Source organism: Misgurnus anguillicaudatus, chromosome 23 (assembly GCF_027580225.2).
Source record: "Misgurnus anguillicaudatus chromosome 23, ASM2758022v2, whole genome shotgun sequence".
NCBI classification, from domain to species: domain Eukaryota; kingdom Metazoa; phylum Chordata; class Actinopteri; order Cypriniformes; family Cobitidae; genus Misgurnus; species Misgurnus anguillicaudatus.
This window is the reverse complement of record NC_073359.2, coordinates 23,905,348-23,977,436: the sequence shown is the minus strand read 5'-3', so window position 1 is coordinate 23,977,436 and position 72,089 is coordinate 23,905,348. Positions and strand designations below refer to the sequence as shown.

The 72,089-nt window shown below is 38.1% G+C and overlaps 1 long non-coding RNA gene across 1 annotated transcript; it reads right to left on the bottom strand.

Annotated features, from left to right (window-relative positions):
• Positions 1 to 20,765: 20,765 nt before the first annotated feature.
• Positions 20,766 to 59,103, bottom strand: LOC141359443 (uncharacterized). The gene is made up of 4 exons (XR_012365884.1): positions 59,045 to 59,103; positions 34,596 to 34,673; positions 24,052 to 24,201; positions 20,766 to 21,018 (listed from the first exon to the last, which is right to left on the bottom strand). It is a non-coding gene; the product is annotated as an uncharacterized lncRNA (long non-coding RNA).
• Positions 59,104 to 72,089: the final 12,986 nt, after the last annotated feature.

The window sequence follows — 72,089 nt, the reverse complement described above, 5'->3', positions numbered from 1 at the left end:
GAGGTCAATCGAGGTAAGATGAGGTAAAGGAGATTTTTCTGCTGTACGTTGTATTCCAGAATTGAAATTTCCAGATGGCTCAGACCAACACAGCACCGAGCCAAGATTCCCCAACAGTGGAAGATTGAGACTGAAAATATGAACATTGACTTGAATAAGTTACATTTTTTTAAAGAAAATGTATAAATAGTTTCACAATTAAAGGGGGTGCTGGTGTTTATAAACACGTTGCAATAGTATGTGGTTGCTCGGGTTTCTTCTTCAATGCCCATTTCATCTTCTGCCAGGAGAAATGCATAAATTAAAAAAATTATTGACATCATTTTCCTCAGAAAAAAATGATTTATGATACTGATCATTTAAATAGCACACAGGTTATGATGAGGTACGCACTAAAGATTAAAACTTTTATGAACTGTCCAAATTTTTAAGTTTAAAGGGGTCATACGATGAGATTTTTTTAAAGATGTAAAATAAGTATTTGGTGTCCCCAGAGTGCGTATGTGAAGTTTTACCTCAAAATACTCCACAGAAAATTAGTTAAAGCATGTTAAAATTTGGTCAATTTGGCCGTTTTTGGTTTTGTCCTTTAAAATGCAAATTAGCGGAAAACACTGATCCAATGAGGGTGGTTTGTTGTTGCAATTGAAACTCAATTGTGCTGTCTATTATTTTGTCTCTCTCTTTCTCTCTGCACTAAATGGCAGTGCCGTGGTTGGATAGTGCAGACGAAGGGGTGGTATTATCGTAATTGGCTTTGCTACCTACATCACAAAACGGGCGAAATCTGAACGACCTAATTTTTCACATGCTTGCACAGAATGGCTTATCAAAACTAAGTTATTGGGTTGATATTTTTCACATTTTCTAGGTTGATAGAAGCACTGGGGACCCAATTATAGCACTTAAACATGGTAAAAAAATCAGATTTTCATGATATGTCCCCTTTAATCAATTTGAAATTATAATTTATTTCAACTTTTTTGACTAGTGGGGAGTTGCTAAATATATAAAAAAAACGAAGATAAAATAACTTAACCTAACTGGCACAGCTCTTTTTTGAGTGGGGGGGGGTGAAAAGGTGATGTACACATTCAAGTTAATATACCTCTGGCATTTTTTTGGTCTAGAAGCCTAATTTTGGTCTTGTTTTAAAGAAGACATTTTAAAGTTTTTTTATGGAAGTGCCTGGATGTGAATAAACATTTTTTATTTTTTTATAGCATTTACATTTACTAAAAAATGGAATATAGTATTATTTTTAATATAAAATATCAAAAAAGGTTTGTGTTGGTTTGCTGCATACTCTTGTCACATTAATAAATTACTGTTACTGCATTATTATTACTGCTAAAAGGTTTTGAAATATGAAAACTAAATCTTTCCAACAATAGTTTGTCGTGATAGATTAACATTTAAATGAAAAATATTGAACTGGTTAAGATAATTCAACTTTTTGATATTATTTATAGCAACTCCTCACAAGTGAAGAAAGTTAAAATTGAAATAATTTAAATGATATTTTATTAGAATTTAAGTGCAACAAGGAATTATTTAAGTGTATGTTTGTTAAAAAGTTACACTGATGCATTAAATGGGACCTTAAAGGCGCTCTAAGCGAATTGACGTGTTTTAGACCATAAAACATTTTTTGTTACATACAGCAAACATCTCCTCACTATCTGCTTGCTGCCTGTCCGCTGATCAAACTGTAAAAAAACGCAATCTCTGTAGACAGCTCAGGCTCGACAAACGGCAATATTAACATAGTGGCCAAACCTAGCACAACAAAACATAACAAAGTGTTCCAGCCAATAAACGACAAGAAGGATTTGGGGGTGGGGGTTTGGCGCGTTCATGAAAGCACGGACGGGAGAGGGAGGGGGAGGCGTTAGCTACGCTCCTTTTGTTTGAAAACAGTTCAAACATCAACAGGAAGTGACGTCGTACATTATTCGCTTAGAGCGCCTTTAACTGTGAAGTCATTGTTTTATAATTTACTGTTTTCTACATAAAATCATCCTATATAAATGTAAAGAAAATTGTTATAAATCGCTCTGCCATATCCCTTAAACTGCACATTTACAGTATATATATATTTTTTTTTTGGGGGGGGCATTTTTGCATTTTTATTTGAAAGTGATTAAGGAGAGGACAGGAAAGTACAGGGAGAAGAGAGGGGTATGGGATCGGCAAATGACCATGAGCTGGGAATCGAACTCGGGTCACCGAAAGTGCGAAAGCGCCACGTCGGACGGCTGCCCACTACACCATCGGCTCCGACAGTAAATATATTTTATTATCTTTAATATTGACTCAAAAGTTCATGCCAAAGATTGAAATCAAGGTGAAATCAATGACTGAAATCAAACTTTGAAGCTCTTTTTTTCAGATTATGAGACTTTAACCTAAATTTCAAAGACAGGGTTGCACATTTTAAGTGAAGAATTTCTTCACGAATTTAATAAAAATATGCAAATCTAAAATCTACGAGGTGGCTTCCCAGACAGAGTTTCTTTTAAGACAAGGCTAGGCCTTAGTTTAATTAGAAAAAATAACTAGTTTTAACAAACATGCCTTACTAAAAACATTACTGATGTGCATTTCGAGGCAAAACAAAGGGCACTGATGTATTTTAAAATATGTCAATGCATGTTGTTTTCAGTTTGGACAACTCTTACATTAATTTTAGTCTAGGATTAATCCCTGTCCGGGAAACCGCCCTTAAATGTACTACGTGACGTGTTCAAAACAAGGGTGAATTATCGCCTATAAAAGACACATGTAAAAGTACACGTTTGACCACTTTCCACGAGAAAAAAATTGCCTAAAACATGCAGAGATGATTTTCATTCACGCCAAACATAGATTTGCTAGCAAATAGATTCACAGCAAACATCTTTTTACGATTTACGACGCGTGCTTAAGTGCCAAAACCACTAAACTAAAAAGCTGCCGTATTACGCCATGTAATACAAATCTCACAGACCCATTCTAAAAGTCAAAGAGTCATTTTTTAACGCTTAAAGTCACAATGCTTTGTACACATGTGAGCTCTTTTAGATAAAGTGCACAGTTGTGTTACGGATCACTGTTTAAGCCCTGAAAATCGCATTTCAGTGATTTATGTCCCCTCGAAAGCCAAGTGCCCCATTAACAAAACACGCCTTTGCCGTACTCACGAGGACAAACAAAGAGTTCATCCAGTACTAAAATAAACCCTGTTTGAGTAATAATCGCAAGACTGCGATCGCAAGAAAGTTAAGGATGCAGCATCGCTTTGTAAGCAACTGTCAATCAAGATAACAACGCAATTAAGTCGCTTTCATATCTCGCTGCTATAAAAGTGGCAGGAGGGTTACTTAAGTATAAACTATTGACACATTTTTGCACAGTCGCTTGAGCGTGCGGTGTCATGCATGCACAAAGGCCGAGCAGTTATGGTGAAATCAGTACAGAGGGATCAACATGCGCTATAGAGACACCCAATGCAATAAATCTCTCTCACACAAACGCATATTGTTTTCCATCTCACACTTTTGGAAGGGTGCACGTGCGTGTGTGAGATACATGGAGATGACTGTACAGTCGGGGTATAATTGAACTTGAGCAAAGCATATGGAAAATATATACGTTTTTAGGAAGTTAGCCAAAGAGTCCCGACCAAATTGAACATCGCCATCCAGTGGCTCAACAAAGAAAAAGTGCATGCATACTAAAGAAATTATATTTTGGCTCAAAGTTTGACATTTGATTCGCAAATATGTTCTGCCTGTCTGTCTTTCTCGCTCTTCTTTACTTTAGCAATTTTGTACATGCATACCTTGAGTATCTCGCTCTCTCTATGTCAGACTCGATAGAATCACTGCACTTACATTAAATAAACTTTATCTTGCCTTAGCTTAAAAGAAAACCACATTCATCACTCTGGTTGTGTGCCTAAGATGATTTCACATTTCCTAATATTAAAAACAAGCGATCTTGCCCGTGAAAAGCTGTGTGTTTAGGTGGTTCAATGGGGTTTTTACACAGTTACTATGGTAGGGCTTTGCAAGGTGGTTTTACAGGTTGCCGGTCTTAGATGTTTAAGCTAGTTTTGTTGGTCTGACCAACTAAAAACGCTCAAGCACCTGTAAAACTTGCAAAAACTGCTTGCTGAGACCAGCAAGGTGGTTTTACAGGTTGTTTTTGCAAGGTGGTTTTACAGGTTGCCGGTCTTAGATGTTTGAGCTAGTTTTGTTGGTCTGACCAACTAAAAACGCTCAAGCACCTGTAAAACTTGCAAAAACTGCTTGCTGAGACCAGCAAGGTGGTTTTACAGGTTGTTTTTGCAAGGTGGTTTTACAGGTTGCCGGTCTTAGATGTTTGAGCTAGTTTTGTTGGTCTGACAAACTAAAAACGCTTAAGCACCTGCAAAACTGGCAAAAACTGCCTGCCGAGACCAGCAAGGTGGTTTTACAGGTTGTTTTTGCAAGGTGGTTTTACAGGTTGGCAGTCTTAGATGTTTAAGCTAGTTTTGTTGGTCTGACCAACTAAAAACACTCAAGCACCTGTAAAACTGGCAAAAACTGCCTGCCAAGACCAGCAAGGTGGTTTTACAGGTTGCCGGTCTTAGATGTTTAAGCTAGTTTTGTTGGTCTGACCAACTAAAAACGCTTTGTTTTTGCAATGTGGTTTTACAGGTTTCCGGTCTTAGATGTTCTAGCTTGTTTTTTTTGGTCTGAGAAATAACAACGCTCAAGAACCAGTAAAACTTGCAAAAACTGCCTGCCGAGACCAGCAAGGTGGTTTTACAGGTTGTTTTTGCAAGGTGGTTTTACAGGTTGCCGGTCTTAGATGTTTAAGCTAGTTTTGTTGGTCTGACCAACTAAAAACGCTCAAGCACCAAAAACTGCCTGCCGAGACCAGCATGGTGGTTTTATAGGTTGTTTTGGCAAGGTGGTTTTACAGGTTGCCGGTCTTCAATGTTTAAGCTAGTTTTGTTGGACGCTCAAGCACCTGTAAAACTTGCAAAAACTGCCTGCCGAGACCAGCAAGGTGGTTTTACAGGTTGTTTTTGCAATGTGGTTTTACAGGTTTCCGGTCTTAGATGTTCTAGCTTGTTTTTTTTTGGTCTGAGAAATAACAACGGTCAAGAACCAGTAAAACTTGCAAAAACTGCCTGCCGAGACCAGCAAGGTGGTTTTACAGGTTATTTTTGCAAGGTGGTTTTACAGGTTGCCGGTCTTAGATGTTTTAAGCTAGTTTTGTTGGACGCTCAAGCACCTGTAAAACTTGCAAAAACTGTCTGCCGAGACCAGCAAGGTGGTTTTACAGGTTGTTTTTGAAAGGTGGTTTTACATGTTGCCGGTCTTAGATGTTTTAAGCTAGTTTTGTTGGTCTGACCAACTAAAAACGCTCAAGCACATGTAAAACTTGCAAAAACTGCCTGCCGAGACCAGCAAGGTGGTTTTACAGGTTGTTTTTGCAAGGTGGTTTTACAGGTTTCCGGTCTTAGATGTTCTAGCTTGATTTTAGGAACCTGTAAAACTTGCAAAAACTGCCTGCCGGGACCAGCATGGTGGTTTTACAGGTTGTTTTGGCAAGGTGGTTTTACAGGTTGCCGGTCTTAGATGTTTAAGCTAGTGTTGTTGGACGCTCAAGCACCTGTAAAACTTCCAAAAACTGCCTGCCGAGACCAGCAAGGTGGTTTGACAGGTTGTTTTTGCAATGTGGTTTTACAGGTTGCCGGTCTTAGATGTTTAAGCTAGTTTTGTTGGTCTGACCAACTAAAAACGCTCAAGCACCTGTAAAACTTGTAAAACCACCTTGCTGGTCTCGGCAGGCAGTTTTTTGCAGGTTGTTTTTGCAAGGTGGTTTTACAGGTTGCCGGTCTTAGATGTTTAAGCTAGTTTTGTTGCTCTAACCAACTAAAAACGCTCAAGCACCTGTAAAACTTGCAAAAACTGCCTGCTGAGACCAGCAAGGTGGTCTTACAGGTTGTTTTTGCAAGGTGGTTTTACAGGTTGCCGGTCTTAGATGTTCTAGCTTGTTTTTTTTGGTCTGAGAAATAACAACGGTCAAGAACCAGTAAAACTTGCAAAAACTGCCTGCCGAGACCAGCAAGGTGGTTTTACAGGTTATTTTTGCAAGGTGGTTTTACAGGTTGCCGGTCTTAGATGTTTAAGCCAGTTTTGTTGTTCTGACCAACTAAAAACACTCAAACACCTGTAAAACTTGCAAAAACTGCCTGCCGAGACTACCAAGGTGGTTTTACAGGTTGTTTTGACAAGGTGGTTTTACAGGTTGCCGGTCTTAGATGTTTAAGCTAGTTTTGTTGGACGCTCAAGCACCTGTAAAACTTGCAAAAACTGCCTGCCGAGACCAGCAAGGTGGTTTTACAGGTTGTTTTTGAAAGGTGGTTTTACAGGTTGCCGGTCTTAGATGTTTAAGCTAGTTTTGTTGCTCTAACCAACTAAAAACGCTCAAGCACCTGTAAAACTTGCAAAAACTGCCTGCTGAGACCAGCAAGGTGGTCTTACAGGTTGTTTTTGCAAGGTGGTTTTACAGGTTGCCGGTCTTAGATGTTTAAGCTAGTTTTGTTGGTCTGACCAACTAAAAACGCTCAAGCACCTGTAAAACTTGCAAAAACTGCCTGCCGAGACCAGCAAGTCCATTACAGGCTGGTTTAAGCCTTGACTGGCTGACTGAGACTTTAAAACAAAACATCTAAATGCACATACCTGTACATTTATTAAATCTGGAAATGTTTAAAAAGTCTTTTCAATGTCATAAGAACCTGTTTTTCGTCATGTGTCCGACCTGGGAAACCTTTTGAATGAGAAGCCGAACACCACCACGGCATTCTGGGAAAATGAGCAAGCGCTCTCCAGACGGAGCCTTTGAATGTGTCTACGCGGAGTATTATGTGACTCATGAATTGCAGGGCGTCTTATGAGGTTTTAAGTTGGGAAAACACAACGTTCCTCATACTTTTGATTTGGTAGCACTCTCAAGCGTTCCTAAAACAGGACACATTTCCACTTTATCATTAACATGTGGGTGAATATTGAATTAGTGCGAAAATACGCATCACGCACACACAAACACGCACTGACCTATAACAGCTGTCTCGAATGTTTTGACTCCCTAAAGCCGGTCAGTTTGTTTCGCTAATAAGCAGCAGATGTTTGGGGTTAATGTCACTGATCCCTGTCTCTTACTCTCTGTGTGTGTCTGTGTGAAAAATAAAGTCTGTAATAGTTTTGAGATCAGTGTTTTTCTTTATTCTATAGTTAGCAAAGTCGTTATGTATGACTGTTGAATACAATACAAATACAAAATGATTAGACTTCCTGTTGGACAATTGAAAGGGCCAAAACAAACTTGAATCAAAGGAGGGAACTGGGCCAAATCTAGCAACCGGGAAATTACAGAGACGTGGGATGGGTTCTTTTGACGTAGCAACCACTCGGAACACCTTAGGAACCACCCAATAACACCTTAGAAACCACCTGAAACACCTTAGAAACCACCAAGTAAACCTTAGCAACCGCCCAGCAAATCATACATCACCCAAAATCTTTAGCAACTACATATCAATTATCTTAGGGCGCACTCATACTATTCAGAGTCATTTGGTAAGCGATGACACACAGCCTTCTCACATGCCATCATATTGCTTAGTTGGTTTGCACGCATCAGATGTTGTTTTATGATGAAGGTGAGTGGTTGCCCAATTGACATGTCTCCTTTTGAATTGCGCTCAGGCGCGATTTGCGATCACACTGCGCGTTCCACACTTGAGGCCAAGTAAACCGCTCTGCAAGCCGGCCAAGGTTCGATTAACCAAACCGTGCCTGGGCATGGAACAGAGCGATAACACTAGTCACACGAACCAGGCTTTAGGGAAAAAACGTCCGGGCATGGTTTGGTTTGGATAGTGTGAGTACGCCCTTAAGCCACTTGAAACACCACTTAGAAACTTTAACAAACACTCAAAAAATCTTAGCAACTACATTGCAATGAGCTTAAGCCACTTGTAACACCTCAGCAACCACCCGAACACCTCAGCAACCACCCATAAAACCTCAGCAACCACCAGAGCACATAATTAATCACCCAGAACACCTAAGCAACCACACAGAGCACCTTAGCAACCACAAAAAACCTTAACAAACACCCAGAAACTTTACCAACCAAACAGAACACCTTACTAACCACAAAGCGCACCTTTGCAACCACCAAGAACATCTTAGCAACCACTCATGAAACCCTAGCGACTACACTGAAATCTTAGCAACCACCCAGAAACCCTTAGCAACCACCCAGAAACCCTTAGCAACCACCCAGAAAACATTAGCAAGCACCCAGAACACCTTAGCAACCACCCAGAACACCTTAGCAACCACCAAAAAACCCTAAGCAACCACCCAGAAAACCCTAAGCAACCACCCAGAAAACCTTTTCAGCCACACAAAAAACCTTTTCAGCCACACAAAAAACCTTTTCAGCCACACAAAAAACCTTTTCAGCCACACAAAAAACCTTAGAAACCGCCCAGAACAACTTAGCAAGCGCCCAGAACAACTTAGCAAGCGCCCAGAACAACTTAGCAAGCGCCCAGAACAACTTAGCAAGCGCCCAGAACAACTTAGCAAGCGCCCAGAACAACTTAGCAAGCGCCCAGAACAACTTAGCAAGCGCCCAGAACAACTTAGCAAGCGCCCAGAACAACTTAGCAAGCGCCCAGAACAACTTAGCAAGCGCCCAGAACAACTTAGCAAGCGCCCAGAACAACTTAGCAAGCGCCCAGAACAACTTAGCAAGCGCCCAGAACAACTTAGCAAGCGCCCAGAACAACTTAGCAAGCGCCCAGAACAACTTAGCAAGCGCCCAGAACAACTTAGCAACCACACAGAACAACTTAGCAACCACACAGAACAACTTAGCAACCACACAGAACAACTTAGCAACCACACAGAACAACTTAGCAACCACACAGAACAACTTAGCAACCACACAGAACAACTTAGCAACCACACAGAACAACTTAGCAACCACACAGAAAACCTAACTCCATTGAAATGATCTTAAGATACTCAAAACACCTTAGCAACCACCCAGGCCAGAACACCTTAGCAACCACCCAGAACACCTTCAACCACCCAGTAAACCTTAACAAGCACCCAGTAAACCTTAACAAACACCCAGAACACCTTAGCAACCACCAAAAAAACCCTAAGCAACCACCCAGAAAACTTTATCAGCCACCCAGAAAACCTTATCAGCCACCCAGAAAACCTTAGCAACCTACCAGAACACCTTAGCAACCACCCAAAACACCTTGGCAACCACCCAGATCAGAACACCTTAGCAACCACCAAGAAAATCTTAGAAACTACTCAAAACACCTTAGCAACCACCCAGGTCAGAACACCTTATTAACCACCTAAGCAAGCACCCAGAAAATCTTAGCAAGCACCAAGAACACCTTAGCAACCACCCAGAAAACCTTAGCAACCACCCAGAACACCTTAGCAAGCACCCAGAACACCTTAGCAACCACCCAGAACACCTTAGCAACCACCCAAAACACCTTATCAGCCACCCAGGCCAGAACACCTTAGCAACCACCCAGAACACCTTAACAAGCACCCAGAAAACCTTATCAGCCACCCAAAAAACCTTATCAGCCACCCAGAAAACCTTAGAAACCACACAAAACACCTTATCAACCACCCAGAAAACCTTAGAAAGCACCAAGAACAACTTAGCAACCACACAGAAATCCTAACTACATTGAAATGATCTTAAGATACTCAAAACACCTTAGCAACCACCCAGAACACATTCAACCACCCAGTAAACCTTAACAAGCACCCAGTAAACCTTAACAAGCACCCAGAACACCTTAGCAACCACCCAGAACACCTTATCAGCCACCCAGAAAACCTTAGCAACCTACCAGAACACCTTAGCAACCACCCAAAACACCTTAGCAATTACCCAGAAAACCTTAGTAAGCATCCAGAACACCTTATCAACCACCCAAAACACCTTAGCAACCACCCAGACCAGAAAACCTTAGCAACCACCAAGAAAACCTTAGCAACCACCAAAAACACCTTAGCAAACACCCAGAACAGAACACCTTAGCAACCACCAAGAAAATCTTAGAAACCACCCAGAACACCTTAGCAACCACCCAGAACACCTTATCAACCACCCAAAACACCTTAGCAACCACCCAGACCAGAACACCTTAGCAACCACCAAGAAAACCTTAGCAACCACCAAAAACACCTTAGCAAACACCCAGAACAGAACACCTTAGCAACCACCCAGAACACCTTATCAACCACCCAGAAAACCTTAGCAAGCACCCAGAACACCTTAACAACCACCCAAAACACCTTAGCAACCACCCAAAACACCTTAGCAACCACCCAAGACACCTTAGCAACCACCCAAGACACCTTAGCAACCACCCAGGACACCTTAGCAACCACCCAGGACACCTTAGCAACCACCCATAACACCTTAGCAACCACCCATAACACCTTAGCAACCACCCATAAAACCTTAGCAAGCACCCAGAACACCTTAACAACCACCCAAAACACCTTAACAACCACCCAAAACACCTTAGCAACCACCCAGGACACCTTAGCAACCACCCAGGACACCTTAGCAACCACCCAGGACACCTTAGCAACCACCCAGGACACCTTAGCAACCACCCAGGACACCTTAGCAACCACCCAGGACACCTTAGCAACCACCCATAACACCTTTATAGCCCCAGAACACCCTAAAAACAACTCATGACATCTTAGCAATGCCCTAGCAACCGCATAGCAATGTCTTGAAAAGCTCAGAAGACTTTGGTCATGGACATGTTTTGCACAGGCAACCATAATTCACATTTCCTTCATAAACTGTAAAATCAACTCTTTCCCCTTTCTCTCTCTTTCTCTCTCTCTCTCTCTCTCTCTGTCTCATTGATGAATCATGCTGGTTGACCATCACTCTCATATGCGTGAAATGAACTTTTCAAAAACAAATCCGTCCCAATCCACCCTTCGTCTTTTAAACAAGGGATTATTACGAACCAAGATTCTGGAGCCATCAGAAAAAAATGACTGCATTCAGCGGGGAAAAGCTTGTACACTTTCCAGTATCAGGATTTCAATTATCTTGCCGAATTGATTTGTTTTTCCTTCTCTCCAAAGTCAATTTCTCAACGCCAACCCCCTCGAACCACCGGCATCGAACTGATAGATGTCTTAACACCTCCGCATGTTTACATTAGGGAGAGTCTGGACGACGTGTGGACGGCGTTATATATCTTTGTACATTTTATTACAACAGGCCGGGTGTTTTGTCAAGTGTGTATTTATAAAAAAAAGCGTGGGCTGCTTTTGTTGTGTGCTTAAGGTGGGAATGACAAATACATCATGCAGTCGAGTTGGCATGATTGTTTTGCTGCAAACTGTGAGAAGGCCACAGGGTCATTGTTACATATAACTGCGATAATCCGATTGGTTTAATAAAAAATTTACGAGAACGTAAACATCACTGCGAAGCGTGAGAGAGAAGTAGAGATAAAAATCATTGGACTCGCATGTCGAAACCTTTTTTAAAGGAACAGTTTGCTTAAAAAGAAAAATTTGTTATGATTTACTCACCCTCATCTCGCTCCAAACTCGTATTCCTTCCTTTCCAGAACACAATAAGTTGTTGATCAAAATGTACAGAGCGTTCTTTTTTATGAAATCAAAGTAAATTGAGACTGACGCATCAAAAAAAATTACAAAAATGGCCACAGCAACATCATGCACTAGCACCACATTTACATATACATATAAACACATCTATATGCTTTCAAAAGCCACATAATAGCTTCGTGTTACAAAACAAATCCTATAAAATCTTCCCATAGCTTATTATGCTTCTTTACATTCAAACGTGCCAAAAACTGTCAGTCCAAATCCCAATTCATCGACAAAACATCTTGAAGATTATGCGAAATTTTCCTCTTTGTGGAAAGGAAATCAGGTTTGGAATAACATCACTGTACAAAGTGTATATTGAAAACAAGCTCAATCATTTTGAAAAATTTGTTTTTTGTCGTCAAATTATACTTTTTTAAGGCTTACGGAAAATACGGCAAAAAATAAATTTCTTTGGCCAAAAATATGTTTTAAATATTTGCTTAATAAATATTTTTAGAAAGTATTTTTTGAATTTAAAAATATATTTATTTTTAACTTTCATACATCAGAATGTATTTCAGGGGCAACAAATACATTTCTAATTTTACAACCCATATATCCTGCCTAATATATAAAACTTTTAATCTTACATGATTGTAACAAAATGTAATTTAATGTGACGTAAATATAAATGCTTTAAAATACATTTAAAATATTGGTGAAAAATAAATTTTGTAAACATATTTCAAATTATATTTTTTCAATAAATAACTAAAAAATAATAATAAAAAATAAATATTTATTTATTATTATTATTATTTATTATATATATATATATATATATATAATTTTTGCCGCGGGGGAATGTACTTTAACAGTCTTTGATCTCGGAGCCAAACATGTTAAAACAGATTATTGAATCAACACTTCCTAAGAAAAAGTCCCTTGCTTTTTACTGCTTGGGAGAAATGCCCCAAGGGGCACGGATCCAGATGAAAGATAAGTAAAGGGGATTTTGATTTGCATTTGCATGCGCTACACAAGCTTAAATTGATTTACATGTGTGATATTTAATATTTTGACAGTTTTGGTTTGGGGCTGGGAAACTTATGCATGAAAAATCTTTTAAAAGAGTGTGTCTGCGATGGCATTTATGATATATCTGCATTGGTTGTTAACTTATCTAAATCACATTGTCACTATAAGTGTTACAACACAGAGAAATGTCTGTTTCTGTACTTAGATAATAAATATTCACTATGTATCTATACTTGCTCATACCTTTTACAGTGCTTGGAGAAACTGAGAAATTTAGCATGCAACTCATGACATACTGCTCTTGTGTTAAATGTTATAAATGAAGAGTTTGGTTCCAAAACAAGGTCTCCGTTTTTTAAAAAAAATTAAAAATCTTGTTTTTTGATTGTGCATTCCAAATAATATCAATCAAACTGCATTTGGTTTGTTTTGATTAAAGCCTTCATGACTAAAAAATACAGCAAAGTAGCACAATAAAACACAATAACATAAAAATAAACATGTTTTGACAATAAGTCTAAAACGCAGTACAACAGAGAAATGACAGAACCCCTAAGGTGACATTGGAGTAAAAAAATCTAAAGTTTAGTTTCATGTGCTCACGTGTGTTGTGCAAGATTTTTGAGAAACGATTTGGAAAAGGGAGTCGGGGCGAGTACCAAAACACACTTGTAGCCAATCAGCAGTAGGGGGCGTGTCTACTAACCGACATCGTTGCCTGGGTTGCGAATGTGTGGGGCGGGTCAATCAAAAGAAGATCCAGATTCTATTGGGGTAGGGGTGTGTTTGTTTAGGTGATTTCAAATGTCAACATTGGCTTTCAGAGATTGTGCACCCCGCCTTTAACTAGACACAAAATGTGTTGTTTTAACACAACCATTTTAAGAGTGTAAAAACAAGTTTAACACAAAAATATATCTTGTTCTCTTGTGTTACTTTCGTCCCAGCTGACAGGGTCAAAAGTAACAATGTGCTTCTTATGTTTAAAGTGAAATTATACCGAAGTCGTTTTACATTTGTTCAAAATTCTACCTGGTAAAAAATATCTTTAAATTTAAGTTTTTCTGAAAAACTAAAGTAATTAAAGTAACAGAAACCATCGTTGGGAAAAAGGATTTGAAGTGTAATTTGATTTTTAAGTTTGCCTCACATCCCATTTGTTTAAATGGAGAGGGCAGGGTTTATGACCTACTGCAGCCAGCCACAAGGGGGGCGTTCGAAATATTTTGGCTTCACTTTATGTGCGTCACCACTGCTTGAGGTCAAATAGGGTTATACTGACATTTACCACGAAATCCTAACAGTACCTGACATTTTAAATAAGAAATCGTTATTATAAGCTTACCGTTGTGAATCAGGGTAGAAAACTGAGTTTTCAAAACGGTTTTACCTACCGATTTTTGTTTATTTTAAACATGTTAAGTTACGGATTGCAAATTTAACATAATCCCAGCTGTTATCCACGCATATAAACATGAAGTAGTTTCCTCGTCTTATAACCTTATTTTCTGTCTCTTCCACCAGCGATCTGATACTCTGTATTTAACTTGCTATTTTCCCTCCCTGTATTTTAGCTCAGGTCGAGTTAATGTATTCTGGTGCCAACTGCATTCAGAGCCAAACCTTAACAGAGCGTCTCTGCAGAGTTCCCACATGTTTAGCTCTCCCAAAATCACATGGCACGACGAAGAGCCTTGGTAGGGGGAATTCACAGAATGGATTGCACCCGTGGATAGAGCGTTTAGCATTAGCGCTCCATTCATTGAAGAAATTATGAAAATCAAGCATAGATTTTTAGCTGAACTTTACTGCGCTGTAACCTATTTGCACAAGGCAGTTCCCAACCCTGTAGGCCGGTCCTGAGTGTTAGTTTTTAACTGCACCACTTGGCCACTGACTCAGGCACTTGCATTGAATTATTTTAAAACAAAAAGCATAAGGCCTATAAGGCTATTTTCTATTATTTGATTATGATATGAATAATAGTTATCAAATTCAACAGAAAATTTATAACATCTTTTTTGCATTTGTAATGAATGCAATGTTAACTATGATGGGTCAACAACGTGTTTGCTTTGAAAATAATTGAGATATATATAATATTCTATGCTAAAAAACATCTAAAACCAGCCTAAAATGGTTGGGGTTGTGGCCACTTTATAAGCTGGTCAAGCTGGTCTTTGCTGGTTTAAGATAGAAGTAGCTGTTTAAGCTGGTCTTGCAGCCTAGCAAACCTGGTCTTAGAGACTGGTCAAGGTGGTGGGTTAGCTGGCTTTAGCCTTTTCCAGTCTGACCAGCTAAAAAGTGGTCAAATAACCCCATTAAACCAGCATGCTACATCAGCAAAAACCAGTCTGGGAGAACAGCAAAAAAACAGCCAACCAGCTTAGGCTGGTTTTAGTTGTTTTATGCAGCAGGGATGCATTTTGTGGTGCATCAAGGGTGCAACTACTCCCTCTCTGTTGATTTTCAAAGAAAATTTTCCAGATTGCTTATAGTAACATGCAAGACGAGAGAGAGAACAAGCGAGCGAGAGAAAGCGAGCGAGAGAGAGTGAGAGAGAACAAGCGAGCGAGCAAGAGAGAGAGCAAGCGAGCGAGAGAGAGCAAGCGAGCGAGCGAGAGGGAGAGCATGCGAGCGAGAGAGAGGGAGAGCATGCGAGCGAGAGAGAGGGAGAGCATGCGAGCGAGAGAGAGGGAGAGCATGCGAGCGAGAGAGAAAGAGAGCATGCGAGCGAGAGCGAGAGAGAGCATGCGAGCGAGAGAGAAAGAGAGCATGCGAGCGAGAGAGAAAGAGAGCATGCGAGCGAGAGAGAGCATGCGAGCGAGAGAGAGCATGCGAGCGAGAGCATGCGAGCGAGAGCATGCGAGCGAGAGCATGCGAGCGAGAGAGAGAGCATGCGAGCGAGAGAGAGAGCATGCGAGCGAGAGAGAGCATGTGAGAGCGAGAGAGAGCATGTGAGTGAGCAAGAGAGAGCATGTAAGCGAGAGAGAGCATGTGAGAGCAAGCAAGAGAGAGCATGTGAGAGCAAGCAAGAGAGAGAGAGAGCATGCGAGCAACAGAGAGCATTTGAGAGCAAGCGAGTGAGAGAGAGAGAAAGAGAGAGCATGTGAGCAAGCGAGAGAAAGCATGTGAGCAAACGAGAGAGAGCATGCAAGCAAAAGGGAAAGCATGCAGCGAGAGAGAGCTTGGAAGCAATAGAGAGAGAGCATGCAAGCGAGAGAGAGAGAGCATGTGAGCGAGCGAGCGAGCGAGAGCATGTGAGCGAGAGAGAGCATGTGAGAGCAAGCAAGAGAGTGCATGTGAGAGCAAGCAAGAGAGAGAGAGCATGCGTGCAACAGAGAGCATTTGAGAGCAAGCGAGTGAGAGAGAGAGAAAGAGAGAGCATGTGAGCAAGCGAGAGAGAGCATGTGAGCAAGCGAGAGAGAGCATGTGAGCGAGAGAGAGAGCATGTGAGCGAGAGAGAGAGAGAGCTTGGAAGCAACAGAGAGAGAGCATGCAAGCGAGAGAGAGCATGCGAGAGAGAGCATGCGAGAGCAAGCGAGTGAGAGCATGCGAGAGCAAGCAAGAGAGAGAGAGAGAGCATGCAAGAGAGACAGAGCATGCATGAGAGACAGAGCATGCAAGAGAGAGAGCATGCAAGAGAGCAAGCGAGGGAACGAGAGAGCAAGCGAGCGAGCGAGTGAGAAAGAGGGAGCGAGCGAGCGAGTGAGAAAGAGGGAGAGAGCGCAAGCGAGGGAGAAAGAAATGTAGATTTGTTATTGAGTATAATCTGCATAAACATCCCAGTCTGCAATTTGCAATTCATTGGCCATAATGTCAGGTTTCGCAGTGCGTCCATATCCTCAAAACGCCCACCCAAACCCAAACACAGCCCCGTGCACCTTTTGCTCGTCTATGTAAAATCGTTTTGTTTTTGTCCATTCTTTTGTTTTTACACCATTTCCCCCTCCCTCCTTCCCTCTTATTGTGTTGGCGAGGAGCCCCTGCCAAAGACTGTGGCTATGTGGTTTGGTTTTCGCTCTCTCTGTCTGGCATAGGTGCAGCGCTGGGCCTCTGCGTCTGAATGCAGACGCACACAAACACGCACACGCTGTTTTCTTCGCACGCGAGGTGCGGTGTGGGCCAGTGGTCTCAGACATTCTCAGGTGGTGACTTCAGGAGGGTGAGTCTACATCCGCAGGGCTCATGGGAACGCGGGCTGGCCCGTTCCTTCTGGAGGTGTAGAAGAGGAGGACTTTCTCTTTCTCCCTCTCTCCCGTAGCGTTCCTCACCCCCCTTTTCGCTTCCAGTCCAGTCTTGGCCGTTTTTAGCTGCCGATCATCTGGTGCTGATTAGAATTCTGCCTCCCTTGTTGACGCGAGTTGTGGCCTCTGTTTCTCCATCTCATTTTACTTCATGCCCTCCTCTTTTTATCTAATTTTGCATCTAATTTTTCTGTTTCTCCTCACATCTATTTGTCTCTCCACTTCCCCTTTTAGTCTTCAACCCACCACAAATATCCAAGCCTCTGTTTCCCATGGACAACTCATAACTTTCTTTTAGTCTGTGGCCAGCAAGTGTGAATCACATTTTTATCTGCGGGAATACAGTTCAAGTCTGAAGTCTCCAGAATGCCCTTCGTGAACCTCAACGCACCAAGTGCATTTGGGTCTATCTATTCTTGTGAATGAGGGGAACTACTATTCGCAGGTTAATTTATGTAATTGTGGTTTAAAAAAACGTGTTATTTTGTGTGGCAGTGAAGTCACCAACCATTACACGCAATTACAGTATGCGATCGTTCTGACTTTCCAGGGGTTCGGGTGTCCACCGTGTAGTTGACTGCCCACTGACTGTCACTGCTCTCTACTTTTACAATTAGAGCTGTCAATCTTCTTTTCCTGTCAAACCTGCTTTATTGCTTTTCTTAAAACCTTCCAACTTACCTACAGTACGCTTCTCACAGCGTGGTCAACTTTGAATCTCAGTTTGTGAATTGACTTGACATGGCCGTGCGAGAGAAAGACCAAGATTCCTGACGCTTTTTGATTCACCGACCACGACCGCTGTCCGTTTTTCCACTGTGTCATTACCGCAAACGTTTAAAATGTGTTTGCGCTGGAAAGACGCCGTCTACCTCTATGCAACATCTACTCGTGAGGAGAGTACACGTGCTTGAACTTGTGAATAAAGTCAAAGCATAATATTGTATGTTAATTGACCAATCACATCATAAGAAGGTATGACATCATCAACGTCCATTTTTCCACTGCGTCATTACCGCAAACGTTTAAAATGTGTTTGCGTTGGAAAGACGCTGTCTACCTCTATGCAACATCTACTTGTGAGTAAAGTCACACATGCTCGAACTTGTGAAAATAGTTAATGCATAATATTGTATGTTAATTGACCAATCACATCATAAGAAGGTATGCCATCATCAATGTTCGTTTTTCCAATGCATCATTACTGCAAACGTTTAAAATGTGTTTGCTCTAAAAAGACGCCGTCTACCTCTATGCAACACCTACTCGTGAGTAAAGTCACACGTGCTCGAACTTGTGAATAAAGTCAAAGCATAATATTGTATGTTAATTGACCAATCACATCATAAGAAGGTATGACATCATCAATGTCCGTTTTTCCAATGCGTCATTACCCCAAACGTTTAAAATGTGTTTGCGCTAAAAAGACGCTGTCTACCTCTATGCAACATCTACTTGTGAGTAAAGTCACACATGCTCGAACTTGTGAATAAAGTCAAAGCATAATATTGTATGTAAATTGACCAATCACATCATAAGAAGGTATGACATCATCAATGTTCGTTTTTCCAATGCATCATTACTGCAAACGTTTAAAATGTGTTTGCTCTAAAAAGACGCCGTCTACCTCTATGCAACACCTACTCGTGAGTAAAGTCACACGTGCTCGAACTTGTGAATAAAGTCAAAGCATAATATTGTATGTTAATTGACCAATCACATCATAAGAAGGTATGACATCATCAATGTCCGTTTTTCCAATGCGTCATTACCGCAAATGTTTAAAATGTGTTTGTGCTAAAAAGACGATGTCTACCTCTATGCAACATCAACTCGTGAGTAAAGTCACACGTGCTCGAACTTGTAAATAAAGTCAAAGCATAATATTGTATGTTAATTGACCAATCACATCAGAAGGTATGACATCATCAATGTCCGTTTTTCCAATGCGTCATTACCGCAAATGTTAAAAACGTGTTTTTGTGCTGGAAAGACCCTGTCTACCTCTATGCAACATCTACTCGTTGAGTAAAGTCACATGTGCTCGAACTTGTGAATAAAGTCAAAGCATAATATTGTATGTTAATTGACCAATCACATCAGAAGGTATGACATCATCAATGTCCGTTTTTCCACTGCGTCAATACCGCAAACGTTTAAAATGTGTTTGTGCTAAAAAGACGCTGTCTACCTCTATGCAACATCTACTCGTGAGTAAAGTCACATGTGCTCGAACTTGTGAATAAAGTCAAAGCATAATATTGTATGTTAATTGACCAATCACATCAGAAGGTATGACATCATCAATGTCCGTTTTTCCAATGCGTCATTACCGCAAACGTTAAAAACGTGTTTTTGTGCTGGAAAGACCCTGTCTACCTCTATGCAACATCTACTCGTTGAGTAAAGTCACATGTGCTCGAACTTGTGAATAAAGTCAAAGCATAATATTGTATGTTAATTGACCAATCACATCAGAAGGTATGACATCATCAATGTCCGTTTTTCCACTGCGTCATTACCGCAAACGTTTAAAATGTGTTTGTGCTAAAAAGACGCTGTCTACCTCTATGCAACATCAACTCGTGAGTAAAGTCACACATGCTCAAACTTGTGAATAAAGTCAAAGCATAATATTGTATGTTAATTGACCAATCACATCATAAGAAGGTATGACATCATCAATGTCCGTTTTTCCACTGCATCATTACCGCAAACCCGCAAACGTTTAAAATGTGTTTGCGTTGGAAAGACGCTGTCTACCTTTATTCAACATCTATTCGTGAGGAGAGTCACACGTGCTTGAACTTGTGAATAAAGTCAAAGCATAATATTGTATTAAATTAACCAATCACATCATAAGAAGGTATGACATCATCAATGTGTTAAATAGAATGTTGCCTACTTTAACATACCTCATTCTGACATTTTCTCTTGCAATAATTACAGGTTACTGTAGGTTGATACAAAAAACTTGAACACCTGCAGAGGAAGATGATGGGGGATCAGCCAGATCAAAATTGTAAAAAGTCTCAAGCTCTTAGTCTTTGTTATGTTAGTCACCTAATATGAGAAATTCACTTTTATATGTTGTTAGAACACAACTACCCTGTAATGATAATAATCAGCCCAATCCTCTTTTTTAAAACAAATTTTTTTAGTAAAACATCAATAATCTCATGGGACAAGCTGTTGGCGTTTTCTGAGCAAACTGACATCACTTTGCACAGGCCCCGCCCACAATTGTTGAAAACCACTGTGAGGTCATCGTCACCATTTTAAATCTAGTTTACATAATTAATTACTGCACGTTCATTATGAACATTGAAGTAAAGTGTTTTCGGAGTATGTTTTCGATAAACGATGATGGAAGCAGCAGCTCATGTGCATTAAAAGAGAAACACATTTTTTTGGTTATTTGCACTTTTTTGTTATTTGCACCAGAAACTTCAAAAAGGCACATTCTGGGGAAACCTGATGCTTATAGTACATCTTGAAAAGTTGGCATATTAGGGGACCTTTTACGCTGCAATATGCAACTTTCGCCTCTCTATTGCCATCTTGCTTGAAACATAAAACTGCGGGTTAACTTTGGTACTTACTTTAGGATAAAGTCAGATTTCACCAAAATGTATAAATCATTACCAATTTTCAACCAATTTTCAACCAACTTTCAACCAATTCTCAACAGATTGCAGCTTTAATATTATTAAACATTTCATTTGTTGAACAAATGGCAGTGTAAAAAAACCTAAATTGTAAGAGGGTGTAATTTGCAAAACAAAACAAAAGGAGGAAAATGTAAGCAATTCTAAAATATGCTTCAAAATTATGCCAATAACCTAAAAGCGCTTTCCTCTTTTAAATGATTGCGCCAGCTTTGTATCATTCCAGAAAAATCTACAGTTTTTTATATTCCTTTTCCATTTCTTCATACCCACCCTTTATACCAAGCCATAGAGTTTGTTTGGAGGGGAGAGGCTTTTATAAGAGGTTTGGGAACGGAGAGGTGCTGCGCAATCCAAGATCCTGCTTGCCTAAAACAATTTAAAGCAACAGGGTTGGAATTACAAACCAGTAAATCAATGTCTCCATATAAAACCGGCTCTTGTGCTCTATTAAGGACAGTTTGGGAAAAATGCTTCGAATGAAAATACCGCTGGTTTTATGACATGTCTGGGGTTTTCTGGCCTTTCCGAAACCTGTTTTACCTATTCGCCTGTTTTCGGAGACTGAAACTGAGCAGAGCAAGACAAGATTCAGTAAAACACAGCGACGAAGGCTTGCAACCCCAAAAATGCGATGATTCATAGCAAAAAACGGACAAAGCTTGAAGATATTTTGTTGTTGTTAAACACTAAACATTAGATTTTCATTAAAAAATACCACCGTGAATACCAGCATCTCAAACATTTGTTTTGCACTGGTTTTGAGGCAAATAAAACTGGCTCCAGATCAGTTCGGCTTGCCATTTTCTGTCAGAAACCGAAACGGGGCCAAAAAATAAAATCGCCACACCACAAACCAGATGCCATGCAAGATCGCAGAGGGTGAAAAGAGACAAGCGGGTAGAGGGAGTAAAAGAATCGTTTGGAGTGAAATGTGAGAGGTGTGGTTGTTTGAAGGTGATCCAATAGACTTCCTTTATCTGCCTTCCAAAACCGTGATGCCTGCTACACCTTTACACATGCATATCAGCAATAGGAATTTACTAAAAATAGCAGCGTCAGTGTCTCTCACAATTGTGAACATGCAACAGATATGTTGCTTCTTTAAAGATGAAATCTGTTTCAAGTTGATGTTTATTTGATGGCAAATGGGGCTTTTTGGAGAAAAGTGAAGATCAAATCAAATAAAGTAAAGGAGCCATAAAGGAGACAAGGATGCAGCATTATTCATAAATATGTTCAATGTTGAGTTTATGCTTTTATTTTGTATTTTTGTAATTTGTAATTATGTGTATGCTCAACCAAAGGCTGATGGATGCATATGATTACAACAATGAATATATAAGTCTTTTAATTTATAAAAAATAATGTTAAAATTCATAAAAAAGATGCATGCTGACAGTGGGGCAGTAGCATAAAAAAACCCTAAAGGGTGCAAATAAGTACCTTAAATGTACATATTGGTACCTCAGAGGTACTCAAATGGTATATTTTAGGACACTTTTAAAGGTGAAAGCTTTTCTTTCGGACAGTGTGACAAATTCAATTTTTTTTTTTTTTAATACAGCTTCATATCATAGTAACATTTTATGTGAGCTCTTTTGATATGGGCCTATGCTACTACACAAAAGTACACTAATGTTAATAGCAGCAAAACTTAAAAAAAAAGATTTGTTGGTAGAACTCAAAGTAAGTGTTAAAAGTTTGAGTTAATTTAACTTAAGAATATTAGTTGATTCAACAACTTTGAGTTAACTAATATATTTTAAGTTGAATTAACCTAAAATTTTAAGGCAGAATGATCACTTAGTTTTTTTCAATTAATTCAACTTAAAATATTAATTAACTTAAAGTTCTTAAATCAAATAATATTTTTATTATGTTTAATTAACTTAATTTTAAGGCAGCAAGATCGCTAACTTTAATTAATTCAACTTGAGTTAATTCAACTTATAAATATTAGTTGATTCAACAAATTCTTTTTTTCAGTTACCTAATATATTTTAAGTTGAATAAACTTAAGTGACCGGGCTGCCCTTAAAATGTTATTTTTTAGTTAATTTAACTTAAAATATATTAAGTAACTAAAAAAATTGGAATCAACACATTTTTTAAGGCAACACGATCACTTACTTTCTTTTTATTAATTGATTCAACAACTTTTTTGAGTTAACTAATATATTTTAAGTTTAAATAACTTATAATTTTAGGGCAGCACAATCACTTACTTTTTTGAGTTAATTTAATTAAAAAATATTAGTTGATTGAACAACTTTTTTCAGTTAACTATTATTTTAAGTTGAATTAACTTAAAATTTTAAGGCAGCACAATCACTTTTTTTAGTTAATTTAATTAAAAAATATTAGTTGATTGAACAACTTTTTTCAGTTAACTATTATTTTAAGTTAATTTAACTTAAAAAAATTGTTGATTCAACAAATTTTTTGAGTTAACTAATATATTTGAAATTGAATTAACTCAAAATTTTAAGGCAGCACGATCACTTACTTTCATTTTATTAATTGATTCAACAACTTTTTTGAGTTAACTAATATTAAATTAACTCAAATTATTAGGCAGCACGATCACTTACTTTTTTGAGTTAATTCAACCTGAGTTAATTCAACTTAAAAAATATTCAGGAATTTTTTAAAACTAATATTTTAAGTATTTTAAGAACATATTTTGAGAAAACAGACATAAACCAGCAAGAAAATCCTCATTGGCCTCTTTTATAACAAGAACCCTGACGCTGGTTTGTTTTTGCAGAGATGAGAACTCGCACCTTGGCCTCCCTTTCACCGTGTGATGGAAAACTGCTGAAAGCAATGCAAAATCAACATATTCTGTAAGCCTAAGTTTTTTTGGATACATTCGCTAATGCCATTTCTCTTTCCTGTTCACACCCTACTAATAAACCCAGCGTTGCTCACCATTCAACCGTCTCCAGTTGCGTCTGTTCTGAATTATAAAGCCATGCTCACTGGATGACCTTTCCGAGCCAAGCCCTAGAAATAAACCCTGGCGTGCCCGCTTTTATGCCGAACGGCACATTTTGGTGAATACGGTAAACAGACCTTTCGGAAAATATGCATTTGATGAAAATCGCAAAGGTCAAAGGTTTGACCGATTGTTGGAGGAGCTGGACGAGGTTAACGACAGGGATCCAGATGAATACTGGCAAACATTTCTTTTCTTGAGTTCTCAGGTATCTCACATGTTTTTAAAAGCAATAAAACCAGGCACAAATAAGCCAATTGTTGAGCACAGAGTAATAAAACGCATGTGGATGAGCATGAGAACTGTTTGCATGTGACTTTTAATTGTATCTGAGCTTCAACATCAAAATAGTGATTGTTTTTCAGCCTTAACCTTTTAGGTACTAGAGTTTTGATGCTTACCAAGCAGCGATCTGACTTCCCGTCAATCAAGCTTCATCTGCGCTCCCGGGTTGATCCGGGTGTGTGGTCTCCCATTGAGATCAGGGGAAGTTTGCCTGCGCCGCTCTGCTGTTCACCAGCAGATGCAGGCAGGGAATTTTTTGCGGTTTCCTGGCAGCAAAGAAAGAGAGAGCCAAGCATCACACGCACATGAACCATCTTACAAATCTGCACAGAAAACCCTTTGAACAATAAACATTTCAGTGGCTGTGTGAATGTAAAACAAGGGACGGGCAGCAGGGGGCAGCAGTGAGGACTATCTGCGGTTACAAGCGGCTGTGGTTATAGAAGTGACAGGAGGGCGTATACACTACACACGCTTTTATACCCCAGGGGTTGATTTTAATTAAAACCCATTTCTAAAAACAGATTTGTGGTTGTCTTGGAAATGTGTTACACTGCTTTCCTAATTTACTTTTATTTTAGTTTCAAACAGGCCCGGATTTCCTATCCCAGTGTTTAGCACAAATATTAGTATTTATATACTGTATATCTGTACAAGTATTTTTTTTACATAAATCACCCTACATAAAGAACTACTGACGGACTGAGTACAATGTCAAAGATTAAAATCAAACTTTAATGCTTCAAATCTGATTAATGCTTCAAATTATGAGACTTTAACCTGGATTTCACAGACAGGATGACATATAGACAATGTTTGATTTAAAAGCTATAAACTATGCATTTCTCTGGCTCTTATGATAATGTAAGTCAACGCTGTTTCCTAAAAATATTTTTTATTCAAACAACGCTTATACAGAGAGCATTTGTTATATTTACACCTGCATCAGTCTGCACACGTTTTCTGACATCACGCATTTATCTTTCCCTGCGTGCTGCATGTTGATATCCTTTCCTAAATCATCAAACAGATGTTAGCACAGCTTTAAAACTGACAGCAAACACATTCATCTCTCAGATTGTCAGCAGACGCTTTCAATTATCACCTCATATGAAAATGGTGATGAAAGATAGACTGACAATACCAATACAGTGATTTTAAACCAATGGATAATGCACCTTCATTTGAAAGATTCTGTATGTTTCGGAAAACTGTTTGCATGCATCCAGACATAATTGTGTCTTTTTTTTACTTGGTTTACCTTAAAGGAATTGTAATGTGTTAAAAAAAAATCAAAAAATCAATGTGTAATGTGTCAAATATCAAATGTTCATTTTTTTTTTGGGGGGATTTGTTTATTTGGCTTCACTCTAAAAAGTGAAAAGTTATAATAACTTTTTCACTTGAACATAAGTTGAAAAAAAACTTAATTTCCAATTCAAGTAATTTTTTAAGTTGATCCAACTTTTCACTTTTTACAGTCTTATTGTTCTCAAAGTATTCCAAATATATTTAACATGAGCTACCCACATATTGTACATTAAATTTTTCCAGCACTAATGGTACAGCACCCACTTACACCATCAGAAAAATTGTCAAAAAAATGGTCCCTGGCTGTCACTGGGGCAGTACCCTTTCAAAATGGTCTTAATATGTACAATTTGGTACTAATATTTACCTTTGAAGTGGGTCAGTGGAAAAAAAAACGGTTTGGCAAGATGAGAAATTCAAAAATATTTTTTTAAAACTTGTTTTAAAAGCACACATCAGGTTTATTTCAATGCATAGTGTATTTATGTTAATGTTATGCAATAAAAAAATTACATTTGCACCATTTTTATGAAAGTTTAGACTGAATGGACCTGAAAATGTCAAATGGTGTAACCGCCAATTGCACCAAAGACTGAGAAATATTAAATATTTTATCCAGCTTGATGGCATGTAAGTGTAATAAAAAAAATATATAATTTTATTAGTTATTTGTACACTGAAAAAAATGATTCATTCAATTTACTAAATTTAATTAAGCTACATTTAAACAAAAGATTTTTTGTTTTGTGTTGTATTCCTAATTTTTTTGTTTAAATGTAGCTTAATTAAATTGATTGCAACCACTTAACTTAAAAATATTAAGTAAATTGAATGAATCATTTTTTCAGTGTAAATGTAAATTTTAATGCGTTTTTTTTTATATTTGTCCTGACATATGCTGAAAACAGATCTGTTTTCTAAATAATCTTTGACAAATGATGTAAAAACGAATGAAAAAAAATTAAACTTCACTAAACTAAATGATTATATTTTATTCCAAATTTTTTATGAATATATTAATATTTTCATTAAAAAAAAATATTAGTTACACCAATTGACACAGACCAGTTGCACCACATTGACATTTTTGCAATTATCCCCCAAATATTCTTTCAAAATGAAATAAAACCAGAAATTTTTTACTTGCTCCACAAAAAAAGAGAATGTATGCAACTAATCTGCAAATTTATTTAGAAAATTTACGTCACGTCATTTACGTACCCAGGTACCAATATGCACCCCTGAGGAATTAGTATGTACTTTTTGAAAGGGTACTGGCCCAGCACAGTAGGTAGCACAGTTGCCTGACAGCAAGAAGGTCCCGATTCGAGCCCTGGCTAGGCCAGGTGGCCTTTTTGTGTGGGGTTTGCATGTTCTCCCTGTGTCAGTGTGGGTTTACTCCAGGTACTAACTTGCAAAAACATGCAAGTTAGGTGAATTGGAGATACTGAAAAAAAGTCCCCCAACCTGTGTATGGATTAACATGTTCTCACCATGAATATAGCCTTAGATGCTGGAATAGTGTGAAGAACAAAGAAAGAAAGAAAGGGTACTGCCACAGGGACAGCTTAGCAGAAGTCTTTTACATGAAAATAGTTACGAAAACAAGACTCTGTCTTCCTATGTCTTTTTACAGACTAGTTATTATTACCCTCCACCAGCCGACTACCAACACCAAATACAGACACACGTTCGGCCACTAGAGGGCGGCATCACACCGTCTACACAATGATCTACATGTACACACTCAATAACAAATAACTCCTGTCTAGTTTCTCCATTCAGCCAATACTCAGAGTTTTATTGCCATATTTCCATCTCCGCCACATAAATGTTTAAAACCCCCGGGGGAGAATAAAGCGGGGTAGCGTTGTCTTACAGAAAAGTTCAGACTTCGAGTGCAAACGCTTCGATGATGGACTTTCTAAAAAGAATCATTTCTATGTCATAAAATGTCTGTTTACAAAAGGAAACGTTAATAATTGATGCCGTCGAATCGCTAACCACCCATCTTCTGTCAGTCGGCAGCAATCCTTCAGCGCTTGATGATATAAAGTTTGTGTGCGTAGCTCAGTGTGTTAACAATGCAAAAGGCTATGGGTTTGATCAAATGCACCACAAGTCACTTTGGATAAAAGCAGTTTGTTGTTGACTCACTGTTAAAGAGACACTGACACTACTTTTTATTAAAAATGTCAAGGATGCTCTACACAGATCTGCATCATCCCATATGCACAATTTTAAGTCACTTAAAAAGCGAACCACACCTGAAACCAAAACAGCTATCCACCTTTTTCTCAAACGCGAAAGTAAGCGATGTGACGCATTTCCTTTCCAGTGCGAGACTTCCGGTTCAATAGCCAGCCGGTAGAAAACAGTGTAGTGGGAGCACGCATAAAACATGATTTAAACAGTTACTACACCTGCCATGTATGAACTAGTGTGAGGATGAAATTAAAAAGTGGCTTGATATATAAAGATATAGTCAATCATTTCGTGTTGTTGATCGAAAGGTGACAGGTCTTCAATGCGCTAATATAAAAGCACAGAGACATACCAGTATCTTTACAATGGGAAAGTCAGTCGAGTGTTTGTACCTCTGATGAATTATTTTGTATGTAAACGACTTTATTTTGTAAACATTAACGTAAAAAAGAAAAAGAAAAGAGAAATATTTAATTGGCGTAAAAAGTGTGACAACTAGCCTCGGTCACCCCATACACTTTCATTTGTGTAATTGGATGTTGTCTGTTCTTTTTCAATAGTAATTCTGCATGTTCCTCATTTTCAATAAAATTTAAATCAAAAAGCTTGAGAACGCCAGACACCAGGAAGTCACCCAGCGGGGACAGGTGGCATGCTGGGAAGGAGGAAGGCTGGATTGATTGGGGACAGCTGGATGTTGGGGACGACATGACAGAGACGGTAGTGCCCCATCATGCCGATATTGAACGTTTGGTGATGACGGCGTTCATACAGGAAGTAGAACTTCAGGGGTTCGAAAACAACAGAGATATAAAAGCAGTCGGCGTAGATGGAGATGGAGCGGATGGTTGGTAAGGGGGTTGTGACTGATGGATGAACTCTCTCCGTCTCTCGCTCTTGATAAGTGCTGGCATCAGATGAACAGCATGATCTTTCCTGTCAGGTTTAATTGCAAACCTAAAGGCGAGGGGCACGACACGGAGATATGCGAGATCCACTATACAACTGGGACTGAAGCCAACTGATGTTAAAGTTTGAAGTTGAAAATCATTTACTAATTAACCCCTTTCCGTGCAATGACTTCACTTTCTGGTGTAATATCATTGCATTTACATTTGTGCATTTGGCAGCCGCGTTGTCTAAAGTGACTTAGAAGCTGCATATCATTTCGAAGCCGCAAATGTGTCATTGAGATCATTTTATGACACTAAAATTAACATTAATTTCTCGTGATGCGTAATTACTGTAATTTCTTTCATACTTTGAAATGTAACCGCTGCTTTCCTGAAGAAGACAACCCTAATGAGGTACAAATGCAACCTCCAGAGACACGAAATGAGATGCACTACAGCTACTTTACAGTGCATCACTGACATTATATCATCCTATATAATGTAAAGAAAGTATAACCTTGATATCTCTCAAAGATTGAAATCGATGCAAAATCAAACTTTGATGCTAATCTCATCATTGGATTATTTCAAAGGCAGGGCCACAGATTTTATGTACTGTAGTGCATGTAAATCTACTTTAGCACAAAACCTGCTCGAGCTTTATATAGTCAGTGGGTAATAAAAAATAAAGACAGCTCAATAAATAAGACATCAAACTCGTGTGTGTGTGTGTGTGTGTGTGTGTGTGTGTGTGTGTGTGTGTGGTTTCTGTCTGTCCAAACTCGGATGTGATCTTTGACCTCACTGTCGGTCTCAGGAGATTTCCAGTCGCGCTCTGAGGTGAACTCAGATTTCATTATATTATACAAACACATGAAGAAATACACAAACACACACACAGCGTCGCATCAAAGCCTCAGCTTTCTACCATATCATTACTCTTTCATAAACACACAAACGTATAAATATACAGTAGCTGTATCTGTACTCATATGTGGGTTTGTTATTAAAAACATCAGGATAGTCCTAAATAAGTTTAAATACAGGACAAATGTAAATAAAATGTAATTCTAAAGACTTTTTATTTTAATCAAAGTTGATTTTTTTTTGTATTTATTTCCAGATTTTGTTGTAGTATTTGTTTCCAGACTTTGTTGTAGCATTCGTTTCCAAGATTTTGTTTTAGTATTTTTTCCAGATGTTGTTGTAGTCTTTGTTTTCCAGATTTTGTTGTAGTATTTCTTTTCCAGATTTTGTTGTAGTATTTGTTTTCCGGATTTTGTTTTAGTCTTTGTTTCCAAGATTTTGTTTTAGGCTTTGTTTCCAGATTTTGCTGTAGTATTTCATTTCCATATTTTGTTGTAGTATTTCTTTTCCAGATTTGCTGTAGTATTTCTTTCAAGATCTTGTAGTATTTGTTTCCAGATTTAGTTTTAGTATTTCTTTCAAGATCTTGTAGTATTTGTTTCCAGATTTAGTTGTAGTATTTCTTTCAAGGTCTTGTAGTATTTGTTTCCAGATTTAGTTTTAGTATTTCTTTCAAGATCTTGTAGTATTTGTTTCCAGATTTTGTTTCAGTATTTCTTTCAAGATTTTGTTTTAGTCTTTGTTTCCAGATTTTGCTGTAGTATTTTGTTTCCAGATTTTGTTGTAGTATTTCTTTCAAGATCTTGTAGTATTTGTTTCCAGATTTAGTTTTAGTATTTCTTTCAAGGTCTTGTAGTATTTGTTTCCAGATTTAGTTTTAGTATTTCTTTCAAGATCTTGTAGTATTTGTTTCCAGATTTAGTTTTAGTATTTCTTTCAAGGTCTTGTAGTATTTGTTTCCAGATTTAGTTTTAGTATTTCTTTCAAGGTCTTGTAGTATTTGTTTCCAGATTTAGTTTTAGTATTTCTTTCAAGGTCTTGTAGTATTTGTTTCCAGATTTAGTTTTAGTATTTCTTTCAAGATCTTGTAGTATTTGTTTCCAGATTTTGTTTCAGTATTTCTTTCAAGATTTTGTTTTAGTCTTTGTTTCCAGATTTTGCTGTAGTATTTTGTTTCCAGATTTTGTTGTAGTATTTCTTTCAAGATCTTGTAGTATTTGTTTCCAGATTTAGTTTTAGTATTTCTTTCAAGGTCTTGTAGTATTTGTTTCCAGATTTTGTTTCAGTATTTCTTTCAAGATTTTGTTTTAGTCTTTGTTTCCAGATTTTGCTGTAGTATTTTGTTTCCAGATTTTGTTTCAGTATTTCTTTCAAGATTTTGTTTTAGTCTTTGTTTCCAGATTTTGCTGTAGTATTTTGTTTCCAGATTTTGTTGTAGTATTTCTTTCAAGATCTTGTAGTATTTGTTTCCAGATTTAGTTTTAGTATTTCTTTCAAGGTCTTGTAGTATTTGTTTCCAGATTTAGTTTTAGTATTTATTTCAAGGTCTTGTAGTATTTGTTTTCCAGATTTTGTTTCAGTATTTCTTTCAAGGTCTTGTAGTATTTGTTTTCCGGATTTTGTTTTAGTCTTTGTTTCCGGATTTTGTTGTAGTCTTTGTTTTCCAAATTTTGTTTTAGTCTTTGTTTTCCAAATTTTGTTTTAGTCTTTGTTTTCCAGATTTTGTTGTAGTATTTCGTTTCCAGATTTTGCTGTAGTATTTGTTTCCAGATTTTGTTGTAGTATTTGTTTTCCGGATTTTGTTTTAGTATTTCTTTCTCGAATTTGCTTTAGTATTTCTTTCAAGATTTCGTTTTATTATTTCTTTCAAGATTTTGTTTTAGTATTTGTTTTCCACATTTTGTTTTAGTATGTTTCCAGATTTTGTTGAAGTATTTCTTTCGTTTAAGTATTTGTTTCCAGATTTGTGAATCTGGAATCTGAGGGTGCAAAAAAATCTAAATAGAGAAAATCGCCTTTAAATTTGTTCAAATTAAGTTTTTACTACTGATAAATACATTTGTGATACATTTACAGTAGGAAACTTACTAAATATCTTAATATCCTGATGATTTTTGGCATAAAAATTATACGTTTGACCCATTTCGTTAAATTATGTAATATTTAATAATTTAATTTAGTCTGTAGTATTTTAAACAACACAATGTTTTTGGTATGCAATAATATTGAACCAAATATAAATACAATAAGGTTGTATTTGTTTACATTAGTAAATGCATTAGCTAACATTAAAGGGACCATTTCAGAAGACACAAGATGTCATAAATCTTTGGTGTCCCCAGAGTACATATGTAAGCAATAAGGTACGAGAGGCTGTGCTGTATCGTGAATAAGTAACGGCTGAAGGGCGTTGTTAGGCACGACGCGAAGCGGAGGGTGTTGCTAAGGGCACAGTGATATTAAATAGAACCGTTGGGTGAAGTGGTCATAGCAGTGTTTTATCGTGAATAAAGCACACCTATTGACCAATCAGAATCAAGGAATGGAACTAACCGTTTTATAAGTTAAGTTTTAGATCAAAATACCCTACAGATAATTTATTATAACATGTTAAAATTTCCACTTTTGGAAACAAACGCAAAAATTTGGCATTTTGGGTGTGTCCTTTAAAATGCAAATTAGCTAATAAAAATGCAAACACTGATCACAACGATGAACTCAATTGTGCTGTAAATTATATTTTCTCTCTCTTTCTCTCTGCACTTAATGGCTGTGCAGTGGTTGGATAGTGCAGATTAAGGTGCGATATTATTATAATAAGATCTCCCTTATGACATCATAAGAGGAGCCAAATTTCCATGACCTATTTTTTCACATGCTTGCAGAGAATGGTTTACCCAAAACTAAGTTACTGGGTTGATCTTTATCACATTTTCTAGGTTGATAAAAGCACCGGGGATCCAATTATAGCACTTAAACATGAAAAGTCAGATTTTCATGATATGGGACCTTAAACTAACAATAAAGTTTTTCAACTTTGTTAATAGCCTCTTTCACACAGTAATTCTGGTAAATTACCATGAATTTACCAGAATGAATTTACCAGTAAATACAAAAATGTGCTGTTCACACACACAGTGGCGTTCCGTTATTTTACCAGTAAGACATCATTCACACATCAGTATCAAAATACCGGTAAATTAGTTAAGAAAGCGGAAGTACCTGTAGCACGCGGCGGGCTCAGTGTTCATACCACGGTCCGTATTTTGCTGTTTTCACGTCTGTGGTAATTGAATGAGACGAAGTCAAACCGAAAATGCGTTTTTAACAACACTACTGTTTGCGCGTTAGGCTTCACAGAGGGCGTGCTAAGGATGTCGGCAATTCGGCGGTAAGCTGTTTTAAACAACTTTTGTGAAGAAATGTGGACGTAAACTTCAGGTGTGCTTAACTTTCAAGCAGCATGTGTGTGGAAAACGTCCGTAAACAGTGCGGGGGTAAACGCGTCATCTGTATTAAAGCGCTATGATTGGCCCGAAGCCGTCAGCATGGTCTGACTTCGTCCGTTCTAAATGCCGGTAATCCTATAATTTTTGTTCACACATAGCGCTTACCGGTAAATTACTGGTAATCTTACAACCTGTCTTACTGGTAAATTGGGAGCACTGATTTACCGGAAAGGTTCTGTTCACACATGATCTGTTAACTGCAATTTACCAGTAAATTACCAGTAAAGACTGTATGTGTGAAAGGGACTAATGTCAATACAACTGTTTTTGTTAGCTCATTGTGCATTAACTCATGTTAACAAATACAACCTTATTATAAAGTGTTATCAAAATAATAATGATAATGAAATAACAAAAACAGACGTGACAAAACCATCTGCGACTTCCTGTTTTCATAAATCTGTTTCCTGTTTGTCACAGCTGGTAAGCACAGCCAACAAACAGTACATTCAAACCTCTTTCACTATCACCAGCTTTTTAATATAAAGGCCACTGTGACCTGTGTAACTCAACACTTTGAATGAAATTCATGAAAGGAGGTTAAAGCAGCTTGTTGTTTTGGGCACAGATCAATGCCCACCCGCTGTAGCGTAACAAAAGAGGGAATAACATGAGGCGAAGTGGGAGGCCATTGGAACGTTCTTCAGCCCCGTTCCGAAATAAAACTGCCCGGTTTGAAATTACAGTTATCGGGTGAAAATCTCTCGCTCCGTGCTGCCCAAGAAAAGAAATCAATCCATGGAGTCGATATTTTAGTTATCCACGGCAAAACATTTTAGCCAGCAAAAATCATCAGCTTTCCCTATTGAAAAGACAAACATCGACCAGCTAGGTTTTTGCATGGCTCTGATCACAACATGTATGTAGCCCGTCATGTGTGTGGCTCGCCATGTCAAAATATGTGTTCGGCGCGTCATGTGAACCTACGGGTGATGTCAAAATACAAGCCTGCTGGAGATGCTTCGAAGGGGTTAATGATAAAAGAGACACTCACGTTTCCCAGATACTCGCTTAATCTCATGAGTAATCAAAGTTTAGTGTTAAATTAATGTCTTGTATTTCGTGAACGTAAGCATCTCTTTTATCATAAACTCATTTGAGGTGTATGCACCAGGCACTTATTTATTTTGACAAGAAACATGATGCACATGGTTCACATGACACTCAATAACCTTTCAACCATTGTCTCGTAGCTTAACACTGCATTGTAAAAGGCTTAAAAACGTGTGTAAAAGTGTGATCACAAAAGTTCACAATTTGTGGTGAGATGTGTGGTTATTTTGTTCCCCAAGACATTAAAGACTTGCAGATCTCACTTAACTTCTCACAAAAACAAGCTGTCAATCAAAATAAAAGGCATGGTAGTCTAATTGGTGTTTTTCCGAATTGTTGTCTGAAAAATACACCACACAGTTGGCATGTGAAAGTGGGAAGTCTAATGCCATCTTAATCAACACTTATGTATAAGAAAACAGCCGGAATCCGTTTGAAGCAAACATGTTTGCCTTCATCGTAGACAACACAAGATGAAATGCATACTCGAGTAACCTGTAAACCTCTACTGCTGTGCCTTTAAAACCTTCCTGACCTAAAGCATCACCTTGTGTTTGTTAAAGGCCACCAGGCTACAGTCATTTGGCAAACAGCAGCACAATTTCACCTCAAGAGGAACGGGAGCCAACGAATTACACCGAACAAGAAACCAAACAGAAGACAGATTCCATTACTGCTGAAACCCAATCTCTTATGAAGTACTGTACTGCTGGTTTATTTGGTTTCTGACCTGGAGTGCTATACGAAGTCTTGGGAAGTGTAATGTTTGTATAGAGGACCGGTGAGATAAACCAAGAAGACAATCATATTGTATGTACTCACTCGACCTTCAGAGATCTTCCTTCATCCTCTATGGACTTCACCTCCTGACACATTAACATTTATATTAAGTTGACAGACCTGAAATACAAAAAAAGTTGCAATGCCTTTTTAACTTACAACATGTTGAAATTTTTCCTTCTTTGAAGCTGGTACTACACAGTGCACAGTACTACATCAGTCACTTATAAACCATGCAACTCTGAGGAAAAAATAAATGACTTTTTTTAAGAAGTGTCATTTTCCAAGTTTTGTTTAACTTTTAGAAAAAAGTTCTGCTTTTTCTATTCAAATCTATGTCTATAGGACTTACGTAATTTTGCATCGTTGCAAAGCAACTTTACCCTAGCTTTTGCGTCCTTTGTACTACATATTAGTACAGGTCGTAGTTTATGAAATCTGTGCTTCTTGTACTGTCAGAAGATGATCTCCTGTGAATTTGTGAAAAAGTTTTGATGTGTTTTTGTTAAGATATGCAACAAATTATATTGTTTGATATTGTTTTGGAGGCATTAAAGTAAATTTCTTCATCTTACGTTTTTTTTTTCGATTTCTGAGTTGGGTGTGTAACTGTGGGTTCACACCAGACGCGTTTGAGGTGTCAAATTTGCGTCTACCGCGTGTAGTTGGATATTGAACATTTTGCGTGTACTCGCTTCATTAGTGCGTGACATTATAGTCATTGAAACATTTACGCGGAAATTCGCGTCATGGGAGGAGCTTCTGCGACTCCACTCGCTTCCTGTAATCACGTCACTACTAAGGCTAAGTTTACACGTGGGCGGCTATTTTCATAAACGGACATTTCAACCTCTCCGGTTTCAAAAATAATATCGTGCACACATGTCAGTTTTCAGAAAAGTGTTTATTTACACGTACCCGTGCATATATGCCGTCAAGAGATGCTCAAGCCCACGTAAGCCAATCATCGGCTGCGCTGGTGGTGACGTGAACTGGTTCTTCATGTTGGAGGGAGGACTTGTTGCAGTAGGTGATTGATGACGTCAACGTACCGCGAGAGCGAGTTGAGGAATCACACGTAGAGGTCTGATTTCGAATCGCTCTCGCGGTACTTTGACATCATCCGTCTGTCGGTTCTTGCAGCGCCGCATGAAGTCAAACACGCGTAACATTGCTGACCTCCGAGCACTCGTCTCTGCTCCTCGACATACTGAAGCAGCTATATTTGCAAATACAAACACACGAAATGAGTTCGCACGAACATAAATGTGATCTTGGAAGCGTTCAGAGTAGCAGTCACATGTAAACATAGGTCGCACTTTTGACGTAGTTGAGAGCTCTGGCGCATAGTTTGTGACGTTGCCTGCTTAAACATCCGTTTGTCTCACTTTACATGCAACCGTGCAACCGAAGATTTTCAAGATCTCCACTCTGGCCGGAGTTTTTAGAAACAATCGGTTTCAGAGGCGAGTTTTCCGTTTGCGTGTAAACGAGGGGCACAAACGAAGGTAAATATCTGTTTTTAAAAATAACCATGTACGTGTAAACAGAGCCTAAAGCAAGCTCCTGATTGGTTAACACCCCACATTTTTTCTGCCAAAGTTCAGATTTTTTTAACTTGCACGTTTCCAATGGCAACGCTCAATTTGCATCATTCAGGCGAACTAGAGGCGCGAATGAGGCGGATTTGCGTCTACCGCGCTAAACGCCTCATTCACCGCGAGAACTCCAGACGCGCGTCAACGCGTCTTTATATTGACTTAACATTGAAATCACTCACGCTTGACGCCTCTACCGTGGCCGGTGTGAACGCAGCATAAAGCTGCATTCAGACTAGAAGTAGCAGAGCGACGCAATCTCATTGATTTCAATGGAAGCTTGGCGACTTCTGGCGACACGAGCGACAGTGACTGTTGGCGACTGGATGGGGCGTGTCCAGTGGTGCCAAGTTGAGAAATGTTTAACATTAATGTAACTTTATACAAATTATGAGCAACTTTCAGGAGCGACTACCAGTGAGAACGAAGCAGTGGAGTTCACGTCATCCGCTTCTTGTCAGTTACTGTGAGTGATGAGTGGACGGTAATTATTTGTTTATGACAACCAGATACAGAAACGCCTTTTTTTGAAAGAGACATGCTACACACAGTCACAAAGTCGCTTATAATGTGAATGTACCTTAAGGAACTAAATCCAACCTTATATTATTTTAATCACTGTCTTGTAAACAAAAAAACTTTTGAAACATGTCAGCAACACAGTGCTACAATTAAGCTTCAGGTATACAATGATAATGAAAACTAATGTAAATACTAATCACCAAAATAATAACTGTTAATATACAATATCAGTAGAAATATCTGACAATTATGATTTTTTTTGTCTTAATTGTGCAGCGCCTTAAAAAAAATCGATTTATATGCATTGATGCATAATACAAGGATGGGTATATGGGTGATTCTCACGAAATCATTGAAACACCACGGCACTAATGATTTTAGCTTTAAAATGTGTAATATAGTAACATTTAAAAGCATCAGAATTAACACAATACTGTGTTCTTCCTTGCACAATGTGTGATTTCAACATAAGAATTTATAATTGGAAATTTTATCTCATTTTCTGCTGAAATTCTCATTACCGCAATGTGTCCGGCTGTGTTTGAACATGCGTTATGTTGTAATTTAATCAAATTAACACAAAAATATTAAGAAAAAAAATAAATGGATGTTTTGCTAGACTACTTTAGATGACAGAAAAAAATATTTACTGAATATTCATGTATAATAATAATGAAGAAAAATTTGGAAAATGATGTGTCCATGCTTGATGTTCTCATCCTCCGCAACACTTTTTGAGAACAGTTTAAGCACACATACAGAATTTTAATAAAGTTTGATTTTGAGTGACCAAGCACATGGACCAGTTACTTCAAGATGGCTACCAGGTAAGATCATTTTTTTACAGTTAATTTGAAATATTGTCTTGTCAGAATGCTTACACGACATTTTGATTAGGGATCGACCGATATGGATTTTTTTGTGCCGATGCCGATACCGATTTTTTTCCATCAGCTTTAGCCGATGACCGATACAGGCTGCCGATTTTCTTTAGCCGATATTTGGAGCCGATACTGCTTTTTCTCATTCAGTTTATATCATAAAAATGACACAATGATAAAACCAAATGTTACAGCTCTTAATTTAAAAAAGGAACATTTATTGAACTACATTTAACAAATAGTAAGGTGAGGTAGAACAAGTAAGAAAATTCAGTGCTGCTTAAAATACATAAATAAAATAATAATTACACCATTGCACACAGTAGCAACAACCAAGCAGCATAACAAGGGGAACACTTTACTTTATCCATGAAAGTAACCAACTATTTACAACCTATTTAATTCTTAGGTCTAAGTTTTAGTGCACTTAACTTAATCTCTTGTAGAGCAAATGTCTTTAATAAGAAGACAAGGAAAATGTAAACAGCAATACTGATCAAAAAACAACTTAAAAAGAATTCTGAATAACATGCCAATTGCCCCACTTCTGTACCTCACACACCCTCTTGCCCTATAATAAATGCGAGGGATAGTTAGTTTGCCTCAGCTCGCTTAAAACGCATAAAACTGAACAAATACATGAGGATTTGTGTACGGACTTCGGTCAGATAGTAAAGCGCGTGCACGTGGGAGAGGTGCAGTGAGACACGGATGAGAGAGTGCATGTATCTTTGCGCTCCCAGTGAACAGAAATGTTGACAAAACTTACAAAAAAACACTTCTCTGGTCACATAAAAGTCATGTGGGAACTGTTTGGAACTAAGTGCTTGGGTCATATTTCTTATTTTTTTTCGCTGACGAAAATTCCGCGAAACTCCGTGTTAACAACCATAAACGTATGCAACCATGAACTGCGCTCTCCACAATGACGAGAAACTATCAGCAATGGATATTAATTTTTAGCCTTTTACTACTACATAGATTTATGGAGATGAAAATTAACTAGAAAATGCATTTCGGGACAAACTGCAAAAGTGTGCTTGCTCTGGTGCCGCCAATTTAGTTTGTGCATCCTCACATTGGAGTCCCAAGTTCATGTACAAAGTTTGGTTTCAATACGTAAAAGCGTTCCTGAGATATAAACTACTTCCTGTTTGGCAGCGTAAAATTTTAGGAAAAAAATTGTTCTTTTGATGTTGTGCATCCTCACATTGGAGACCGAAATTCATGTACAAAGTTTGGTTTCAATACGTGAAATCATTCCTGAGATATAAAATACTTCCTGTTGTGGCGGCGTCCACGCACATTTAGTTTGGCCTGTGACGGGCAAACGCTTCCGAAAATCAAAAATCCTTCTAGTAACTTTTGTGAGGCTTGGTCCAAGGATCGTGTACGTGGAATTTCGTGAAGTTTGGACAAAATTTGTGACCTGTGAAACTTTAAGGTTTCCAATATGGCGGACAACGACATGGATCTGTGACTTCATCTTCTCAAGCAACTTACACCGGAACTGCCCGAACATTTTAAAAACACACACACACACACACACACACACACACACACACACACACACACACACACACACACACACACACACACACACACACACACACACACACACAGAAATGTATACAGACTTGTAACAACTGTTTCTCTAAAATTTACCATAAAAAAAAATATTTCACTCATTGATTGACAGCATAATGCAATCAATCGTGTTCCCGTTCAACAGTAACTAAGCATCAGGGACGTGCACAGGAATTTTAAGGGGCAGTTGCTCTAACCTAAAAAAAAGGGCACCTCCCTCCACAAAAAAATGCTACATCCAGACATGTTCGTATTTTGAATTTTAAAACTGCATAACAACATAAGTTATGCGTTACTGGAGAGCAGGGAGACAGTTCTGTCTTTAAACTGTCTCCCTGCTTTTATTACTCAAAACAAAACTGACTCGATGGCGAAAGGTCGGAAGACCAAATCATATCCACCGAGGAAATGTTTTTCGTGTTGTTACAGTAACACTTTGTTTACAGTTTTGCGCTGCTCAGCCTGGATTACAACACAATGCGTCCGATTCGCGAACTGACTCCTTTGAACGGATTCGTTTGAATGAACGGTTGAAACAACAGATCTGTCCCAACACTAAACTCACAAGACGTCACTGTCAGCACAATCAGTCACTTATAGCGCCTCAGAAAGGAGAATGTAAATCTGTTTAGAAAGATTTGCCCTAAATAACAGTCTCAACTAAAAAACATAGACATTTATTACTATGTTAACTTTATGATGAATAAATATTTTATCAGGTCTACCAAATAAGGATTTTATCCTACAAAGCAATAAAAGCCATGGTAAAAAACTGATCAAAGATGATGACAGAAGAGTGTCAGGTAATATCTGTGTCTGATAAATGCATGGTGCAGAGGAGGTTGTAAAACTCTTCAGAAAGACCAGTCATAATTTTTTTAAAAGACTTTGACTTAAATAGTGACATTTTTACATTTAAAATATCTGCTAATGATGAGAACATTTTGATAATTATGTACATATAGAAAATCGGCCTAACATATCGGCCATCAGCTGCCCTGATTTCTAAATATCGGCATTGGCCAGAGAAAAAGCCATATCGGTCGACCTCTACGTGAAAGCATTCCTGACACACACACACACACACGCACGCACGCACGCACGCACACACGCACACACGCACACAGAAATGTATACAGGCTTGTAACCAGGGGTGTTTCCAGCATTGAAGGACATCCGGGGTTTAGCACAGACCATTTTATGTAAATACAGGGATCACAAGCCTAGATAACCCGCTCTAGCTAGCCTAGAACCAACTATAACAGCTATGCTGCACATGTTCAGTGTTTTCTTATTAATTTTTTTTAGAATTGTAATTTAAATAATTTTATTTTTGGGTGAACAATCCCTTTAAAGTGTCCTATTTTCACACACTAGTTTTGTACATAATATACCAAAAATTCTTCTTTAGTACTTAAGATAATCTTAAAAACATGAGACTTAATGTAGGCCAGAGTTCACGTCACCAAAAGCAGCAGATGTAAGCTGCATTTTATTGATCATAAGCTCATTTTTAAAATAAGCGATAGGAAAGAGCGACAGCAGCACTGATAGCCTAATATCATTTCATTTCTTTACTATTTATGAATATGATTGTGTGTTGAGCGTCTACGACAGGGCTATTCAATTAGTTTGTCATGGGGGCCAGAGATACATCAGTGATGATGACTACATATACATTTAAACATTCTCATGTTGTATTTTGAAACTGCATAACAACAAAATCAGTGCATTGTACAATATACTTTTTCTACAAACATGTATTTTCAAACTGCATACAACAAAACTTGTGCATTGTAATATGACCAAGTAGGCTTTATCTACATCCAGACGTTCGTATTTTGTATTTTAAAACTGCATAACAACATAAGTGCATTGTAAGATACCCGAGTAAGCTTTATTCTTCATTTAAAGGGGTAAATAAGAGCCATATCACACTCATTGAGAATTTAACTTATTTACTCACTTAAGTACACATAACCAAAAGTTTATAATATGGAACATAACATTGTTTTATGCACTTTTTGGCAATGCTAATTATTTCACGACCTCTATTTAAACTACAACCGCCATTTTAATAACTGGCAAACATTAAGCTAGCTTCTAATAAGAGCAATTATACTTTTAGATTTCATCAGGGCAGTAAAAGCACGTGTATGTTTGTCAGCGCGATACGCATGCAGTGGTGCAGGTGCTGGGCTGTGAGCGATGGGCGATTAACTTACACGTTTAAATTGCATTCTTGTGTGAGAACGATGACTCGCATAATATTTGAGCCTTTGTCTGCTTTGAACTTCGGAGAAACGCCAGGATCTTTTATCTAGTTCACAAAAATCGTTTCCTTTATTAAGACATCTAATGTCATTGTGATCGTTGAGCCGACATATCAGACAACAACTGTCGGAAGAGGAGTTGTTGTAAGCTGGAAATACAATAAATAAAGTTAAAACAGCCATAGAGTCCGTGGTCTCTGCATCTTGACGCGGGCAGACCAAAGCGCGAATGCACGCGCATCAAGATTGCGACCCTGTCCTCTTGCTTTCCATGTGAAATCAATGCTTCGCTGAGTGATTGACAGCATAATGATTGACAGCATAATGCAATCGATCGTGTTCCCGTTAGTTAAGCATACGATGATATATAACTTTCTTATCTGAAGATTATGTAAATATACGCAGTCTTCTAGCTGTGGCAAGCTGTGTTTTAATGTCTCATACATTTCTCAAAGTCATGACTGTTTACGTTAAATACACTTGGCATAACATGCATGATTTAAGGTAAAGTGACACTTTTTCGCGTCAATTCACAATCATTTAAACCATGCAGCTGTTATAGAGCCGATGCCAAACGATCACTGCTACGCGAGGACGCGAAATTGACGTCTTTACAAACTAATACGTTTACAATGTATTACATTGATGAAAAACGGAATTAAACTTGTCATGTTATATATTACTGAAATAAAAGAAAGGGTTTTACATCTGAATCCCCGAAACATTCCTACCTGTACTGCACGTTCTCCAGAGAGCTCGCGTTGATTCACGCCTTCAGAATATAACATCCATTTGCAGTTTTGTACACAAATGTATATGAGAAATATTAATATTCCATTGGATTTAGTATCAAATAATCCTCAGTATATATAGTTTTCAATAGGCACGGACTAAGTTTCGGTCTAGTCACGTGTGAAGGCAAGGCAATTAAACACGCTTGGGCTGCCCTCTAGTGGTAAAAGCTATATGACATTTTTATTTTTACATAGGATTTTATTGGACATTTTAAAGTGAAAATAACATAATATAGACATGTTACTGCAATGTTTTTTTTATCTTGGCCATGTTCACATTGGAGTTCCGAGTTCATATTAAAAAAATTATAAAGATATGTTACAGACAATCTGAGATATGAACTACTTCCTGTTTGGGGACTACGCCATAGGTATATTTTGACCTGTTTTGGGCAAATGCTTCCGAAAATCAAAAATCCTTCTAGTAACTTTTGTGAGGCTTGGTCCAAGGATCGCGTACGTGGAATTTCTTGAAGTTTGGACAAAATTTGTGACCTGTGAAACTTTTTAAAGGTTTTGTGTTCCATCCAATATGGTGGCCGAACGACATGGATCTGTGACTTCATCTTCTCAAGCAACTTACACCGGTACTGCCCGAACATTTTAAAGTTTGAACGGTGTCTCTGCGTCAAACGGTCTGGTCGCTAGAGCTTGCCAAAAAAATCTACCCGGGAAAAATAATAAAAATAATAATAAAACTTAAGAAGAACAATAAGTGTGCTTTTGCAAGCACACTTAATAACCCAGCATGTCCAGCTATGATCAGCTGTTCGGCTGATGACCTGCGTTCGCTTGCGGCATTATGAGCACGCGTCGTGTCCAAACGTCAGACTGGTGGTCGCTGAATAAAACTCCTATAAATACCACGAAATCACGGAACAACGTCAGCATTATTTAATCCTATGATGTTCGTAACAGCTGCCGTATGCATACGGTTAGCCTAAAGGCTATTTGAAGCTCCCTAAATACAATGGCAAGCAGTTTTATAGGCATTCGCGTTTTCCATTATGACCACCAAACTTTCTTAGCTAAGATTGCAAGCACATATAGAGCAACGTGCTTACACTTTCAAAGTATATGGCAATATTTCAGTCAAACAGTTAAAAGATGCTTTGAAGTTTAAAACTTACCAGAGCAGGCTCGGAGCGCTCCACTCTGCTAGTGGGGGGAGGGGCAATGCACGGGCTGCAGGCAGCCTCCAGGAACACATAGCTGCCTGTGGGCGCCTGTCTGTAATTAATGCCGGGGAAAAGCTATCGGTGAACGCAAGCCGCGAATCGGCCGATGCCGATACACCTAAAACCTGCTAAAATCGGCCCGATGTATCGGCCGGCCGATATATCGGTCGATCACTAATTTTGATTATCATTACCGCAACAGATGCTTATTAAATGTTAATTTAATTAATAGAAGCATAATACTTTGATTTTAAATGCATGTGCAGAATCTCCAAATTATGTTCTTCCAGGTTTGTCATGTCATTTTGAAAATATGTCAGTGTTGATGTTTTCTGACTGTTGCGGTAATGAGATTTTTCAGGACTAATATTTTAAATGATGTTACAAAAAGTGTAAAATGATAAGTAAACGTTTTTAAATTAATGTTCCCATTTACTCCAGACTTTGTTTTTCAATGTCTGGTGGGAAAAAAGTAAATTTAAGCAATTTTTACATTTTCATGCTTGACATTTTTAAAACCAAGTTTTCGTGAGAATCACCCATATGAAGGATCATGGATGGATGAAAGTGTGGATATCTATCTATTATGGACATAAACAATATCCACCTTTAGTATACAGACAGAATTTGATTGAATTATTTGTGTTTAAACTAAATTTTCCAGCAGGTGTTACAACAAACCCTCTGTTTGTTACAATGAACCTCACCTATTAGGTAAGTTGTAACGTTTGCACTCGTGTAACTTTCGGTGTAATTGTACGATAACGGTAGGTTCCACAAACAAACTTTAAGTGCTCATTTGTAGCAGAGATGTGTGGGTTGATAAAAAAAATTATTCATCTAACTTTTTTATTCTAAAAATTGAATAATAGTGCCAAAGTTACTTTGTGCCCCGCTCTCCCCGTACACATATTGTCCATTGCATTTTTAACCAGATCAGAATATTTATAGTGCTATTAAAATAGTATGTGTATCGAATTTTTCATAAGATAAAAAGAGAAATAATTGTAAGATTATATTTGGTTTTTGAATATTTGATTGACTGAATTGATGACAACTACATCAAATCTAAACCATTTCAAGAAATTGGACATGCGTTAAATACCTGCTATTTCATATATTTCCAAAAAATATAAATATAAATATATATAGAAAAAAATTGTTCTTGAACTTAAGCCTAACCTGGAAAAACAAATCAAGTAAAAAGTCAATCAATCAATAAGGATGTAAAACTAATAGGGCAAAGGACACATGTGTACCCCCATTAAGACTGATGCTTGGTATGAATCCAGAACAAAAGCTTTCTTCAAAAATCGAGCTCTTTTATAGCTGTCCCATGAGCTATGAGACGGTCAAATTTGTTTCTTGCTCAGCTGAAGTTGTGCTTCTCTTCTAAAACCCAAAAAGCCAATTATGTTAGTTATCTGTCTCCTGCGTCCACACTGAAAGAATAAATTTCCTCTTGTGCCCACGTCGGAGGATTTAAACGAGAGTTTTCCAAGCAAACAGCCTCACAACGGAGCCTTAAAGTTTAAGTACCAGAAAGGCCTATTTGTCCCGGGTTGAGAAATCCAACTTATTATTTGTGAAGAAGTATAAGATTCATATTCTTTACTTTTGAAGAGATCTGCTTAGCGCACTTAGGCTCAAAATAAATCTTTACCCGTCATAAATTAACATCTCATTACATTAATAAGCTCATACAGATTAATATATTCATGAATTAATTTCACACCCTGACCCTTTCTGATCTTAATAACAATACAACGGATGTGATTACCTAACTATTACAATTAAGAGTCTTACTGGGATATTTTGTGGCTTTTTTATATCGGCCTACACGGACAACGGATTTGTAAAACAATCCTCAAATTTCATGTACCTGCAGATGCTTATTGCTTTACTCGATTTCCAAGTTGTTCCCACCTGGTACCTACTCTCATTCTCTGACGGCAAGCCTACGGATCGCCTACAAAATCCATTTACTGCCCAAAATGGATCACAGACAAAATTGGAAAGCAATTAAGAAAATCTAATGATCCAGTCAAAGTGCCGTGTCGGATGCAAAAGTTTGGCAATCAAAAAAAAATTAGGAAGTTTTTACTAATGTTCTCGCCTATGTAAAGTTATAAGCAGTTTGCAAAACAAGCACTGGACTTCATTGTAGACACCATTACAGGCACGTCAGCATGTGGATACTATCCAATGAATGCAATATGGCAAGCGTTAAAGAGGTGCGCATGACGCTCATTCAGACATTTTCCGCCCAAAACTTCCACTGTGAATGAGATAAAAATAAACCTTAACTTTTGATTTTCCCCCAATAACAGAGAATCAGCACAATTACAGTACGAGAATTTCCCAAGATGGTGTGAAATATGCATCTCTCCGTTTCTCACTCCCAGAATCTTCCTCATCGCGCGTTTGCCGATTGGACTCGTAATGGAATGCAAATAGGCTTTTCAGTTCCCTCCAACAAAAATAATGGTTCCCTCTTAAAAAGTAAGACCCCGGACGGTAGCGACTGGCTTTGAAAAATGGCATTGTTATCATGAAAAGTAATTTCTAGGTGAGTAAATTGCTTTCCTTGTTCCACCACTTTTCAATTAGTCAGGGAGGCTCGCGCGGGGGGAGAAGCGGGCGCTAATAAAGCAACCTTTAATTCACTGTATTGTGATATGTGACACAAAAGAGAAACTGAGCCAATTAAAGCCGTGGCGAGGGACATCGCTTATAATACATCCTAAACCTCAGCAGTCTTCCGAGCCATAGCTTGCTCTCTCTCTCTCTCTCTCTCTCTCAATCTCATCCTTGTAATCCCTGACTCGTGCTTTTTGTATGTTACGAAAGTGAGAAAATCATAATTGACATCTCAGGCTAAGCAGTTCTCCTGCAGAACATCAGAGGTAATGAGTGGAAATATATTTTATTAAGTTTGTTGGCTTTGTTCGTTTATTTTTTGATAGTAAATATAACAAGACAAAATGCAGTTGCGAAAGCCAATTAACGACTTTAGCGCAACCTCACATAGAGCGAAAACATATTATAAATCAGATTTGACCTAAAAAATTTGTTTTATTTTTATGTATTTTTAGACATTCTTATTTTAACCGTAACTCTTTTCCTGCCAGCGTTTTTTTTTAAGTAGTTTTTTTCCAGAAAATATATAAACATACAATATGTTAAATGAAAAAACAAACCCTCTGCTTTCAAACAAAAAAAGTTATCCTATATGTAGGTTTCTTCAAAAATACCAAATTTTGAGCAAAAAGCTGAGATAATTGCATTTTTGTCAAGGACTTTTGATAGAGATTAGATACAAAGCGATAATCAAAACATACACAGAGTTCTTACTGTTTGCCCTAAAGGACGGGATACACTGCACAATAATTGGCTTTCCCAGACGAAAGATTGCCATCGTGAAACTATCGTCGCGATTTCTGTGATCGTGGCTCTCCATCGGTGGTCCTATGTCGTACAGTGAGAGAGGTTTCAAAGACGGCCGTTTTCCCGGTCTTGCGTCCAAAGATAGCCTACGATAGTTTTCTGGCAGTGTCAGAAATTCGGCATGATCACCGCACAGTGTGTTTGCTGCTACGACCTGCGCGCCGGTATTTGTTTACCACGAGCGCATGCTGGTGACGTTGCGCAACGTGTGACGCAGCCGCCGAAGCTTCCGTGTCATCATCGTACAGTCTACACCGCTCTCGTACCCGAGTTTAAACGATACATGTCGCACAGTGTGATAAGGTAATGATCTTATAAGAGGACAAAAATCGTGCAGTGTATTCCGGGCTTAAGAGGTTGCTTCTGGGTTTTATAAGTTGGGTAAGAGCTCCACTTGGTGGATAATAGTGGAAATACGGATTGCCGGAAAAACTTGGTATTGGCAGGAAAGCGTTTTCTCTTAATTGACGAGTTAACTCAATGGCGGGTAGGGCTGGATTTTGATTCTTGAGGCTTCGATCTAATATTGATTTATTTGCTTCGATATCGATTCAATAATAAGTAAATAAACAAGTAATTAAGTACCTGAATATATTTTTAAATAACGTGTGCGGTATTACCAATGTTTAACAGGGCTCGAAATTGCATATGCGACCAAAATTTTATCTGTGCGACTTTAAAATATATTTGGGAGCATTTGTGCGACTGCCCATTTTGTTGTGGTGCGACTTGATTTAGATTGTGATGCTGCGTGCTGCTGTTCCAGGTTCAGTGTTCTCTCCAACGTTACATAACCAATAAAATTTCACAATTAAGTTCTTGCGTTTATTGAAGACCGCAGATTGGTTAATATGAGCGTCAGTCATTCCTTGTTGCCGTGTTACGTTGGTGTGAAGCGCGAAAATGTGAAAAGACGAACCACGAGCATGACGACAACGAGCCGATCACAGGCAATGTTACTACTGTAATTAATGACCACGATCCAAACGTGTGCCAAACACACAAGAAGTGTCGTGACATGTGTTCCTTATTGATGGAGACACCGACCTGTCTGTCAAAGAGTGTTTGATAGTGTATGTGTGCATGCGCTGGTGAATGGACATCCGACAAACATCCTTGTGGTCCATGTTGATGTGGAACACGACAATGCTGATGGTATGTTTTTGTTGTATTTTTAAAACATTGCCTATTTAGTAGTAAAAGCATCCTGGTAATGCAGTTATCAATACCAATATATATTAGCCTTCTATATTAAGGTCACTTTTGTAATGTCACAATTAATCAGTGTTTTACGTGTTTGCTAGATTTTCTATTGTAATCTTAATCATTTTACCTGTAATTGTTAAATTAGTATTGCTGCTCTACTATTTCAACAGCATTTGGGTATTAATTTAGGAATCTATGCAGCAAAAAAAAAAAACACAAATAAAAGAGAAGACCAAATTTTAAATGCTGGCCATAGGATGTGTAAAGCCTGGTGGTGGTGTTTTATTTTTAATAAAATAAATCTATTAACATATACGTTGTAGTTGTGGTGTTTTTTAATATTTGGATGGATGCGCCTAAATTTTTGCTGGTGCTCCTAACTCTTTAAAGTTGGGAGCACCAGTGCTACCAAATAAAAAAGTTAATTTTGAGCCCTGTTTAAGAACAAATTGTTGGTGCAGGCTTGAAAGGAGTGCTGTTTGCCATCTTGCTGTTTTGGTTCATAGGATTTGATGAATCGATATTGACCCATGACAAATCATGTTTTCCAAACCCAAATCTGAAGTAATCCAATGACAACAGTACATAGTAATGCCATTTGTCAATCTATAATTCGCATAAAACACCACTAAAAGCGTGATTAAAGTCTTTCATATGACTGAAAAAGCTGCATGAAGATTGTTTTAACAATCTCTCATGAGACGTTATGCAATTCTCATTTTTACCAGTGACTCATTACTGTAATACAGTCATTTTTGCTGTATTACAAAAACACTGCAACATCTTTGTTATATCACTTTAAAGCACCAATCGTAACCAGAACTGCGGATAAACAATAAATACTGTAATAATAAAACAAAATACATTTTTTTATTGAAAATATATAAGAAATTAGAACATAATAGAATAAACACATTTTCTACATTAAAGCAAAAAAAAAAAAAAAACGGAATGTCCCGAAATTCAGTTTATTTGAAATTGATTTCTATACAGCTTTACACAATTTAGCATTGTAGCTTAACAGTAAATACATATTGGTACAGGCAGTATACACATATATCAAATGAAGAAACTTATAAAATATCTAAAATATTAGGGGGTAAGAATCATTTAGACCCTCATGATTCGATTCAGAATCAATTCTTGACTTACTAATTAGCATATTTGTGGGGTCAGAACGTCACATGTGTGATCAAAGTCAGACTAGTGTTGGCACTTTTGCTACTAGTCTCTGCTCTGTTATATACTGTATTTTAATGTAAACTAAGCTATTCCCATTGACATATATGTTAAGTTTTTGTCACATACATTAAAACAAGTAAAAATGGTAATTGAACAACTCAAAACTACATATTAACCGTCCACATTGCGATGCATCCAAGAATTGAATTTGTGAAATGAAGGTCTGCCAAAATGGAGCCATTAGCCTCTTTCACACAGTAATTCTGGTAAATTACCATGAATTTACCAGAATGAATTTACCAGTAAATACAAAAATGTGCTGTTCACACACGCAGTGACGTTCCGTTATTTTACCAGTAAGACATCATTCACACATCAGTATCAAAATACCGGTAAATTCGTTGAGAAAGCGGAAGTACCTGTAGCACGCGGCGAACTCAGTGTTGTATTTGTAAACAATCCACGTCGTTCATATCCACGGTCCGTATTTTGCTGTTTTCACGTCTGTGGTAAACAGTCGCGAAGTTGCTCATGACCAAACAACATTGAATGAGACGACGTCAAACCGAAAATGCGTTTTTAACAACACTGCTGTTTGCACGTTAGGCTTCACAGAGGGCGTGCTAAGGACGTCGGCAATTCGGTGGTAAGCTGTTTTAAACAACTTTTGTGAAGAAATGTGGACGTAAACTTCAGGTGTGCTCAACTTTCAAGCAGCATGTGTGTGGAAAGCGTCCGTAAACAGTGCGGGGGTAAACGCGTCATCTGTATTAAAGCGCTATGATTGGCCCGAAGCTGTCAGCACGGTCTGACGTCGTCCGTTCTAAATGCCGGTAATCATATAATTTTCGTTCACACATAGCGCTTACCGGTAAATTACTGGTAATCTTACAACCTGTCTTACTGGTAAAGTGGGAGCACTGATTTACCGGAAAGGTTCTGTTCACACATGACATGTGAACGGCAATTTACCAGTAAATTACCAGTAAAGACTGTATGTGTGAAAGGGACTAATGGTTCATCATTAAGGTGCGATATCCTGCCCAAAACGGCTAACAGGAAGTCATGGCAATGTTGTTTGTTAGGTGCATGTAAAGTAATATTAGTTTTTTGTCTTTAATTAAATCTAAATTAGCAATGTAGTCCACAACATAATTGGACGATTGGGTTGCAAGTTATCGGCCCTGGAGTTCATCACAACAAATACGACTGATGAGTGAGTTTAATTCCCCCGTTATAGGTTTGCTCCCAGCATGAATGCATTTCCAAAGTGAATTTTCTCACGGGTGCAGAGTATTTTGGACTTAATAACGGTCACCAAAAAAAAGCTTTGAGGAAACATTTGATGGATAAAATGCATGTTGAGGGTGTATATCGGTATGGGTGAGTTTGAGAAAGAAACCTTCACAAAAACACAAAACCTTTCTCTTTGATTGGCTAGAATGACATACAACATGCATCAGATCATATGCCGCAAATAAATGGTTTTTACATGCAAGACTGTCACATTTTTCACAATGCCATCGACGTACGTTAAAAACTCTATAGGGCAAATGAAACAACCTCATCTTCTCTTTTTGACTTTTGTGAGATCTATCAAAGTTTATGAGTTTTCAAGGACTTTGCCAGTTTGATGTAGACGGGTGCGTGCCTTTAACTTCAAAGCGATTCTGTGTGTTTCTTTTCAACGTTTCTCTATCTGCAAGGCTAATGTCTGCCTGACGTTTGTGAATCCACTTGAGTAGAGAGACAGCAGTGTAGAAATGTCTCGATGTCTTGAATATCTGATGTCTTTCTCTTTCCCCGCTGTGGCTATTAAGTCATCTCCGCAGAGACACAAAAGACTGACAATGTGCGTGTCGCACTTCAAAAATACATTTACGTATTTGACAGACACGTTTATCCAAAGCAACTTATGGAGCATTTAATCTATACTAATATATTTATTTTATTAGTATGTGTGTTCTTTGTTAGTTTGTGTTGCTAAAGTAATGCTCTACTATTGAACTACATGAACACAATATAATGCTTACTTTTTTGAGTCTATGTATGTGAGGTAGAGAAGAAATAAGCAAGGACACATCTCAAAAAAATTAAATAGTAAAAAAGGCTGTGTCTGTGAAATCCAGGTTGGGGTGTCTCCCAGATGTATTGTAAACAGTTGCCTCTCACACGGCTTTCAAGATAACCCCTTATGGTTATCTGCCAACTCAGCATCCAGGTAAAATAAAGGAGAGAAAGGATGAACCAATGACATCAAAGCAGGCCAATAGCCCAACCAATGACAAATAAGCATTCATAATCTTTCAAGCGACCCCGGAACATTTAAAGAGACATAGGCTGTTTCTCAATTCCAAGAACGCAAAGAACGGACTTGTGTTCTCGTGGAGATTGGTCTTGCCAGGCGATCTTGGAAGAACGAACTCAGAAGGTTGTGAGAACACAGAACGAACTTGTAAGAATTGAGATGTAAGGGATCTTCCTGTTGGTCACCTGACCTCCCCATTTTTAAGCGCGCAAGTCTGCACTCGATGCATCCTAGATATAAAGACCACATCCGGGTATTTTCATGCGTCTTCTGTACTTGTGTTTTTGAGAACTGGAATTGAACTTCGACAGTTAATGATGTAGAGCAAGAACACAAGAACGCTGAAGAACGCATATTGAAAAATAACCAGAGTTTATATTTTTTCTACTAAAATATTTTAATAGGAGGCGCAATGATATTACGCAGTGCCCAAAAATAGTCTCCTGCTATTAAAAGTTAACAATGGGACTATTTTTAGGCGCTGCGTAATGTCATTGCGCCTGCTGCAGCCATGGTACGGCAGCAAATCCCTTGATTATTACGCTGAAATGAGAATATAGTTCCTAGCCATATCGGCCTAAAATCACAACTTTTAATTTTCCATCGGTCTTAGTACACGATGTAACTACAGAAGAGTCAAGTTTTAAATAGAAAAATATCAAAACTCTTTGGTTATTTTTGAGCGTAATGCTAATGGTCTAATCGGATTCAATGGATTATGCTAAGCTATGCTAAAACTGGTACCGCCAGACCCGGAGATCGGCTGAATGGATTCCAAAACGTTAAAAAACAAAAGTTTAACTCTATTTTAAAAAAAGTGTTTAAATTAAAATACGAGGCCATTTTTACACCCAAAAGATAAGAGGACAGGTTGTAATTTCCTTTTATCGCAACGAGTAGAGCTAAAATAATTTTAAACCTAAACTTATCTCTCTCTTGTACTTAAAACTAGGTGATAAGAACCCATATTGAGATGAGACACAGAATTGAATAGAAAATATCTCAGGCTTAGAAGAGTTTCCCCACAAGAGTTTTTTTTTAAGGTTAATGTTAAAACATTAGCATTCTGTTAGCGTGATTAGGTGACTTGTTCCGAAAGCTGGAAATGTTAATGACTGCGTGTTTCCAAGAGAAAATACTTCAAATTCATTTTGTTGCACAATAAAAAAGATAAACAAAGGTCTGCTGAAATAGTACATGTGTCCTAAGCCTGGAGTAAAGTTCATTTTTTACGGTTATACAGTACATGAGTGCACAGTCGGACGCACAATCTTGCAAAGCATTGTTTATTTGACGCATACACAGACGTTCTACGCATGCGCATTGCGACAAATTGCAATGACTACATACTCTTGTACGCGCATACTTGACCTACGCGTACAAAGTAAGAGTGGGTACAAATATTTGTCGATGCGCGTACAGTAAACGTGTACTATAATGATGACAAAATTAGCTTTAAGCACACTGTACGCTGACCCTCCCGTACACGTAAAAACTGGACTATACTTCAGGCTTTACTGTACTTTCGACATCTTTTAAAGATTTCATCAACCTAGTACCTGGAAATTGAGAGCTGTGTTGGCCAATCATGTCTGTGGGCGGGGCAGTGGGCGTGTCATCTGAGCCTGAGACCAGGGGCACGTTCAAGCTCAAATCAGTGCGCCACAGTTTGCTATTGTTTTTGTCATTTTTTCTGGAAATGGTGTGCACCGGTGTGCAACAGATTTGATACTTTTTTTTGTTTGGTGGGTGTGTCAAAAATGCCAGCCCAATCAGCAGCAACATGATATAAACCACGGGGTATTTAAAAGAAAACTCGCTCAACAGGTCCACGTAAAGTCGTTTACAAATGTGTTATCTTTTATTCTGGACGGCAAGGGCAGCGACTGTAGTATCAAGCGTATTTTACAGCATTAAACCCATATTTATAGCACTTTTATCAGGCCCCAACAATTTTTCAAAATTTTTCAACGCATCACCGTTTATGTTTAAAAAATGTTGCGCAGCGTTTTGTCGGGGCTGAAACTGAAGTATAGTAAATAAAAAAACGTTCATCATTACTGTACTTTCGACATCTTTTAAAGATTTAATAAACATTTAGCTCTACCCATCAACCTAGTACCTGGAAATTGAGAGCTGTGTTGGCCAATCAAGTCTGTGGACGGGGCAGTGGGCGTGTCATCTGAGCCTGAGACCAAGCTCAAATCAGTGCGCAACAGTTTGCTATGGTTTACGTCATTTTTTTCTGGAAATGGTGTGCACCGGTGTGCAACAGGTTTGATACTTTTTTCTTGTTTGGTGGGTGTGTCAAAAATGCCAGCCCAATCAGCAGCAACATGATATAAACCACGGGGTATTTAAAAGAAAACTCGCACAACAGGTCCAAGTAAAGTCGTTTACAAATGTGTTATCTTTTATTCTGGACGGCAAGGGCAGCGACTGTAATATCAAGCGTATTTTACAGCATTAAACCCATATTTATAGCACTTTTATCAGGCCCCAACAATTTTTCAAAATTTTTCAACGCATCACCGTTTATGTTTAAAAAATGTTGCGCAGCGTTTTGTCGGGGCTGAAACTGAAGTATAGTAAATAAAAAAACGTTCATCATTTAAAACGCCTGCACGTTCCTGCATGTTCCTGCATGTTAGCTTGTTTTCTTTGATCATTCACAATGTTGTTTTTTTCACACTTTGAGGTGCACTAATAGAATAATCAGGGGCTTTGTTTTCTCTTCATTTATGAAAACAAAAAAAAAGACTCAGGTGGATGGTTCCCAACAGGCCTTTGAGACGAAGCGTAACAACGGCACGCACAAATACGTGAACACACAAAGCGCCCCTAAACAAACAAGCAAGTAAATGAGTCGGCAGGGACTACCTGTCTGTTTGATTACATGCAAATGCAAGTAAAACAAAACAGGTCCCAGAAGAATTTATCCTTGAAAACCCATTAACGTTCCTTGAAGCTTGTCCAGCTTTGTTTGATATGTAATTACGTAATTTCCACCGAAACAGGAAGTTAGGGCGGTGCATATTAATTGACTCCTCCCCCTTAAAAAAACAGCTTTAGTTCACCTCTTTAGTTCAGACTGCAATCTGATATGAAGCTCAGTGATGTCATAAAAATCAATGATTCGTATTGGTGGAAAGTGAAAAAGCTGTAAGTTTTGAATTCGTATAATCCAAGTTTTAAAGAGTACTATTCTTGAGATTAACATATTCATACTAAAAGCCAAAAAGTTTCAATTTTGATTACATGGGGACTTTAATGATCTTGACATTTAAGCCTTTCAAGCTAATGTAGAAGGCAAGTCTGGAAGCGTATTGATTAGCATGCTGGCTCCATGCTGGATTATTTTTGTCTGGCATCCTGTTACACGGGCCCAGGTGCATTTGCACTAAAATGCCAGATGTGCATATTTGAAATATGGGCAAAATCATTAGAGAAATGTATATTACAAAAAGAGCATTCCCATGTTGCTTGATGAGAGTTAAAAGCTTGTGTTGCCATTCACATCATTGATGTCAGTGTCTATACTAATTTCACAGCTTTATAAACAGTATATATGATGTTTATATAAATATAGCACGCGTAATACAACATAAGTACCGGTTTTAATATTTAAAGGCACACCATGGAACTTTTTGGCCACTAGGAGGTGCTAGACATGTATTTTTTACGTCTAGCGCCCCTAGAGGCCACAAGCGCCGCAGCACTGTCGCAAAGGAAAAGAAGACAACTCTTTAGGTCACAAAGTGTGCCTTCCAGCATGTCATGCGTCATATAATATAATTTCATGTGTTTTATTTTTTCAAACGCCAAAAGATTGCGTAGCTTACGTTTACAAGCCAGTTGTAACGGTGGTCGCTGTTTAAATACTTCTTTTTTACCTTAACGAAAAATAATCAGGTAGGCCTACACCATGATTTAGCCTTTTTTCTTTGTACCAAAACAATGATTTGTGAAATATTTCCCACACCTGAAGCCGGTGGGCGGATGCCGCACATTTAAATGCGCTCACCCCCGGAGAGACCCAGCGGCCTGCAGCGGGCCCTGCCGAAGTAAACCAGACTCATTCGTTTCCCCTATAGGGAGATTGGAAAGGGTAGTCATGCATTTAAAGCCGTGGAGACAGCTGGGGGAATACAGCACGTTATCTCATTCAGAAAACAGAAGAGAGCTGAAAAACGCTCTGGAGAAAATTGGAGGGGAGAGAGAGAGTTTGTTGAAATAGTGACCTTGAAGGTGTGATTTGATAAACTGCTGTGTGAAAAGCATGTTTGCTCGACAACACATGCACACACGCAAGTGCTATTTCAACCGTGGACCCTTTTGGGAACTGGGAACTACTGGAAAATAAACTCCTACTCTCATTTTATTTGTTTACTAAGTGTATATTTATTTATTTATATCATAATTATGCATTTTACAAACACTTTTATTTAAAGAGACTTATGGTGCATTCAAGCTATATGTTTTTTATCAGTATATGCGTTCTTGGAATCGAACCCTTGACCTTTGCATTGTTATTGCTATGTGCTAACAAGTGAGCTACAGAAACACTCATAAGTTCGGGTTTCACACCGCAAGTGTGAGCAGTGCGTAAGCGGCGCGTGTTTTTTTCGGCGCCCATGTTAACAAGCATGCATACTGCATGCGTGAGCAGCGCGTGCTTCGTGTGGCAGGAGCGTCGCTAAAGCAGCAGTGCTGCTATCATTTCTGCGTCGGCTCTATTTTTGCTGTGCTGTTCACGCTCAATTAAAGTGACAGTGCATTTTTTATGCTTTAAATGGTCGTGGATTGACGTGAAAAAGTGTAATTTTACCATAAAATCATAACTGTGAAGCCAAGTGTGTTTCAAACAGTCATGACTTTGAGCAATTTAAAAGAAAGCAACGAAATACTGTTATTAAACGCACACGTGCTACCAACGCAATACGCACACGTGCTACCAACGCGCACGCGCTGCTCACGCGCTGCTCACGCGCTACGCACACGCGCTGCTCCACTAAGCACATGCGCTGCTCACGCTCAATTGAAGTGACAGTGCATTGTTTATGCTTTAAAGGGAAACCAGGCAAGTCTGCGTAATATTTCTCTACGAGCTCCCCCTAGTGTCTGAAAGTAAATGCTTTCAAACACTGTCGTAAAAACAAACTGTTGTCCCTCCCCCCTCGGAACCAAGTTTATCAGCTTATTTCCAATCCAGTTAGGTTTCCCTTCCGTCAAGGGTTTTCGATGCTTCTTCGGCTCTGCCATTTGCAACAATCGCTAGCTGTGTTTAGCTCGCCTGCCTCTGTGTTGTTTGCTGTAAAGTGATACTGCTTCTCGCGATATCTGAGACTTTGCGAGACTGAAGGACACCGGGTCGGATACAGCGAAGTTGCAAGTGGGGTATTCTTCCTACAGACGGTAGGGGCGGGCGAGAGAGACTTCATTCGTCCGGTAATGAGTCATTTAACCATATACCGACTTACGAAGATGATTTATTAACATAAAAATGCTGCCTTGTGTCCCTTTAAATGGTCGTGGATTGATGCGAAAAAGTGTAATTTTACCATAAAATCATAAATGTGACGCCAAGTGTGTTTTAAACAGTCATGACTTTGAGCAATTTAAAAGAAAGCAATGAAATACTGTTATTAAATGCACACGCGCTACCAGTGCGCTACGCACACCCGCTAACCACGCGCTACGCACACGCACGCGCTACGCGCTACACACACGCACGCGCTACCCACACGCACGCACGCGCTACGCACGCGCTGCTCACACGCACGCGCTGCTCACACGCACGCACTGCTCCACTAAGCACATGCGCTGCTCACGCTTGCGGTGTAAAACCGGCGTAAGAGTGAAATTTCTAAATTTTGTGATGTAATTTCAACCTCATCTTAAAAGAAACCTTCATGTCGTTCCTAACCAAAAATAAAAGAAAGTCATAGAGGTTTGAAACAAGATGCGGTGAAAGTAAACATAATTTTGGGGTGAACTATCCCTTTAAATTAAGCGGTACATTTTAAAGATCTTAAAATAGGATCAAATAGGACATTTTTGCGTAATTTAACAAACATGCAATGCACAAACTTGCGTAATTTTGAAGGCACAAAAGTAAACACTTGAATATTTATTTATCTTAAGTCTCGTACGACAACACCGTGTGGTGAAAAAATAAAACCACAACTCTTTAGACCTCAACAGGCCTGCTTTGATTTTCAAAAACCTCTGCGTGCAGAACCAATGTTGAAGCAGTTCATTTTGTTTTACATCTGTTATTTGAATTGTCTCCTCTGTATTCGGCACAATGACTGATACTGTAGTTATACAAGTTGGTACTTTAGCGAAAAAGTTTAACTGCAATTATCGCTTTCGCCTGCGGAGGAATCTGTTTCTCCCCGGCACTATGAAGATGGATTGGTCCACCTGACATGCTTTGAGCGTGGCAGCCTGTTTTCCTTATCAAGGAAGGGGAAGGATGAGGACTACTTTAAATTTCAAAAGAGTAAAAGTATTCATTAAAGCTCCAGGCTTATATATTTACATTGTTTTTCTCTTTTTGTGCATTTCGGTTGTGTATCAAAGCTTAACAATGAAGCTCAAAATGCTTTTTTGCTCTTGTTAAAATAAGAACACCTTTTAATTAATTTATTAATATAACATTGACTAATGATAATTAAAAGCCTTCAGTCTTAATAAATGAGATAGCTTCCAATTAAAAAGTGTTGTGCCAATTCAAGATGAGATGTCAATAAACCAATTGAGAACCTTTAATATTTTGTTTTGTTTACCGGAGTTCATACATACTGTTAACATTTGAGTCATATCTGCAGAGATGGTTAAAGGGAAACAAGATGCTCATTTGGTCAATGCTGGCTGCTTTTAAATGCATGAATAAAAACTGGCCTGCATGAAAACAGGCATACAACAAAATCTCATTAAATCGTATCTAATTCCCATGCAACATGCAAGCACAACGTGTGTATTAAGCCACAGTAAGTTAAATAAAAAATAAAAAGCCCACTATATAAAAATATAGTAATATTTTAAAAATAATAAACATTATTTTTAAATGCACAAGGCACAATTCCTATTTAACATTTTACACAACTAATCAAATGTACTAACATGAAGTTTAAACGTCAAATTGGATAGGCAATTTATATCATCACACACAACATACTGTCAAAAGCAAGTTAATATTCATAAAACTATAAAACATAATTTAAAACAGCATTTACGAGTTTTAAAACTAAAATCCGCGTACTGAACTTTGAGCTTTGTTTTTAAAAGACCTTGAAGTTTGTTTCTCCGACGAAATCTGGCAACCCAGATGCCATGTCGCTAATTAATTGGATCAAACGATCATCTACCTTCAATAATAGCCTTAAAATCGTTATTTCTAGATGTACTTATAGCTTAAAAGCTCTTCTGAAAGTTGCCTAACCTCTTGACTCGTGAATTAGATCGCTAATATTTGAATATCAAAATGAAATGTGGTTTAAAGTCACTTACCTCAAGCAGCCAGCAAGCTACCAAACAAGCGTCATAACGTATACGCAAACCGGGAGGCGGGGCTTAATTGTCGAGGTCACGTGACCATCCGATCCTAATAGCAAAATAAACTACAGAAATACATGTAAATTATTCTAAATTATAGGTTTATCTTCTCGAAACTTGTATTTTTTATTCTTATAAATACATAATCTTTAATAATATGTTATTTATTTATTTATTTAGAAATACAATTTTAATTTAATGTCATTTGAAAGCTTTTCAATTTGCATATAACATTTAGGGCCCTAAATTCCCTAGTTTAGACAAAACCATAAATGTAAAGTTAAAAGAGCACAAAAACCAATACACTATATCTGATGAATGGAAATGTAATACATTAACACTTTTAGGCATATGCTTACTTAAAAAGCATTGTTTTAATGTATTTATTTCTATTTAATACAATTATTTTATTTGTACTGTATTTGTTTTATTATTTCTGATCAGACTTTTTCTTGTTGTTATAAACCATTTGAGACATTTTTGTACTGTTTGTACAAAACTGAAATAAACGTTCACGTTGAAAAAAAATATACAATACACAGCAAAACCAAAAGGACATGATTGACTTTAATAACTATCCCTCATACAAGAACTAAAACTCTCCCATGTGTTTTCGCCAAACATGACCCCTGTGACATTCAGAAGAGATGGGCTGAGGGTTAGTGTAGCGTCTGGCATCCATCTACCCGCATGCTTTTCCCTTTGAACGGCCTCTACAAATATTAAAGTTTATAACCTACTGCCGCGGTGGCTATGCTCCACTGAACAAGCCCTCTCTCTGTTGTGCAATTTGCGAAAGGCAAGTGCTTATCCGACAGAACCTTGCACCCAGAGCTACGACATATTAAAGCCAGAATGGCTTTTCAAGTAGTGGCCGTTCAACTTCCTCTCTTTCAGAAACGGCGTGCGTGGCACAATGTCACAGCGGCCCTTTCCGGAGGACGTCTTGATTACCGGATTCGGGGTTGAAACGGGCAGCGAAAGCTTTCACCTTTTGTTTAACAATTATGTAAAACCCTTCAGCGAGGATCCGCCAGGCCTCCGAACAGAATATTTCTAATTTAATGTCTCATCCACTTCACTTTGTTTGAACAGTTTCTATATCCTCTCCCCCTTCTCATGAGACAGACTCACTAAGCCCAGATTACTTTGAGCTGTGGAGTGGAGTAGGAAATGAACACATATCTATTCTTTTGATATTTTTCAATGGAACCGAAATGGATTTGCTCTATCAGAAAGGCGTGCGCTCGCCGCACAGTGGCTCAAAATGAAGTCCGCTGCTTCTCATTTAGGTCGTATATTGCTCACTTTTGAGTGAGACGAATGCGGACGTATGACTGAATGCATTTCGGCCAGACGTGACAGAAAGCGCGATTTCCGAGAGTGAATTTGTTGGTTCCATTTCAGAATGAAGCACGCGAACATGTCAGTAATAAGGTAATGCCTTCGAGACCAGGGAATTTCTGGCAAAGGGAAAATGTGAAAGAGTTTGCAGTAGAGGTCTTCCGAATTCCACTTAGATCTGAAAGCCCGAGGTCTGACCCGAGACATAGCGGGTTCGGGTCTAAAAGTTGCATGTGTGCCTCGGACACGGGTCAGGTATATTAGCGGCCTAGGGTCTCAGGTAATTTAAAGGAAAACACCACCATTTACTCATGTAACTGGGTGATTCTCACGAAAACTTGGTTTTAAAAATGTCAAGAATGAAAATGTAAAAATTTCTTAAATTTACTTTTTTTCCCACCAGACATTGAAAAACAAAGTCTGGATTAAATGGGAACATTAATTTAAAAACTTTTACTTATCATTTAACACTTTTTGTAACATAATTTAAAAAATTAGTCCTAAAAAATCTCATTACCGCAACAGTCATAAAACATCAACACTGACATATTTTCAAAATGACATGACAAACCTAAAAGAACATAATTTGGAGATTCTGCACATGCATTTAAAATCAAAGTATTATGCTTCTATTAATTAAATTAACATTTAATAAGCATATGTTGCGGTAATGATAATCAAAATGTTGTGTAAGCATTCTGACAAGACAATATTTCAAATTAACTGTAAAAAAATGATCTTACCTGGTAGCCATCTTGAAGTAACTGGTCCATGTGCTTGGTCACTCAAAATCAAACTTTATTAAAATTCTGTATGTGTGCTTAAACTGTTCTCAAAAAGTGTTGCGGAGGATGAGAACATCAGGCATGGACACATCATTTTCCTAATTTTTCTTCATTATTATTATACATGAATATTCAGTAAATATTTTTGCTGTCATCTAAAGTAGTCTAGCAAAACATCCATTTATTTGTTTTCTTAATATTTTTGTGTTAATTTGATTAAATTACAACATAACGCATGTTCAAACTCAGCCGGACACATTGCGGTAATGAGAATTTCAGCAGAAAATGAGATAAAATTTACAATTATGAATTCTTATGTTGAAATCACACATTGTGCAAGGTAGAAAACAGTATTGTGTTAATTCTGATGCTTTTTAATGTTACTATATTACACATTTTAAAGCTAAAATCATTAGTGCCGTGGTGTTTCAATGGTTTCGTGAGAATCACCCAACTACTCATGTCTTTAAATGGGGAAACATGGAAGTGTTTGGTGGCATCTATATTCATCCCTGTTTGGATCCCAAGGAATGAATGTGCAAAGATAAAGTGGTGTTTTCCTTTAAAATGAATGTGTTTTTTGCCGAACGAACCAGAGTATACCCGAATTATCTTGCGTGTGTACATCAAGTCTTTTTTCAACCCTGTTTTCCAAAAGAGCTTTTGATATCGTGTGGCTGAGCCATTTGTTGAGCCAGACCTGTCAATCAATTTTAAATACACATTGTAAGCAAACTAAAACTTCATTATGACTGCCACTAGAGGGCGAACTCCGAAAGTCGTGTCCGAATATCGTGTACAGTGTAAAGGCGGCTTAATTTTGTCAGGTTTGTCTCGGGTCGGATCTTTCTTAAAAAAAGATTTATGCATGTCTGGTTTAGGTAAAAAGTGATTTTAGGTTGGATACATTTATTTGGACCCAAGAAGACCTCTATTTGCAGTACCCTACTGTTTCATTTAAAGGGATAGTTCACCCAAAAACAAAAACTTGGTCATTACTCACCCTCATGTTGTTTGTACAGAGCCCCTAAGGGGACATGGAGCAAATATTAAATAAAGTGTAGTTTCGCGTGTGCACGTGAAACTATCGCAATAGTTTCACGTGTGCATGCGATAGTTTCACGTCATGTGCAGATTTTTTTTTAAAGTTACGTTTCGCGGGCTCACGTGAAACTTTCGCGTGTCCATGTGAAACTTTTGCGCGGCCACATTAAAAAACTTTCAAAAAAATTCAGCACATGAAGGTTTCGCGTGGGCACAGGAAAGTTTCACGTGACCACATGAAACTAAACTAAAAAAATTTTACTGGACCTTAGGGCTCGGTATGTTTGAATCCCAAATGTGTTTCTTTGTTTTTTAAAACGAAAACGAGAAGAAAATGTTTTGTTTTGGGTTTTCTGGTTACTATGGGAGTGGACACCATCCACGGGTACCATCAGGACACTTAAAATATGCAGCATGTGTCGAGCAGAGTTATTTGTTTAACACTTTTGGGTCCCTTTGAAGGTTAAAGAGGGGGTCACCAATCATCCACTCCAATAGTAACCAGAAAACCCAAAACAACACAAAAATCTGCATTTGGGTTCTCCCAAGAACATAAAAAGTCTTTGGGGGTTCAAACGACAAGAGGTTGTGTAAATAATGACAACGTTTTTGTTTTTAGGTGAACTATCTGAAACTATTAAAGTTTCAGTCCATTTTCTTAAAAAATCCAGATAATTTACTCACCACCATGTCATCCAAAATGTTGATGTCTTTCTTTGTTCAGTCGAGAAGAAATTATGTTTTTTTTGAGGAAAACATTCCAGGATTTTTCTCATTTTAATGGACTTTAATGGACCCCAACACTTAACACTTAATTTAACACTTAACAGTTTTTTTCAACGGAGTTTCAAAGGACTATAAACGATCCCAAACGAGGCATAAGGGTCTTATTTAGCGAAACAATTGTCATTTTTGACAAGAAAAAAAAATGCACGTTTAAACCACAACTTCTCGTCTATCTCTGTTCCTGTGCCGTGCCAGTGCGACCTCACGTCATTGCGTAATGACGTGGAAAGGTCACGTGTTACATATATGAAATGCACATTTGCAGACCCTTTAAACAATAAACTGACACAAAGACATTGATTAGTACCATTCGACATACAACAATGTCTGAACGGTCCTCTTTCTCCACACTTGTAAACACTGGAATGCAGTTTCCCATACGTCATCTGTGACCTCTTAATGTGATGACGTATTGCGTGAGGTCGCGCTGGCGCATCACAGGACCGGAGATAGACGAGAAGTTGAGGTTTAAAAGTGCATATTTTTATTTTTATTGTCAAAAATGACAATCGTTTTGCTAGATAAGACCCTTATGCCTCGTTTGGGATCATTTAGAGTCCTTTGAAACTGCTATTTTAAATTGCATTAAAACTGTTAAGTGTTGGGGTCCATTAAAGTCCATTAAAATGAGAAAAATCCTGGAATGTTTTCCTCAAAAAATATAATTTCTTCTCAACTGACCAAAGAAAGACATCAACATTTTGGATGTTATGGTGGTGAGTAAATTAAGAAAATGGACTAATCCTTTAAGCATTAACTTTGCATTAGCAAGTCTTTACAAAGTAACAACAGCAAAACAGAAGTTTTGTGTATGTTGTGCAAAACTCGCTATAGGTAATAAAGCCGCCAACTTTTTCAAACTACATCCTGATTCTTTTAAAAATGATTTTCCCTCCAAAACTTCTGTCTCATGGGTCATACCGCCCCGATTTCTTGTTCTACATCCGTAAGCATTTTTCCAGACCCCCATGTTGACGCCATTGCTCATCTGCCCGAAGTTTTAAGCCAGCAGCTGTCCAATAGCGAAAAGTTGCCCTTGCATTACCTTGTCCATTAGCTGAACTGCACTGTAAGACCGCTGCGACTGTGTATCCTCGCTCAGGGAAACAATCACAGTCCATGAGTTTTAATTTCCAGCATCCCTCACTGTCGAAGACTCGCGGAGTGAGCGGTGAGATCTATAATAAAAACTTTATTGCTCGTTGGTAAGGAAGGAAAGTAATTACAGACTTTATAAGGTTATCAATTCTTTGGATCTTTATCGATCGCTCCGAGGAACATTTTACACACCGGACAGATAATGGGCATAGTCTCAAGGGTGTGTTTTTGAGCGTATGCACACGTGTGTGTGTATGTTGACTTCAGACATCTCACTGAGAAATGAAGAAGCCTTGCCTTTAATCTTCTTTGACTTGACAATGCACTTTTCTTCACACTCAGACCAAGCATGGTGTTACAAATCTTGGCCACTAATGACCTCAAAGTACATGTTTAAATGTCTTATATCTTAGTTAGATCTCTGGGATCCATACGGCAAAAAAAGTTTTTAAATATATTTCAAAATATAAAAAGCAAAAAAATATATTTGCTGAAATGTATTTTGGAATATGCTTGAAAAAATTCACATTTTTTTTTGCATTTTTTGTATATATTTATAAAATAAATTGCTTAAGGACACCTCGTCAGGTGGAGCCGGGGATTGAACTGGGATATAGGCCCTGTCCCAAATGGCACACTCCGGACTTGTGGTCCTCCTCAGAGTCCACACTTTGAAGACATTACGTCGGTGCACCGGAGTCGTATTTTGGGACATACTCGAGCATCACACCGGAAATAGGTAGAGAAGTTGCCCGTCAGTGTGAACTCCTCCCTTCCGTCGTCTGATTGCTCTGATTGCTCTTTCGCAACGACTTCTGGGTTGGGAAAGTGCGCGAAGCCTGCTGCAGTGCGGGCTTCGCTGAAGACCGCATCAAGGGGGCAAAGGAGGCACTGATGAGCACACTTCAAAGCCTAAAAATGACAGATGGGACACCCTATGGACTCGTAGACTAAACATTAACGCGCAATTTAAGGCCACGAGACCGAAAGTCCACATGAAGTGCGCCATTTGGGACAGCGCCTTAGTTATTACTAGGACAATCAGAATTAGCAACGCCTCCTAGCGACCATATTAAAAGAGACAGGCGAGACACAATGACGAAGTTTTATTTCATTAAAGGAATAGTCTACTCATTTTCAATATTAAAATATGTTATTACCTTAACTAAGAATTGTTGATACATCCCTCTATCATCTGTGTGCGTGCACGTAAGCGCTGGAGCGCGCTGCGACGCTTCGATAGCATTTAGCTTAGCCCCATTCATTCAATGGTACCATTTAGAGATAAAGTTAGAAGTGACCAAACACATCAACGTTTTTCCTATTTAAGACGAGTAGTTATACGAGCAAGTTTGGTGGTACAAAATAAAACATAGCGCTTTTCTAAGTGGATTTAAAAGAGGAGCTACATTTTATGGCGTAATAGCACTTTTGGGAGTACTTCGACTCGGCGCAGTAACACCCTCCCTCTCCCATTATGAGAGTGAGAAGGGGAGCGGACTTTTCAGGCGAGTCGAAGTACTCCCAAAAGTGCTATTACGCCATAAAATATAGTTCCTCTTTTAAATCCGCTTAGAAAAGCGCTACGTTTTATTTTGTACCACCAAACTTGCTCGTATAATTACTCGTCTTAAATAGGAAAAACGTTGATGTGTTTGGTCACTTCTTACTTTATCTCTAAATGGTACCATTGAATGAATGGGGCTAAGCTAAATGCTATCGAAGCGTCGCAGCGTGTTCCAGCGCTTACGTGCACGCACACAGATGATAGAGGGATGTATCAACAATTCTTAGTTAAGGTAATAAAATATTTTAATATTGAAAATGAGTAGACTATTCCTTTAAGTAAACACAAGTATTTCAAGTAATTCGCTGTAAGAACATTGACAAATGAACTTTTTTGATCCATGTTCTGGTAAATTACCTAAGAAAATTATACAATTATTTTTTTTCCGTTTTATATTACAATACAAATTGCATTCCAGCACCACCATCAAACTTCTTCAATTTCCCAATTTTATCAATGCGTCTTAAAGTGGTGACTTTTTAAGCAGTCTGATCTCGTCCAGAGCTGCAAAAGCACTCGTCGTGATTGTTCTCTGACCTTTAACAGCAAAACCACTGCCGAGCCATAGTGATTACATTGATGCACACGCTCAAACACATTCGGATTTTCTTTTTTTCTCGCCAATAACTATAATTTCCAAGTTAAAAAATAAAGAAAAGCTCTTAGAATTGAACGAGAGACAGCAAAGTTAAAGCAATAATGAAAAACTTTGCGACCCTGGAGGGTTGCTTGCCCTAATAGCATAGTTTATTTTTGCATTATGTAGGTATTCGCACTGTACTCAAAGGCCAGGGGAGAGAAAGAAACCTTTCCTGTCGTTCTTACAAACTGCAGACCACCTTGTGCCATTTCAAATGACATTTCGAAAATCCCGGAGCATCGAAGGCAAATCATTTCTGTGACACAGGGACTGCATAAGGGAAATAATGTCTTTTTCTGAATGTTGCCCTTGATGGACGTACCATCTTATGGTGTGAAATGGACCACTGTTCTCCCGAAACATGCACCGTAATACCTTTTCCCTAAAGGTGAAGTGTAATTTTTGCACCAAACACAATTGTGAAAATAATGAGACAGATTTGCCACCCATTGGTCAGACAGCCAGGTAGTCCCACCCGAAACGAACGCCATTGGCTGATCAAGATTAGTTTTACATAGCCAGGCCTTTGTCTAAACATCGAAATGTATAATGCACATTTGAACTTATACCCAGAAACTGCTTGGTTTGTATTTTAGGTGTGGGTTCATCCTAAATAGATTTGTGCAATAAAAACTTTTGCGTTTATTTATGCATTTGATGGACGCTTTTATTCAAAGTTACTTATAGTGCATTCAAAGTAGCCTACATTATATATGTGTGTTGTCTGAGATCGAACATTTGACATTTAAGTTGCTAGAGGGGTACAAATCTATGAATGACATGAAAAAATGCATCACAAGTTGTAGGAAGAAGTCGTACCAAGTATTTCACTAAAGTGGTATGTATGGTTGTGTAAGTCTATAGATTCAGCCTGATCTCACGAGAATTTATACATATTTTACGAGTTGACTAATTTATATGAATTCATACAAAGTAAATTGTGCAAAAACGTACAATTCTCATAAAAACAACAACAACGAAACCCAACCCCTAACCCCAACGTCACAGGGGTCAATGCAAATCGTACAAAAATTTATGAATGTGGTCGTATGAATTAAAACAAATTAGCCAACTTGTAAATATGTACGAATTCTTGTCAGATAGCGTTGGTGGATCTCAACCTGGGGCACGGATGGGGGCGCCAGAGTTCGCAGACATCCAATATGCTTTGTATAAAAACGTCGGTTCAAAAAAATAAGTTACCTGATTTACACAATTTTATTTTTTTGAGTTAACTAATATTTTTAAGTTGAATTATTTCAAAATTTTAAGGCAAACAGGTAACTTACTTTTTTAAGTTAAACCAATCTTTTTTATGTTCCACTAATAATTGTATTTAATTATATTTTATATTTTTAAGTTAAGTAACAATCACATGATAACAATGCAGTGGCGGCTCGTGACTGCTCTCCCGAGGGGCGCAAATTCAAAATATGTGGTCGAAGTGTCATGTGTGTTGCTCGTGTTTTCAAAATATGTGTTTGTTGCGTCATGTGAACCAAGTGCATCAAGTGTTTTGTCAAAATAAGTGCCTGCTACATTTTGTCAAATCAACATATATTTTTATGTTACCTTTAAGAGCACCTATTTCATTCTTAAAAACAACGTTCTTTTGTGTATTTGGTACACTGTAAAACATTTCTGCAAAAATTACAGCATTACTGGGTATAACTGGCAACTAGCTGCCAGTAACTTACAGTAGATTTTACATTTATGTTATTTACTGGCAACATTTTGTTTAAAGTTAAATGAACATGAAACATTTTCAGACTTTATCGTCTACAGTAAGTTACTGGCAACCAGCTGCAAAATTACAGCAAATTTTTTACAGTGTATAATACCATGTGTTTGTGTGGTTTATGGTTAAAATAAAATTATTTTCCACATACCGTGTAGCTCCAGATTTCACTCTCTTCCTGAAATGCTCAGATTTGAAAAGCTCTAAGTTCCTGATTGGCCAGCTAATCTGTACGTTGTGATTGGCCTGAAAACCTCTGACGTCAGCAGGAAATGTGACGCTCCTTACCGTGTTTGAAAGATTAATTTGCTAACAGGAGTTAACTTACAGGCTGTGAGTCGAAGAGGGAGGAATTATGATAATGTCGGTCTTGTCTACATCACCAATCCTAGGACGTAAACTGTTGCCTACAATCCGTGTGTTTGTTGTAGTCCAAGAAAAGAGATTTACGGTGGAGACGATAACTCGCGTCATCGTTTACTTTGGGGTTTGTACCTTTCACATATTGTTAACATGTACTAATACACATTTACACACCAAAGGAAATGTAAAATCATGAATCAGGCCATTGGTGCTCTTTAAACAATTTTAACTTGATTTTATAAGTTATGTCAACTTTTCACAAGCCAAAACTCAAAACAGTAAGTTGAATTGTCTTGCAAAACCAAGTTGTTTAAACTTTATGCTGCATTTTTGAACAGCAAAATCAAACGGAAAGATTGGGGAAAAAGTTGGGAACCACTGGTGCAGGTGACCAATGCAGGTCCATCATATAGTACCATTCTTTTTCACATTACAAAAATGAAAGCGATTTGTTTGTATTATGATGATGTGCATATGACAAAATATTTCTTTACAATAAAGTTCTGCTTCTGCCCACAACATGCTTGGAGATGGTTAAAAGTTGAAGTCTGTTAATAGCATTGTGTGCCTGAACTTTTTATCACGCATTCTGGTGATCCCAGCAGTTTGGAAATGTGGCTCCCTCAACCCCAGAGTGGAATCGAAGACAATAAAATTCCAGATTTTGGGATAATACCAACATTGCCATACAGATTTGATGCTCACACCCAAACCTGTGCTTGGCGTAAACCAGAGATGCTTTCGGGGCGAATTATCTCTCGCTCTGCAGTGCCGGAGATGGAGAAATTGGATTAAATTCATGCCACTCAGAAATGTCCTCTGGACAAGTTAACACACACACTCAAACTTTGGCTTCGTGATAATATTGGACTCAAATCCACGCTAAGCTGCTTTACGAAATCACATTAACACACATTATTTCGGCCTAAAAACATTTACCCTTATCAACAGCTCATACATCCAGATGTTTAGATGAATAAACAACATCTCCCCTCTGTAAAATGAAAAATTAAGCATATTTTTAGACACCTAATGAGTGAATTTATTTTGGCTATAGCCAAAGATGCAAGTATTGGCACGTTAACAAATGCTACACTACAATGACCTGTATCAAGCATAATTTAACATGAAGGTTGTTCAGTATTGGATCTTCAAGGAAAAGGGTGTAATTATTTATGATGATGTACCACAAAAGAAATAAAACTTATATGTGAGTAACAAAGACAGCAAAATACAGTACATTTATTTGCTTTCCAGCAGTGCCAGCTATTGACGTGACTTGCAGACAAATCCGGCAATATTTCAGTGATGTCTGACAGAGGACGGCTTTGTTTCAAAACCTCTGATGAAGGCTGACCTCTCTAAACAGGCCTGAAACCGCTCTGTCATCACTGTCGCTTTTATTCCCCCTAATGGTTTCAGCGGAGATGAGAAATCGATGCGAATTGATGCTTTCGATGATGCTTCACGTCCAAACCGAGATGAATCAAATTGACTCTTAGTGTCATTTTATCCGACAAACAAAAATTGGTGCTGCGTGCTCACTTCGGGAAATCGTGTGATTCTCGATCTCTTAAACCTTTTTAATAATTTAAATGCTTTTGGAAAGTTAAAGGATTAGTCAATTAAAACATTTATTTATCCAGATAATTTACTCACCACCATGTCATCCAAAATGTTGATGTCTTTCTTTGTTCAGTCGAGAAGAAATTATGTTTTTTGAGGAAAACATTTCAGTATTTTTCTAATTTTAATGGACTTTAATAGAACCCAACATTTAATACTTAACTCAACACTTAACAGTTTTTTTCAACGGAGTTTCAAAGGACTATAAACAATCCCAAACGAGGCATAAGGGTCTTATCTAGCAAAACGATTGTCATTTCTGACAAGAAAAACAAAAAAAATATACCTTTAAACCACAACTTTTCGTCAAGGTTTGGTCCAGCGCGACCTAACGTAAATGCGTAGTGACGAAGGGAGGTCACGTGTTACATATATAAAACGCACATTTGCGGACCATTTTAAACAATAAACTGACACAAAGACATTAATTAGTATCAGTTGACATACAACAACGTAGGAACGGTCCTCTTTCAAGACGCTTGTAAACACTGGGGCGGAGTTTCGTGTTCGTCCTCTGTGACCTCTTGACGTCATGACGTATTGCGGTGACGTAGTGGGGTCAGCTGGCGCATCACGACCGGATCTACACGACGAGAAGTTGTGCTTTAAAAGTGCATATTTTTTATTTTTCTTGTCAAAAATGACAATCGTTTCGCTAGATAAGACCCTTATGCCTCGTTTGGGATTGTTTATAGTGCTTTGAAACTCCGTTGAAAAAAACTGTTAAGTGTTGAGTTAAGTATTAAATGTTGGGTTCTATTAAAGTCCATTAAAATGAGAAAAATTCTGCATTGTTTTCTTCAAAAAACATAATTTCTTCTCGACTGAACAAAGAAAGACATCAACATTTTGGATGACATGGTGGTGAGTAAATTATCTGGATTTTTCTTTTAAGAAAATGGACTAATCCTTTAACAGTTTTAATGCAGTTTAAAATTGCAGTTTCAAAGGACTCTAAATGATCTCAAATGAGGCATAAGGGTATTATCTAGCGAAACGATTGTCATTTTTGGCAATACAAATAAAAATATGCACTTTTAAACCACAACTTCTCATCTTCCTCTGGTCCTGTGACGCGCCAGCGTGAAATGCTTTTGGAAAGTTAAAGGATTAGTCAATAAAAAAAAATCCAGATAATTTACTCACCACCATGTTATCCAAAATGTTGATGTCTTTCTTTGTTCAGTCAAGAAGAAATTATGGTTTTTTTGAGGAAAACATTCCAGGAATTTTCAAATTTTAATGGACTTTAATGGACCCCAACACTTAACAGTTTTAATGCAGTTTAAAATTGCAGTTTTAAAGGACTCTAAACGATCTTAAACGAGGCATACGGGTCTTATCTAGCGAAACGATTGTCATTTTTGGCAAGAAAAATAAAAAATATGCACTTTTAAACCACAACTTCTCGTCTTCCCCCGGTCCCGCGACGCGCCAGCACGACCTCACGCAATATGTCAACACGTCAAGAGGTCACAGATGGCATATGCGTAACTAGCCCCCAGTGTTTACAAGTGTGGAGAAAGAGGACCGTTCCAACGTTGTTGTATGTTGAATGATACTAATTAATGTCTTTGTGTCAGTTTATTGTTTAAAATGGTCCGCAAGTGTGCGTTTCACACATGTAACACGTGACCTTTCCACGGCATTACGCAATTACCTGAGGTCGCGCTGGCTCGTCACACAGCCGGAGAAGGAGGAGAAGTTGTGGTTTAAAAGTGCATATGTTTTATTTTTCTTGTCAAAACTGACAATCGTTTCGCTAGATAAGACCCTTATGCCTCGTTTGAGATCGTTTAGAGTCCTTTGAAACTGCAAATTTAAACTGCGCTAAAACTGTTAAGTGTTGGGGTCCATTAAAGTCCATTCAAATGAGAAAAATCCTAGAATGTTTTCCTCAAAAAACTTAATTTATTCTCGACTGAACAAAGAAAGACATCAACATTTTGGATGACATGGTGGTGAGTAAATATCTGGATTTTTTTTTAAGAAAATTGACTAATCCTTTA